Source organism: Hemicordylus capensis, chromosome 3 (assembly GCF_027244095.1).
Source record: "Hemicordylus capensis ecotype Gifberg chromosome 3, rHemCap1.1.pri, whole genome shotgun sequence".
NCBI classification, from domain to species: Eukaryota; Metazoa; Chordata; class Lepidosauria; order Squamata; family Cordylidae; genus Hemicordylus; species Hemicordylus capensis.
In genome coordinates, this window is record NC_069659.1 from 247,382,836 (window position 1) to 247,451,379 (window position 68,544).

Sequence of the window (68,544 nt, forward strand, 5' to 3'; positions counted from 1 at the left end):
GAATACACTATTATTTTTCTTTCACGAATCTAACATGTGGGACAAAGACAGTTTTCCTCCCAATGAAATTCACTGTTTCCTGCTTCCCCCCGCCTGCTGCCTCCACTGCATAGGCTCAGAGACACTCTCGCCTTCAGCGAATCTAGGACATTCCCAAAGAGTCCGGGGGCTGACCTCTGAGTCCGGCCATGTCACAGTTGCCCCCGCCCACTCCACTAGTTCTCTCTCCTCTGTATTTTGATGGTGGCAAAATCTTGTCGTCCAGGAATGTAACTTCTCCTTCCTCCCCGCCCTCCCTCCCTCTGGTGTTCCCTCTAACAGAGATCCCCAGATGTTTTGGACTACAACTCCCATAATCCCCAAGCAAAAGCCATTGAGGCTGGCTGTAGTCAACAACATCTGGGAATCCCTGTTAGAGGGAACACTGCCCCCTCCCCCCCCATCGCCCAGCCCATTCTCAACGCGACTAATCTGCCAGATTGTGCTTGATTTGGGACAATCAGCTCCTTCCGCAGGCGGCCTGCCCCTACTCACGTGCAGGGAAAAGCTGCTGATGGCTTTAACGAGGCTCCTCCGTCTCCGCCCCCCAACAGCCCTTTTATCAGGACCGCTGGCCAGGGGCGAACTGATTGAGCCTGTTGACAGAACAACATCTCCCCCTCCGGCCTCACTGTGGTTAGGGGGAGAAGGACGGAGAGGAGGGCCTGGGGCGTCAGACTGGCAAGGCACGGCTTCCTGTCCCAGCCACGCCGTCAGACGCTGGAGTCTTCCACACACCAGGCTCAAAGGGTCATGAGGTGGCGGTGCTTGGCTTGTGGTAGCAGAAGAAGGGTGCGAATAGGTGCTAGACAAGCCAAGTGAGAACGTTTTTTTCCCAAACATTTGAAGCTATTATTCTACCGAGTCGGACCGTTGGTCGCTCTAGCTCAGTATCGTCGACACTGACTGGCAGCGGCTTTCCAGGTTTGCATGCAGGAATCTCTCCCAGCCCTACCTGGAGATTCCAGGGACTGCAGGTGGGACCTTCTGTATGCAAAGCAGATGCTCTGCCACTGACCTGAGTCCCCATTGCCTTAATCAAAACCAGGTTTTCGTTAAAGGAATGGGGCGGGGAGAGATTATGCAGACACGTACCTGGAAGCACGTTTTACAGGTGTGGATAGCACTCACAGCCCGATCCCCTGTGTTGTACACACTTATTTAGATGTACGTTCCACTGAACTCAATGGGAGAGACTTACTTCCAAGTAAAGGCAAAGGTAAAGTGTGGGTGCGACTCCTGGCGACCACAGAGCCCTGTGTTTTTTCTTTGGTAGAATACACAAGGGGTTTACCATTGCCTTCTCCCGCCGCAATTTGAGATGATAAGAACATAAGAACAGCCCTGCTGGATCAGGCCGAAGGCTCATCCAGTCCAGCATCCCGTTTAGCACAGTGGCCCACCAGATGCCGCTGGAAGCCACAGGCAGGAGTAGAGGGCATCCCCTCTCTCCTGCTCTTACTCCCCTGCAACTGGTACCCAGATGCACCCAGCCACGGAGGCTGGAGGTGGCCCCATGATGCTTTCAGCATCTTCCTATATGTCTGCTGCCCGATATAGGTGTTTCTCATAGTCTGGGAAACATACCAGCGGGAATTCGAATTGGCAACCTCATGTTTGCTAGGTAAGTCATTTCCCGCTGTGCCCTTAGGTGCCATGCTGCTTCCCAGTAGAGGGCCTGTTCACATGCGACTGGATCCCATGGACTTTTACTCGGAAGTAAGTCATGTCGAATTCGATCGTACTCCTTCCCAAGTAAATGTGCAGTAAGTGTAAGGCCCGCATTCTTACGAGTTAAGTGTCTGGTCAGTTCCGGTTTCTGCATAGAAAGTGGGGAAGAATAACTCCAAAAGAAAAAAAGCGGACTCTGAAAAAGTTGGGCCGTCTCCATCCATTCCGATAAATGGGGAGCTTTTCTCCTTAACCCCGACGACTTGTCGCTGCATAGCACGTTTCCCAACCTCTGCTCCTTTTAAAACACATTTGCATGACAAATACATTAACAATGGTTAGTTAATTGTTTTTCTTTCGTTTATTGGAAACACACTTCCATCGAGGAACTCACTTTCCCCAGGAAAAGAATCTAATTTTCCCTCCTCCCCTACCCAGCTCCAAGTCGTTGATTCAAGGAAAACCATGGGGCGGGGAGTGGTGGATAATTTCTCTCTTGAAACGGATACACCTATTTCCCCCTGTATATGATCGATACTTTCAAAAAGTGAGAACATCAGAAAACCGAAGATTGCTTGGACACGACAGCTGTTGCATTTGTATGTATCCTTAGTGCTAAATATTCCCCCGCCTTAAATCCACAAGGAACCTAACAAGAAAGCAAGCTGTTAAAAAGATGAGGTGTTGAAATTGAAACATAATTTAATACACACCAGTCCTAAGCATATTTATTCCTAACGAAGTCGGTCCCATTGATTTCCATGGAATGTTCATACAAAACGAGCCTTAAGAACTCTTGAGAGGGTGCTTAGAACCTTGCCAGCTGCCAAAAGGTCACCTCCCTGGCTTTTGTTGTTGGTGTCTTATAAATATCAGGTATACGTAACCGAAGCCCATACTTTTGATTACTTTTCTGGCTACAATTAGATCCCTTAAGGTCGGGGTATTTTTTTCCGCCTTCCATGGGAATTAGCTAATATTTTCATCTGGAAGCGTTGGATTTGCAGTTTGATTTATTTAATGCAGGCGCAGTAAAAGGCCGACCCGCTGCCCTTCTCAATCACGATGTGTATGATAGGAACTAATCAAAATATCAAGGGGGGCCCTCAATATTTTTACAAGCTAGTCCGTCAAAAGTGGAAGAAGGCGGGGACCAAAGCCCATTTTTTGCTGTATTGCTGGGAGTGGGAACCAACTAAACAGGAGAAGAGATTATTCTTTGGTGACTTTTATACAAGCAATAGGCCTTGTTAAAAGGAAGTTTCAATAGCCAAGTTATTGCATTCCTGGGCTGCTGCATAATCCCCAACAAGGGGGGGGGAATCCGCACTTTTACTCCCCCAAACACATCCACCACTTTCCCGATCCAATCACACTTTTCTAGAGATTGAAAACCATTAAATCCAGCCCTCCCCGAAATGTCGCATTTGTTGAGCTACATAATTTTTAATATCACTCCCGTCCGTTTTACAGCCGATTGTATTCTTTTTATAGCCGTTCGGGGCTCCCAAAACCCGGGCTTTTTCTTTTTGCCCTCCAAAGGTGTCCCCGTAAGTTTTTTCACACAGTCAGAACTCATAAAACTGAACAGTTGTGACTTTTTAATGCAAAAGGGCTTGAAGTTTCAATTTTTCCACTCTGCTGGATACTCAAACCAATAAAATATACATGAGATTTTAATTATTTTCTGGATAAAATAAAACTTCCTCCCTCCGTCTCTCTTTTTGCGGGGCGGGGGGGAGAACATGTGTTTGGGGCTGTCCTGAAGGCGATTGCAGAGGTCATCCGCAGTTTCGAATGCAACCGGAGAAGACAGCGGAAGGCGAGCGATGGTGCTGGCGACTGGTGAGGCGTCGCGGTTGCCATTTGGAAGCCCTGGACCGTTTTCGGAAAGTGGGCGATGATACCCAAGTTAGAGCCCTGAGCCTAAGCCCGAGTTAGGCACTCTGTGGCATTTGACCCCTCCCCGCTTTAAAATCCGTGTTGTCCATACTGATGACATGACATTGACATTGCACATCCGTGGCCAGAAGCCATTTAGAGCCTTTAGAGCCATTAGCGCCCCCGCGCGGGCACACGCACTCCCCCCCCTCCAGATCCCCTATTTAGTCTGGCTTTGCTTCGGAGGAATTGCCATTTCTACTTTGGAGTGTTGGGGGTTTCCCAATACTACCACTGGACAATTGCAAAGTTATAGAAGATCACGTCGGGTTAGCAGAGCGCTGACATTCTTTAGGGGGGATTTTTTTTTTTAAAACAAGAGACCTTGACTTTGAGCTGTAGATGCAGAAACGCGCTGTCATCCATAAATCACCAAGTACACCTTGCACCACACAGTGGTCAGGTCAAGTCCTTGCTTTGTATTTGGTCATAAGCCATTATTATTGTATTTAGTCATAGTCAAAGGAAATACCTGCCTAATAAGGGCTAGACCAGGGGTGGAAACCCAAGGCTGTCCAGCTGTTGTTGGACTACAAATCCCATCACCCTCAGCTGCTTGCGGGGGTGATACGAGTTGTAATCTAACAACAGCTGGACAGCCTCAGATTTGCCACCCCGTGGCTAGGGTGTTCAGTGTTGTGACCCCTGCTCTTCTGTGTGGAGTAGTTCAACTTTTGGTAGTTCTGCAGCAAGGGATCTCCCATGGAATTCTCAGCATTCACACTGAACTGCTATTCCAGGAGTATCTTGAGGGATGCACTGCTGATGAAGCTGGTTTGGGATCAAACCCTGGTGTCCCAGGTTGAGGCGGTGGCCAGAGGTGCTTTCTATCAGCTTTGGCTGATAAACCAGCTGCATCCATTTCTTGAGATGAATGAGCTCAGAACGGTGGTACATATGTTGGCAACTTCCAGGCTGGACTACTGCAATATGCTCTATGTGGGGCTGCCATTATACATAGTCTGGAAACTGCAGTTAGTACAGAACGTGGCATCCAGGTTGGTCTCTGGATCATCAGGAAAGACCATATTACTCCTGTGTTGAAAGAGCTACACTGGCTGCTAAGTTTCCGGGCAAAATATAAAGTGCTGGTTATTACCTGTAAAGCCCTAAACAGCTTAGGCTCCGGGTATTTAAGAGAACATCTTGTTCGCTATGAGCCCCATCGCCTGTTAAGAATATCTGGAGAGGTTCATCTATGGTTGCCACCAGCTCCTCTGGCGGCTACTAGGGGACAGGCCTTCTGTCTTGCTGCCCGAGACTCTGGAATGCACTCTCTGTTGAAATAAGAGCCTCCCCATCTCTGGCAACTTTTTAAAAGGCACACTGAAGACATATTTATTCACCCAGGCTTTTAATTAGATTCATAGTTTTAATACTTTTAATGCACAGTTTTAACTGATTTTAATGTTCATGATTTTGATGTTTAAATGATTGTAATGGTTTAATTTATTTTAATTGTAAACCACCCAGAGACTCAAGTTTAAACGGTATAGAAATATGACAAAGAAATAGCTAAATAAATAAATATAAATTACCACGTGTGGTGTAGGAGTGTCCTGAATGGGTCACTAACACTCAAGACAAACGATAGAATTACCTCTACAAACTCACTCTACGGAAACATCCAAACAATTATGTAGCAGACTTGGAGATGACTAAGGGTTATAATCCAATAGAAAGTAGTGTTGTGCAAGACTCAGCTTAATTTAATACAGAGCTTCCCAGGCCTCAGACTAAGAATCTTTCAGTGCCAGGTCTCTATTGAAGAAAATATCTATTTATGTATTAAATTGCATACTTGTTCATTTATCATATTTATATATACCACCTGATATATGTGTCTCTAGGTAAGGGTAAAGTCAGTGCTTCATTTTAGAACATGAGAAATGTTTAGGCTAAATGTTGCCTTGAAGGAATGAATATTTTCTGACCTGGATCATATTTCTTCTCAAAGTTTATGTATTCAATTTACATCCCAACTCTCTTCCGTGACGGAACACCAGGCAGTGCTTATTCAGCCTGCAGTCCAGACATTGGCCAAGTCCAGCCTGTCTTACTTCCCTCAAGGCTGATGTCTTATTATGTGCTGTCAGGGACCTGAAGGGGGACCAGACCCCCAGGGCCCCTAATCAAGTGGCTTGTTTACTGTACAGCGACAGATGTGGTCCCAGAATATGCACACTGCCCTCCAGTGTGATCCACTATCACAGGTTCTCCAGAATGTGGACCTTTTCAGGATAAGTCAATGGAGCGCAGATGGTTCCACAAAGGGAAAAGGATCAGCAGTCATGAAAATCCATTGAGGGAGGTCATGCTTACCCCTCTCTCTGCTCCAATTCTGAGTAGGAGCCTAAGTAGGGGCAAATGTAGCCCATAGTTTTCCTGCTCCTTCTTGCTTTTGCTGGAGACATCTTTGATCACTCCTTCCGGTTTGCTGCTTCCCACCTCTTTACTCTGCCTCTTTTAGTCCTTTTTTTGCCCACAACCTGTATCTTGGGGTTTAATTTAAATCCAGTGACTGTATTTGAGAAACCATGCTCTACTGTTCAATCTATGCACATTTATTTGGAAGCAAGACCAATTGTGACCAACAGGGCCTACTAGTAGGCACATCTGCACAAGATTGCAACCTTACTCACTCTCTCTCTCCTCTTTCTCAACATTGCTCTTATATCCAGAAAGATTGCACATACAAACATAAATTTGTAACAGTTTCTCTGCATCTATAGAGTGTCTCACATAGGATCTTGTAAAGTGAACTTTGAGAGGTCTGGGCTGATATTCTGGTACAGTTACAAACACATGAGGCAGCCTTGAGTAAGCCATACTTCTCCACATCAGTTTTCCAGTCTATAAAATGGGATAAATAGTGGGCTCTGTTCTAGAATGGTAGTAAGAACACAAGAGGGAGTGTGGTCATGGACCACATAACACTGATTTTAAAAGAATTGCACTGACTGCTGGTATGTTTCCGGGTGAAATACAAAGTGTTGGTTATCACCTATAGCCCTGCATGGCTTGGGCCCAGGGTTTTTAAGAGAGCATCTTCTTTGTCATGAACCCTGTCGCCTGTTATGATCTTCTGGAGAGGACCGGTTGTGGTTGCCGCCAGGTTGTCTGGTGGTGACCCGGGACTGGGCTTTCTCTGTGGCTGCCCCAGGGCTTTGGAATATGCTCCCTGCTGAAATAAGAGCTGCTTCTTCTCTTTTTTTCAGGAAGACCCTCAAGACTCACCTGTTCTGCAGGCTTTTAATTATAATTAATTTTAATAATTGGTTTTAATAACTGTTTTATGCTATTGTTTTTATTGTGCTTTGTGGATTTTAATCTGTGACTTTTATATTGTTTTAAAATTTTGTTCACCACAATGGATGTATATATCACGCAGTATAAAGACAGGATTAAACAAACAAACAAACAATCAGCTTTGAATCTAGAAAAATAATACCAATATGGGAACTAATAGTCCCCAATTATCTTTCAGAAGAAGTCAGACTATAAATAAATCTGGCACGACTCAGCAATAAAATCAATTAGCAATTGTTCAAGACTGTGTCTTTTCACAGATTTGTTAAACAACAGGACAATTTACTCAGATAATTTTAGCTGCAGCAGAGACTGATGTCAAAAGGAAATCTCTTATCTCTGCTGGTAGGGTACTATCTTGTCCAGAGACTGTCTCCCCTCCTCTCCAGAGCAAACAGTCCACCTGACGGGGTGGTGCCATCTCATCTTGTTGACTTACGTCTGTAATTGCTAGTTTATCAGCTGTGCTCTTTAAACACTCCAATCTACCTTGAATTAAATGCAAAATAAACTTGTGCACAGGTGGGCACTCATGTGCACACACCCAGATGATAAAATGGTTAAATAATTTGATATTTATGTTGGAATAAATGGATCAGCTTCACCTACATCCACTTTGAACAGGTCATAGACCTTATCTGTTTTAGCAACATATTATGAAGGAAAGCAACAACTGGAGATCAGGGCCCAAAACAGAAATTAAGATAATTATTCTGTTTTCCTTCTGCCATTGCTTTGTAACAACAAGCAGTTATAGCATAGTCTTTGCATGTTCATTTGCAAAGCCCTGGCATCCTGTGTTTCCTGCAGCACCACCAGACAGAGGAAATATCCGTGCTTTGATGCTCTGCAGCACCACCCATGTAATGGCCAAAGACCGTACTGCACTTATTCAGCCTAGCTGACCCAGTGAACCAATAGGGGGCTAGTTGGCGCCACATTACAGTTTTTCCAGGCTTGATTCCTCACTCTGAGCAATAGCACTTGACTTTATTAAGATTCACCTGCCTGATCAGTATTAAATAGTGTTTGACCATCTGTCCATTTCTCTGCCTCTGGTCTTTCTGGTTCTCATTTACCCAGTCCAGCACTTGACCCCAGCCTGTCTTGACGACATCTGCTGCCTCAGGACTCATCTGCCTGCTCCACAATTGGACACCCCTAGCTTTGGTCTGCCTTGGGGCAAAGCCAAGGCCTGAAACTATGGAATCCAATGAATGGAGTCTTGCACATGGCCAAGGAGTAAAGTGTGCCGTCAAGTCAGTGTTGACTCCTGGTGATCACAGGGCCCTGTAGTTGTCTTTGGTAGAATACAGGAGGGAGTTACCATTGCCTCCTCTCATGCAGTATGAGATGATGCCTCTCCACATTTTCCTATATCACTGCTGTCTGGGAAACATACCAGGGGGATTAGAACCCGCAACCTCTGGCTTGCTAGTCAAGTCATTTCCCTGCTGTGCCATTAGGTGGCTCTTGGCCAAGGAGACCAGTATACAAATTCAAATGCAACCATTGACTCAATGGGTGGGCAATTCATTCTTTCTCAGTCTCTGAGCTGGTACACTAATAATAAACCTGATCATCTACTGTAGTATTCTGAAGATGGTTATAACAGCAAAATTTTATCACCTACTCTGAGCAGTAGATCATTCTAAACACATAGAAATACATGAAGGTTCCCTGTTAAAACAGTCGAGTGCATAAGCTGTCCATGCGCTGGGTAAGGTGATTGCCCTTTAGGCCACAAGAAACTTGTTTCATTTTGCTTTCACTGCAATTCTAAATTTGTGAAGCTGCATCTTTACTCATTGGGAATTGGTATCTTCTTGTGGTGGGATACCATAATTAAGGCAAAAAGAAGCAGTATTCAGTTTGGTTGAGTATCTGAACACAGAATTCCAGAAGCCTTTGCAAAGGTTTCTGTCCCTGAGGTGTATATGTGCCAGCCAGTCCATTAGCAGGAGTCATGGAAACAGCAGTGTATGATTTGCTTTTCGTCCTCCTAGGGCACTGTTAGCGAGTTTGAAAATCCATCCCCTCTCTCCAACATACTAATACTTTAATGCAATGTGTCAGTTTCCTAGGGCTATGGAAATGTCTAGAACTAGCATCCTCACATAGCCCTCACCATAGCAAGACCAGGAGAGCATGGAGCCTCTCTGGGAAGAGCACCTGCATGCTGACATGCAGAAGGTTCAAGTTCTCTCCCTGGCAGTATCTCCAAGATAGGGCTGAGAGAGACTCCGGCCTGCAGCCTCGGAGGAGCCCCACTCAGTCTGTGTAGACAATTCTGAGCTAGGTAAACCAATGGTCTGACTCAGTATAAAGCAGCTTCCTAACACTATGTACCTCACATTAGAGAATGAAATCGGTAGAATGAAATCAGTTTGAAATGTAACCTTCTGCTTTCTCTTCCACAAGACCAACGTTCCCCAGTGATGTATCCCAATATAATAGGGAGCTTAATTGGCACTTGTAAGAATGTATTTAATCTATAGGAAGATAGCTACATGTTTGAGAAGAGATGTGAATAAAAGTATTTCCTGCACACCACAACTCTATACACTGACTGCACTACATTAATTTTTATGTTGCACATTTAAACCTGTTTAAATAACATTACTCCCAATTAAGAAATCTTGGAAACTGCAATTAAGTGAAGGGGGATATGGATTGCTAACACAGAATTCATTCCACCCAGACAAAACTATAATTCCCAGGATTTCTTGGTGGTTGATAGTTATACCAGTTTTAGACTGATGCCTACATTTAATGTGCACTCCCACTTAGCTCTTTGCCTTATGTTTGATATATTACAATTTATAATCATGGGCATTGTTTGTCAACCTTCCTTTACAGGTGACTATTACCTGGAGAAATGGAACAACACATTGGCAATTCAGTGTGTATATGATTCTTTTTTCCTTTCTGCTAATGGTCTGTGAACACATTTGGTTGCAGGAGTGTTCTGTTATAAACAACTGCAGTTGTTACTACTGCTGCTAATATATTCCAGTTAGAGATTAAACCAATTAGTGGCGGTGGGGGGGATCTTGGAATAAAAGGTCCTAAACGTATACCCAGTTTTCCCTTGGAATAATAGATTGAGTGCTAGAGGTTAAAGAGCTTGATCTGAACTCTGGGCAAGATAGTGAGGGAATAACTAACATGGACAATCAGCAGATCGTTCCCAATAATTGATTCCATTTTGTCTGGCGTCTTTGTCCCTAGCTAAAAGCTTCACTGAAATCTGTAGAAGGGGCCCATTATCTGGCTGTCTCTTCTTGTTATCTGGCCCCTGTGGCAGAAGATGAGGAAGGAAAGGGTAATAACGCCTTTGAACAGGATCCTGGCCCTTTAGCTGGAGTGCGTACAAAACAGTATCTGACAAATCAGAGGCCATCACAAGCAGATTAACTGACAATCCATTTAAAGTGAAGTATTTGGATTCAAGTCAATGGGACCATATTCCAGATTAAATGCTAGAACTTCTTCAATGCATGTGGATCCAACAGGGATGGGAATTAAAACTGTCTGCAAGACAGAACAAGACATTTGGAACAGGCTGCGCAATTTGATCACACAAGGAATTATAACTTTGGTTAGCAATCTAAAACAGTTGAGAAGCAACCCTACCACCAAGGAAAATATATACTTATTATTTATTTATTCAATTTCTATACCGCCCTTCCAAAAATGGCTCAGGGTGGTTTACACAGAGAAATAATAAATAAATATACCTAAGGTATCTGTATTTCAATAATTGCTGTATTATCAAACTATACTACAATTCAGGAAAATCCATACTCTCTCTCTACAGCACTAAGTTGACAGTCCCCTGCCCTCAACTTTGCCGGGTAAATAATGGTGGTTTCATCACTTTCAAATACTGCTGGTAAAATTCAAGCAGCCTGACCTCCTACCAACCCAATATGCAGTATCCATCTCCACCATGTTTTGTACTCCCTTTTGCAAAATTGCAAAGGACTTGCTCTCCCTTTGCAAAACACCATTGCTTCTCTCAAGCAACAGGAAAACCTCTCCTGCTTCCAAAAAGATTTGTTAACAAAACAGCCATCTTGAGTTGTGCCCTCCTCCCCTCAGGTGTTGAAAGTGGCCTGTGTTATTCTCACTGCCATCTCAGCTCAGGCCTACATCCTGTCACTTTGGTCAATCTCCCCACTTCCTTAGTTCAATGCAGGCTTCCTTCTACTGATGGTGGCCTTTAGTATCCATCCTTGCTGCTCACTGGAATGTTAGGTTCTCCTGCCTTATTGTTCACTCCAGTCATTGGGCTGGCAGCTGGCTGTTCATTTGACTATTGTAACTGGCTGTCAGCAGCAGGGGTTTACATTTGGTTGTGGCTGCTGAAACAAGGGCATGGCCCAGACAGGTGAGGCTGAAGCTACAGCAAGCAGATCAGAATCCAAGACGCCAGAAGCAAAGGTGAGGCTGAGATTGAAGTGAGCAAATCAGGACCAAACAGGTGAGGCTGAGATTGAAGTGAGCAAATCAGGACCTCAGGGAGTAAGAGGGAGAGGTGTAGTCTGGGCTAAGCCCCTATTTCCAGAGAAGACAGATGGGCAAGGATGGTGCACCAAGAGTCTGCTATGGCTCTTTATAGCAATAAATTTCTCAGACTGAGTAACCAAGACTGAAGAAGCAGTTATAGAGGGTCAGCAGAACCCCCATCAGTCCCCCAAATCACTTGGTCTGGCTGGGATGCTGCTGACCAGCAGTAGTCTTGATGGCCATCATCTGGGTGGTGCTGTAATACAGCCAGCATAAGGCCAAACATTCACTGTGCTTGAGAGCCCCATGGTGTTTTGTGGGTAAGATGCCTCAGTCTGGCTTTTGGAGGCCCTAGTTTGAGGGCCCCTTTGCACCTTACACTGACAAATTTCCAGGCCAGCTCTACCCCAAAGAATGACTGCGGGGTGTGTGTGAGAGACAGAGAGAGACAGAGACTTTCCCCAGATCTTTAGTATTACTACAGTTTGTGGGCTTAAGTTCTACCATGTTCCTAATATTTCTCATTTATTGATTAGGCTCCCCTGCACCTTTGTCCTTGTAGACAAACCAAGTTTGATTTCTTTTAATCTTCTAGTAAAGGAAAATAAGCAGAAATGGGACTTGTTTTTAATCTCTAGTATTGCAGATATTGATCAGAGTTCAACATCCGCAATATTGTTCTGTTTCAGAAAGTTTCCACAAACATCACCATTTGCAATTTTCTGCTCCCAACGAAACAGTTAATAAGAGCAGCCTCATGATATAAAAACAGTCAGCATTTTACAAGCAGGAGATATAAAATGGAACCAATGATATTTCTAAAGGTTTAGCCAGCCCAGTAAACCAAACCTCTCATTTTCATAAGCATCCAATTCATTTTATGAGGCACTACTAGGCCAGTGTGTATACTGAGATCCTACAAAAATATATTGGATTGAAAAATGATCCAGAAAGCAAAATATGTCCCTCAAAAATTTCCCTTGGATACAGAATTTTTTTGTTGGTACATTTTGCACAGTGGAGTAATATAGCAGACTTTTTTCTTAAGAAGGAAAAGTCAAAGAAGTAAACGAGCCTCAGTCATATCTCAAACACAAGTTTTAATAGGCCCTATATAAAGGCTACAAGATCAGAGCCAGGGCAGAAAAGCTCAGAGACCATTAAATGTAATGAAAACAGTGATCGTTTTCCACATTTCCACTGTTACTCCAGTTTTATGCAAGGTTTTCACAAGCACAACCAACATTTATGATAGCAACCTTTATATAGTCAATTTAATTATCTTTATCAAACTGCAGATGATAAATTTAATTGTCCTACAATGAAAATCAATTGTCAACATAAGCTATGGATGACATCTAATAAAACAGTCCTCTGTAAATCTATGATTAAATAAGATTGGCTTCCGCATTAACTAAGGGATGTAATAACATTTTCTCTTTTACATTCAAGCCTTCTCTTCAGGGGCCATCTCATCTGATTCCATGGCCTACAATAAATGAATACTAGCTGACCCTGCACAGAGCATCTGTGCAGTTGTGCACTGAGCCTGTGGCATCCCCCCACAGCTTGCTCGCTCACTCTCCCTCCCCCCCTCCGCGGCTCTCCACATTGGGCGGGACAGAGCCAGGCCATCCCACCACCACCACCTCCTCCCGACTGGTAGGGCTTTGCCCGCCATCTGCCCACCTCCTCTCCGCTGCCATTATTTCTCCCTACCACCGCTTCCTCTTCCTGGCTGGCGGGGCTTCGCCCGCTGTCCACCCACCTCTGCTGGCCAGAGGGGCTTCGCCTGCCGGCCCTCTACCTCTGCATCCTGACCGCCGCCATTATTTCTCTCTGCTTCAATGTTGGAACTCTTGCACGCTCTAGAGCATCTGCACGTTAGTACTTGATTGCTCCCCTCACCTCAGAGATCTCCCCACCCTCACCTGGTCTGCACTCCTGCTCCTCCTCCATCCCATTGCTTCCATCCCCCTCACCCTTCTTGGTCGTGGCTGCAGCATTGCTGCCGCCTATGGCCAAGCTGCAGCCCCCTATCCCCAGAGACCTCCCCACCCTCACCCGCTCCTGCATCTCCCCCCAGGAGCAGCAGCAGTGATTGAACAGGCCGTTCCTCGCTGCTGCCACTACCATGGCCGCTCATTCCCCTCAGGCTGCTGACAGGCCCAGGCCCGTCCCTTGCCTGCCTACCTCCCTCTGACAATGACCTCGGTAGCCCCAAACAGCAGCAGTGGTTGACTGGGCCCTTCCTTGCTGCTAGTGCTGCCATGGCCGCTCATTCCCCTCAGGCTGCTGACAGGCTCAGGCCCATCCCTTGCCCTTCCTTCTGTCTCTCTTCCCCCTCCCTTCTTTTTCTCTTTCTCTCTCCTCCACTCGCTCTTCCCCACTCTTTCTCTCCCCTCCCTTCATGTTTCTCTCTCTCTCTCTCTCTCTCTCCCTCCCTGAGTTAACAGATTTTGTTCATCTTGTTTCCTCATCTAATTCACACTACAGCAGCCTCCTTCTCCTGAAGGGGCTCCTTCCTCCCTCCCTCACCACCCATCTTTTTGCAGACCTCTACCTGCTATCCTTTTACAGATAAATAGATACCTCTCCTCTACAATCAAGAACATCTTCCGACCAGTAACAGTTGCATTCCAACTGACCTTAACCATCACAGGCTCCTCCTCCTTATCTGCATAGGGAATCCCCACTGCCCAATCACCACAGTGCCACAGACTCCTCCTCCCTATCTGCATATGGAATCCCCATTGCCCAATCACCATGGTGCTTCTGCTTTCACAGGCTCCTTCTCCCTATCTGCATATGGAATCCCCACTGCCCAAACAGGTGCTTCTGCTTGCAAACACTGTCAGCCAATTGCCTCTTTTCTACCACATCCCCACGCATGGCCCGTCTTGGAGAATTAATAATATAGATAACAACCGAAGTTCAGTACTTGCTGTTATGATAATTGAATATTTTGATATATTTGAAAAAATGTTTTTAAGCTTAGCCTGTACTGTTTTAATTAAACAGTGAGTCTGGATGATAGAGAGGAACCATTGATGGAAGTTAAAGCATCCATTAAACACCAACAAGAAGAGATCACGTCTCAAGTTGCTTATGAATATTTATAGTGCCCAACAGGTTTCAACCAAAGGCCTTCCTCAGGGGCAATTATCTGTAATAACCTTATAAGATATATCTGATAGAAGTACTATATTCATTAACTGCACTCCACTGCTTGAAATCTTAAAAGCCAGAGGAGTAGCTGAAAAATATTTACCGGGATTTCAGTGCCCTATTGCTCCAGGTTTAGCAAAACCAGATAAATTATGGAAGTTAGAATTATTTAAAAAAATAAAAGGGGGGGATGCATATGTTTATCCACCTTGCAGGGTGGATTTTCTTTGGCCCATTAATTTGAATTACTACAGTGCAGTATTGTAAAAATTTTTAGGCCACAGGGCACATATAGCCCTGGTTAAGGTTTTACAAACCAGGTGAACATTTGAGAGGATTCCAGTTGTTACTGTAGAGAATAACATGAAATGGTTTGTAAGGTTCTGTCAGAGGTTAGACTAGCAGAGATGATCAGAAAGCCAGAGTCACAACTGAAGGAACAATCAGAAGATCAAAACCTAGAATGTCCCAAGTGTAGAAAGGAGACTCAGGGAGAAGAGACCCAAAAAGTCTGAATTCAAAGCCAAGCTAGAGGGATAGAGCCAAAGTTGAGTTGAAAACCAGGCAATAGGGAATTCATCAAGACCAGCACTTTGTGAATGCATATTTAGTCTATAATCAAAGACTGGCTTGGACTGCCATTTTGGGTGGCCTTCATAATCGACAGGAATGGAAGAAATGCAATTAAAAGCAAAAATACATCACTTTGTTTAGTGGTTTGGGTTATCCAAACTAATATTTACCTCAAACTCAAACCAGAAGTCAGATGTTCAAGTGTGTGCGAGAGAGAAAGAAAAGTCTGTCAAGCAAGTCATGTGATAACTTAAGCTGCCTCATCTGTTTGGTAAATATGGCCAGATACATTCCTCTCATATACATATTTTTGCCCAGCCTTTGTGACTAGAATTCAGCCTGCTTCTTAGCACCTCCTCTTTCCCCCTACAACCCCCCCCAAAACCCCCAATAGGTGCCTTATGGGGCTGTGGGAAGACAGACCCACTCAGAGCCCACTCGCTGCTTACTGTTGTTGGAGGAACATCTGGCAGCAGTCCAGAAAGACCAGCCTGAGTTTTCATGTGGATCACACAGACCTCTCCCTGCTGCGAGTCTGAACCACAGACATTCAAAAGTACTAAACTGACATTTCATTTGTCCACAGGAGAGCGTTCTGGCCACCATTTTCACTTGGTGAGTATTCTCTTTCGTAATATTGTTGCGTTAATATGTTATCTCCATACTCTGAACCATCACAGTGCAAGATTCAACACTGGGCTCAATTCCACTTACTGCTGTTTGTACTGTTAATTGTATGTGGTTTTAAGTATTTAAGCAAAACTTATTTTGCATTAATATCTCTCTCTCACACACACATGAAAAAAGCATTTGGGAAATAACAGATTTATGCACTATGTGGAGATCAGTTATCTAACACACTGTACATCATGTTTGGGAAGTCTATCTTACATTATGTAGTTTCTTGATATTCAATGGTAACTACAAGGAGTTGACATATATTAAGTGACTTGTACAGATCAGGCCATTAATTTTGACTGATATAAACACAGCAAGAACAGAAGGGGGCAGCAGAGACAAAGAGCAACCAAGTCAACAGCAGCTGATTTGTTGTGGGATCACAATATGAGAATCTGCCAAACTGTTTCTCTCAATAAGGCAATCTTTATGAAAGAGTTGATATTTCACACAGATAATGCTGATCCTAATGCTAAGCAAAGGGCAATGCTGACAATGATATTTACAAGAACTGTTGGTCATGGTTATTACATGGCCAACGTTGGCAAGGAAACAGACTGGATATGGTTTACAACACATACAAATCACAAACAAGAACATATCCCGATGCCTGGGTGGCAGGAAGAGATCAAAATGCATCTATAATTCAAAAGTGTAATACAACATGTTTTGTTGATGGTGCTTTAATTGTGCTAGTATAGGTGTAATAGCAGCATCAATCAAGCAAGGCATTAAAATTCTTTCAGACTCACAACTGTGTGGTAAGGTTAATTTATTAAGTGATCTACATGTCTAACAAGATGCTACTACTGCACGTGTAAGGGAGCCCTTGCTATGTATGATGCACACAATGATGAGACTTAATTACTCAGCAGAAGGAACTGTTTGGCATGAGAATCCTACCTTCTTCAAGCACACAGTGCATGTTGGACATATCTTTGAAGTTCAGTTGTGGTTTGGGGTTATCAGCAACCAGTCCTGTGTGGGAGTGAAAGCAATGGATACTTAGCAGTACCACTATTAAACGTTTGCTCCCAAGAAGCTGCTCAACCTAATTTGCTGGGGTTGTGCTTCTGTGTACTCAGTCCTGGGGCTGTATACACCATTGGGCATGAATTACTCTGGAACATCATGTAGAAAATGCAAAGAAACAGAGAACTTTAACAGGAACTCTGTTGAATCAACAAATTAGTCTCCAGTCTGGACTATTACAACCTTGGGGTACCTTATTGAAAGTTCTGCAGCCAAACTTTTCTGAATCAAAATGTCTCGTCTCCTAACCACCATCAAATGTAGTTGTAGAGTGCATTTCATGTCATGGTACAAAATTAGCAATCAACACATTTCACTTCATCTTTTAGCGTAGCTGCCTTATACCAAGTTATACGAATTCTTTATCTAGGTCTATATTGATTGGCTCTCCACAGTTTTTCAGACAAGTGTATTTCCTCAATAGGGATGTTCTGAAATGCGGTTCAGCATCCGAATTACAGCACAATCCCTTTAAAACCAAGGGCTTCCATAGGTGGAGAGCAGGTCCATTCCTGCTCCTCCTCCATTCACCACCATTACTGTACTCATAGTGCTCCCAGCTATCAGTGCACACCAGTGGTGCTCTCCATCAGTTGACCCCCCGACACAGTGCCGGTACACACAGGGCCTCTGTGCATGCATGGCAGCCATGTGTGTGCTGGCATGGCACAGGGGCAGCTGTGGGAGAGCACTACTGGAGCATGCTGATGGGGTGGGGGGCACCACAAGTATAGCAATGGCAGCGAGCAGAGGAGCAGGAGGGATGGATCTGCTCTCCATGTTAAAGGAGCCATGGAAACCCTCAGGTTTAAAGGGATCCTGCTGTGATTCAGACACCAAATCACAGTTCAAGTGCTTCCCTATTCTTAAACTTAACTAGAGATAGCAGGAATTAAATATTTTTGTTCGACTGGTCAACTACAGCCTCTTTTCTTGTATTTAAGGTTTGAGTAACGTTTTGCATATTTTACTTTTTATTTTGGAATATATAACATGCATAATGATGTACATAGAGAATACAACTCCAGCTTCAGTGAAATTTTGAGGACTTTTGTATGCTAGAGGTTGGTACTGGCTGGCAGTCCCTGTCAGAGGAAAATGTGGGTGCTGTGTGAATGAAACAATGAACAGGAGTGGTGATAGCACAGGGAGTGTGCTGATAGTGTTTCATCACTTGAGGAATCATAGCTCAACTAGACAACATATAGTAATACCTATTGCATTACTTGGCCTTCTTGCTTTCTATCTTCTCCCCTACCCTTCTGTTTCTATTTTGTATTTGCGTGTCTATTTGCCAATTAAGGATAATACTTCATACATACTTCATACAGAGCTGATTTTGGCCCACTAAAGTTTATGCTACAATAGATTTGTTAGTCTTTAAGATGCAACAGGATTCTGTTTTTATATTCTCAAACACTTAACCTTGACACCAGACCTTGACAGAAGCCATGGAACCAGATGAATTCTTTCACTTGCTACAAATATTTATTAGAAATATTTCTATACTGTCCAAAACTCGAGTCTCTGGGCGGTTTGCACAGACACATACAATATGCCAGTGTGCTGGACACGTTCAAAAGAACTCTGACCCTCACTCCAGCTATTTGCATTGGTTCCTCTTACAGGCAGAGAGGACTATATGCTGAGGTAAGAGTAAGGTTTTTATTTAGGAAAACTAGCATATGAAATTTCAAATTTTATGAACAAGTTAGAGTGTATAAAAAGTAGATATTGATTAATAATACTAGATGTTTTTACAGATAAAATATGATAAGATGCTATAGCACCATGTACAGAAAGCAGGAAAATCCATGCTGTATTTGAGCGAGAAACACAGAGGAATGAAGCAGATGTACTGCATATTCTTAGTTCTGGACTCTTAATGGAATTTTTGTTTTTGAAAGAGATTGATCTGCTGTATCCTCTTCCTTAGCCTTTTCCAGGAAGCTTGCCGATTTGTTCTCTTTATCCTTTTTTACACTTCTTTTATGCTGCAAAGTTAAAGAGTTCAGCTGATCATTTAAGTATTATATTATTCACACAATGCTGAAGAACATCTAAAATTTTCCTTTTCTGGTTATATCAACATTCTATATAAGAGTATAAGAGAAGTATACTTATACATACTTCACTGAACTACCTGGCATAAAACACACAAACACATGAGTTCCAGCCAGGACATCACAAACTTCGACACATTTTGAGTTCCAGCAGTCCATATTGGGTGATGTTTTGAGAGATTGTTCTGTCACAATTTTAAAACAGACATGAGATGGCCTACCAACTTAAAGAGACACCGTTAAGGCTGGGTCTATGTACAGTAAGCAGTAGAATGAAGTGGTAGAATATCAGCGTAGTAGTGGATACCACTTTTGGACACTAGAAACAGGAACACTAGTTCCTTAGGAAAAAAGCTTAAAGCCTAGGCCTTTGTTGTACTGTTTTTCTGCATTCAGAGGGGACTTGTAAGTTGAGAGAGGCTACACAGTGTTTCAGGGAGGGGTTGTAGCTCAGTGGGAGAGCACATGCTTTGCAAATAGAAGGCCCCAGTTTCAATCCCTAGCATCTCCAGGTAGAACAAGAAAAATCCACCTGAAACCCTAGAGAGCCACTGCCAGTCAATGTAGACAATATTGACCTAGAGGACCAAGGGATTAACTCAGTAGAAAGCAACTTTATAGGTCCATGTCTGCAGGGAGTTTGTGTAGAAGGGTATTAAAAACTCTGCCTGCAATCTGAACTGGTGCAATGCATTCTGCTGCATAGCAACATAGGAAGCTGCCATATACAGAGTCAGACTATTGGTCCGTCTAGCTCAGTATTGTCTCTACATAGACTGGCAGCGGCTTCTCCAAGGTTGTAGGCACGGGTCTCTCTCAGCCCTATCTTGGAGATACCAGAGTGGGAACCTGGAACTTTCAGCATGCATGCAAGCCTGCAGATGCTCTTCCCAGAGTGCCCCATCCCCTAAGGGGAATATCTTATAGTGCTCACATGTAGTCTCCCATTCTAATACAAACCAGGGGGGCTCCTGTTTAGCAAAGGGGACAAGTCCTAGCACAAGAGCAGCTCTCCTCCCATGCGTAAGTCCATGCCTAGCATACTATAACAAACAAGAATTCTACAGTATTCACAACAGCTGTTTCCAAACTGGCCAAATTTGTTTTTTATGGCTGTATGACAACCATGGGGGAAAACCCTGAGATGGCTCAATTAGAAATTATGGTCAAGTTGGGAACACCGCACTTAGTTCCCAATCCCAGCATTGAGGCATGGGCAGTCATAACCTATTCAGAAGAAAGCACCCTGTCTAAAACCTTTTGTATAAACATTTATGCCAGCAATTTGGGCATAACTTCTATCTGGTGGCATCTTACTGGTACAGCTACTTAAGATGGAGATATATCAAGTATGAGGTTTAAATCTATGGGAGAAGAGCTATATAAAAAACAGGAGGACTTTTCATCATGTTTTGCACAGCTGGTAGGGCTGAAAAAACTGCATTTCAAGTTGCAAGTAAGCAAAATGTAGTTTAAAATACTAGAAACATCTCAAATAAGTAGCTAAGAAAGTAAATGAAGCATTTTTAAAAAGCATGTTTATTGGGTTATCCACCACACACATAGCTGGCATATTCTGCCCTTTTACCCCCATTGCTTTATGTTACATTTTTATCCCACCTTTCCTACAGGGAGCTCAGGACAACGTGCATGGTTTTTCCCTTCCATTTTATCCTTACAGTCACCCTGTGAAGTAGATTAAGCAGAGAGAATGACTGCCCCAAGGTCACTCAGGAAACTTTATGGTCTGAACCGGGGTTTCCCTATTCCTGGTTCGATATCACCACCCAGGCTCTATACCACCATGAAAGTGCTTATTCTGCTTCTGCTAGTCAAAGATATAGGATGCTTCATCCCCCACTCTGGCTTCAAGAGTTTAACAGACTGTGCAAAGACATCTTTGTGGCATAAGAGCTAGATATCGTGACAGACATCTTGAAGTAGCATATGCGCTTCAGGGGCGCAACAGAAGCCCTTGTGCAACACTGTTTCCTCCTGTGCACACACGATTGCATAGGAGCCCTTCGACTTCTGAGGTTTGCTCATGCTTGAAAATTTAAAATATGTATACCCCGTCCCACCAGCATACTACTGCTCAGGGCAGCTCACAACATTAAGAGATACAATGTAAAATCAAGGATCACACATTGCTGCTCCAAGGCATGTTTGCACAGCAGGAAAGGGGGAGTTGTGGAAAGATTCCTGTAACACTCCTGCAGTCCCTCAAAGTACACATGCTTTGTTAGAGTGTCAGCCACTAATTTAAACATGCTAGCCAAAATAATACTTTAATGTGTGCAATATCAAATTTGGTACTTGTGAGGAATCCAAACAGCCCTAACTAAACTGCCCAGGGCTACCAGCACTAGATGAGGGCTGTATAAACATGAAATTAATAAATGGAAGTCTCTCTCACATTAGTTTGCAGCAGCCTATGCTTTATGCTAGGAATCCTGAGGACCTAGAGCCTTTTTTTTTTTAAAAGCAGAAACTTGTCTTTTGAAGCATCATGCCAATGCCATTCCTATTTTTGACAACTGCAAGCAAACATGTTCATTGCTCTACCTACTCCTTTAAAGCAGGCATTTACGTTCTAAATGTCTAGCCACATTGAACTACGTACATGTTCGGTTATGATTTATCCTATCAGAACTGTTGTTAGCCTTGCATTTTCCAGGTCTATAGAAACGACAGAAAATTCAGGCATTACCTGGAAGAAGGGCATGCCACCACTTGTCTGAATGCACACACTCGTCTCCAAATAGGATTTTTCACTGAACAAGCTTTCATTGGTCTCTCTTATCTCCTCTTCATCCTCCAAAGAATCCTGGGAACATACGTTATTTGCTGTATCCGTGAATGCACAGAGAGGCCATACTTACAGTACAAGTCAAATGCTCATTTATCAGGAGCACACTCAGTACAGCAGGATCAGTTTGCTATCCAGCTACCCATTTTAAATGAACTGGGCAGCATCCAGACTAGTTCGTCATGATTAACTTAAGTCAATGAGACTTAGTCTGGATGCTGTCTATCATGTCTCGTGGAGAAGCAGTCCGAGATAAACTTGTTCTCTGCTTCCTCGGGCTCCCCAACATACCTGGTCCAAGACATCTGTAGCCTCTACCGCAGCAGCCTTCAGTGTAGCTGCCAGCTCCACCTGCTTATGCCTTAATTTTTCAAGCAAGAGATCACGGGGTTCTGCTTTTACAACTGTCGTGGGATAACGGTAATCTTTCCTTTGTGGAGTTGTTCCTTGAAAACAAGATTTCAGGTTTAAGTATCACTTAAGCCATTTCCCTCTTTGGAATAGATGACTCATTTTTACTTAAAGGTGTTTTTTTTAAAAAAAAAGTCTGCTTCATTCGTTCATTACAAATACCTGTTGGGATGTCTGCTTTAAGTTCCTCTCTCAAGAAACCATTAACTTGAGTTAATCCATCCTCTGTTTCTTCAATGAGTGCCTTTTTCTGCTGTGTAAGCACATTCTTATCATTCTGCATCTCATCAACGAGCCTCTTCAGTACCTCTTCTTCAGCATATTTTTGTTGATTAATATGGTCTGTAACTTTAGCAACTGAAGCATTGCAGTTGTCATCTAGAATCTGAAAGCAAAGTGGAACTCTTAAGAAAGAAGAACTATAGTTTGGATAAACTTGTGTATTTTATGTTGATAAGCATGGACAGGAAGACTAGGGCCCTTTCTAGCCATCTATGAACTCTCCATTATTTTTGAAAGGTTATGTATTGCTTGTAACTATTGTGGGTGGGGGAAGAGACACATCCATTTTGGATAACTACTGACCTCTTCTTCCATTAGGGAGATGCATATAACCAGATAAAGACCTGATAACCAAGACAACACTACAGGACACTGGAAATGCCAGTTACTTTCTTGCTAATATATCCACACAAGAAGTATGTTGAAAGAAAGAGACAGGTTAAGAAGAAAGTTCCTAGTTTCAGACGCTTCTGTGGATAAAGAGGAACCAGTGTGGTACAGTGGTTAGAGTTCTGGACTAGGACCGGGGAGACCCGAGTTCAAATCCCCATTCAGCCATGAGACTTGCTGGGTGACTCTGGGCCAGTCACTTCTCTCTCAGGAGAAACTTAAGTATGTAGTACACTGCTCTGGGCTACTTGGAGGAAGAGCGGGATATAAAATAAACAACAACAACAACAACAATAATAGCTTAATATATTGTATATGCAAGCCCATGTTATCAGAAAACTAATTATCTCCCAGGCAGCAAAATAGGCTGTACAGTCATTCCTCGCCAACTGTGAGGGTTCCGTTCCTGGAAAACCCCGCGACTGGCAAATTTGCGGTTGGAGAGGCATTGAAACCAGTGAGAAACAAGGGGTTAGTGGAATCACGAACGTGAAAATTCCTAAAAATAAAGAAAAAAATACTAGAAGAATCGGCAAGAATCCCTTAAAATTGCCAAGAGTCAGTAAGACGAGTGAGTAGATTTTTTTTAAAACCCATATCACTAAAAGGCACTTTTGAGTTCCCCAAAATTGCTCAAAGGCACTTTAAATCGTGAGGAGTCAGCAGGGTCAGCAAGAGGAATGAGCAGATTGAACCTCTGAACTCTGCAAAATGTGGAACCCCCACCCCCCACTAAAAAATCTCACCAACCATGGATACTTGGGTCATGGTTGGCAAGACCGGTCATGATTTCCCAGTCGCGGATACTCAAAACCGCAATTGGGGAAACCGTGATTGGCAAGGGATGACTATTCAAATTCTTTTCTTCACACCTTATTTACCAATTCTGCTCTTTCACAGGAACAGAAGACTTTTAGAATTGCTATTGGGAGAAAAAGACATTTCCTAGCTTCCCTCTAAAGTTGTAAGCAGCATGAGACTGTGGCTATATTGAGAGGAATTGGAAAGGAGAAATTGGGAAAGGGAGAATTGTGAATTGGAAGCTGTGAATAAAAACAGATTGCTTGCCTGTAAGGTGAACTGGGATCATTCACAACATGGGTACTGTGCCTGTGCAGTAAGCCTTAGAAGGCTATTATAGCTCCCCAAAGCACTCTATAGCTCTGCCAGTTGTGCACAAGGAACACTCTGTATCTTTGGTGGAAGAGCTCAGTTCCTGAATGAGTGCCAAGCTGTTGAGATCTTCCACTGGAGATACTGAGGTAAGTGAACTGAGGAGGTTAGGTAGGTGTTGTGAATCATCCCGTAGACACCGAGTGTGCCTAGAATGCGAGGGAAGGAGCTACAGAGTACTTTAGAGTTATAAAATCCTTCTGCAAAGGCTACTATGCAAGTTCAGGGCCCACATTGTAAAGGATCCTGGATTACCTCAAAGATAAGTTGTACTCTTTCTCTGCCCATGGGACATCTTCCCTTAAGAGCTATTGGAAATTAACATGAACCACTAGGCCAGCCAACCTTCACAGACAGAAAACATGATGACTGAAAAATTGTCTAACAAAATAGAGGAAACAACAAAGATGAGTTCTCAGAAACCCGATTGATTAACCCAACAATTTATCTAGGATTCCAGGATTTGTCATGTTGGCATGTACTTGCAATGAAAATACTGAGACTCTGCTTTCAGCATTCTAAGAGCAAGGTACTCCAGAAATATTAAGCCATGAAGACTTGGGTAATGGTCTGCTTTTAAACCAACTCCTGCCACACAAAGGGGAATACACAAATCAACAGGACTACCAGCCAATGTCTACAAAATGTTAGTCCACACAAAATTTGGCTGAAATTAAAAAACCTAGAAGATACTGCTTAATCTTCTTCTGACCACTACAAGACAAGTCTACCCCATGCACTATCTGAATTCCAGCTCCAGTTGTACCAGGGTGCATGGGTATGAGTTTTGTGTATGTTTGCACAAGGCACGCGCCACCTTCTATAATTTTTCCAGGAGTGGTTGAAAGAAAGTGAAGCAGCAAGAAAATGTGTCCATTGCAGTGCTTCCTCTAAGGCGTGTCCTCACACGTTTTTTGATGTGCACTCAGTTAATTTTAAATCCCGCTCAGGTTTAATTAGGAAGGTCCCACTCTGAATGCATGTGCGCACACACTGCCTTGATATTTCTGCCCAGAACAAAACTCATTCCGCTTCTGCACACAGATGAAAAAAATTAGAGAGAACATTGGTCCATTGCTTTGGCAACCAGATCAATATTGTTTTGCAGAAGTGTTGAGTAGTGATGGGGAGATGAATTGTTTGCACAATGGAATGCAAACGTATCTGCACTATTGTGCTTAGAGATGCATTTCAATGTGTGCTCAAATGTGCATCCAGACATGACTGGCCTGATTGGGGATTCAGAATGAGGGCAGTGTGGCTTCATTTGCATCACAACATGGGCAAACCTGACTGGCTTGACATCACCATGTTCACTAGGCAATTCCTGAGTGAAGGAGAAAGCAGCCCTGCCAAGTTGTGGTTTTTTAAAAAAAATTGTACCACAGCAGCAGCTGACTAGAGGAACAAAAGCTATTAAGTAAGAGGGACAGGGTTTCAGAATGTTTCTGCACCACTCAAAAGCAAGGTTTTGCCTTATTTGAATGTGCAAATTGGACACAGTTTTAGGTGTCAGTTCTTCCCCAAAAGGTAAGGAATAGGGTACAAAACAAAATCCCAGAGAAAGAACTTCTGCCTAACTCAGGCAGGCCATTTAGAGATCCTCACCAAATATCTTCCCCTTTATATAGGTCAGCATTCAGGTTACAAATCCATGGCAAGTCCCATTACTCTCCAGCAAGAGTCCAAAAAACAGTAATTTGTTTCATTTATACGATATGGTTTCTCAGAGAAGCTAAACTTTGTTTGCAGAGCAGGAGTTCAAAGTAGATATGGGGAAATGCTCCCCGCCCTGCCCCCTAACACCATCCTCAGTGCAGAATGGTCCTGATATTTCCAAGGTTTTTTTTTTTTCCCCCCCAAAAGGGAATTCTTCAGAAAAATTTACAGCTTTTTTCCTGAAACCTTGGAGTGACCAAGCCCATTTGTGAGCTCCCTCCCAGACCTGCTGTCCACCACCTTCCAACACCAAACACCTGTTTCTCCCTCTCCTTACAAGGTAAACTGGGGGAAAGTAGGACGGAGGACACCAACAGCAGGGAAGGCTAGGAATGGATATTGCTGAAGGAAGCCAATTGCAAGCCAAGCTGAACTTCAGAGAAGAGTCTGGCTTCAGTCATAACTGGCACATTAAGTTTCTGAACCTCCTCTGGTTCCAAAATTCAGCACCACACTTAGTTCAGAACACAATATCTTCTCTTTGCAACTGATCATTCAGCTAAGTTGAGAATCAAGCTCACTCTTAATCTTGTAATAAGGAGGAATTTTAGACAGGCTAGTAAAATTGCACCCTAGACTGGATTTTGGAAGTTGCAGCTGCCCTCCAAGCAATTTTCACACCCTAATGTTATGCAGTTCAGGCAACTTAGCATACACCTTTCCTAGACCTGTCTTGTCTACCTAAAAAGCTACAGTGAGTCTATTTTCATTCTATCATAAGGCTCAAGATTACCTCATAGACCCTTTGCAGGTGTTCCTTCCTGCTTTTGAGGAAAGTTCTCTGTTGATCAGCGATGCAAACCGTCCTTTTCATTGCAATTTCACCCCAGTTACTGGTTTCTTGGCACACACTTTTTAGGCTGCTGCCCAGGTGCTCACAGTGACTAGATGACTGTGACAGCATCTTGACATTTTCATTGTAGGATTGCCTGATCTCTTGGGAAAAGTCACCCAGGGGCAAAGTCAATATGCTGTGCTGGGAAGTTGCAGAATTGACAAGGCCAGTTGTTTGCCTATATAAGAATGACAAAATAATACAGCAGGCTTGCTATTAAGGAACTATTCCCTACCAGTATGCAGTCTTTACAAGATCAGATGAATACGTTTAGACTTATTATTGATGCTTAACATTTAAATAGCACATTTGGATGTTCAAAGTACCTCACATATACGTTGTAATTCTTACAATAAGCCTGTAAGGCAGACAAGTATTACCTCAAGTGAGTACACAGCAGAGGCGAGATTCAAATTGGGCGGCGGGAGTGGGGTACTTCCTGATTTGTAGCTCAGTCTTCACCACTACTGTGCATCAGCTCAGATTACAGGCTGAGTGTTTCTTTAGTCACTAGCAGTCAGATCTATCAGGACTGCAGAGGGGAGTGGGTATGACTAAAGACCCCATCTCTGTGCCCACCGCTACAGGCTGAAGAAATAAAAACCAGTAAAGGCCAGTAACTCTGTATATGTTAAGTATAGTTTTATGTATGGTGAGCCACACATTATGTATAGTAAACTTTGGGGAGCCCTACATTATGAAGTTGTAGAGGCTGAAACATACCTTAGTGGCAGGGATCAAAACTGCCCAAAAAGCTCAGGAGTTGTACTTTACATTAAAATTTTCAGCTATAGGAGTGAGAGTCCCAGAAGAACGAGTGAGAATGATCACTTCTGGGTTTCAGTGTCTCAGATCTTATTTAGTTCAATTTATGCATTCCTTAGGGGTGGTTCTCCCATGAGGCAGTTGGCTCAAGTGGCAAATTTTAGGAGCACCACAGGAGCAAATGGATAGCCCTTGCATCCCTCTATTACCCACTGCCATCAGACCAGTTCTTTATGAAGCAATGACACAGCCACCACTCCCCAGGGAGCTGCACTGAGATGGTCCTCTGTGGCCACCTCCTCCTCGCCTAGCATGCATGAAAAGGAAATGAGACACTGCTGCAGAAGTGGTAGCAGTAAGTCTTTGTACGTGAGTGCACACACACACGCCTAGGGAACTGAGGGCCACACACACCGAGGACTTGGGTCACATTCTGACTCAGCAGGTGCACAATGCAGTTTGCAGTCAATGTAAAGCCAATCTCCATATAAAAAGCCATCCTTTACACACCAGTGAATTATACTAAAATAACTCACATCTGAAAGCATATGGAAGTATAGGTCATCAAAATCTATCTCTTGTAAATGTGAAAGAGGTGGTCAATATTCTCCAGAAGGCCAGCAGGGAGGACACAACACGGGCCTCATAGAAGAGCATTCCACAACTGCAGTGCCACTGCCAAGGCAGGCCTATCCCTAGTGCCAGCTAATATCATATGAGAGGCACTTGGAGCAGGGTACCCCTGGACCTTCATCAAACATGGAGAAGGCATCCTTTAAGGATTCTTCGGGCCCAAGTCATTTTGGTATTTAAAGGTTAGTACCTGGTCAGTATCATGTAAGATAGGAACACCTACTACCTAGTGCAGAGTTTCTTAACCTTGGGCCCCCAGATGTAGCAATACAACTCCCAGAATCCCCAGCCACAAAGGCCATGTCTGGGGATTCTGGGAGTTGTAGTCCAACAACATCTGGAGGCCCAAGATTAAGAAACCTTGACCTAGTGTATTGTTCTGCAAAGTTATACAACATACCTTCCTTACCTCAATACCAGTTTCCTTCTCTGGGGAAAAAAATCAGTTTTCAGTACATTTGTATTCCTTTTAAGATAGCTTAGGGTATGCCTCATTTTCTTTGAATAAGCCTTTCCTTTAAGATTTCTCTGCTTTATACTGGGCTTGTCAGAAACTGTGGCCTGCTACTTGGTGCTAGGCTACTGAGTTAATCTTCCTTGGAAAGTTAAATGGTAAAGTCAGAAGACCTTTGAGTCAGAGGGTCCACACAGACATCCTCGGTTTGGTTGTTTACATTAAGGAGGCATCTTGAAAGGCCTGGACTTAAATATAGGTGGTAAAGTGGCGGCAGTTACTCTGAATAAGCTGCCATATGCAAGCTGGTGAACTTGTTCTTGCATGTGTCAGCCCAGGAATGGGTCTAGGTCAGAGAGAGGCACTAGCTTAAACAGAGAGATGTCAGGGCCCACTGCCACAACAATGGACCAGACTTCCAAGGGCTCTGAAAACTACTTTGTACCTTGATTTAATAAGTAGTTCAGAAGCAGTGACTGAATCCAAGTAGCATCCACAATCTCCTGTAGTATCTCATTCTTTAATTAAGTTTATGGAAGTCACCACTAATGGACACAAAGAAAAGGAAAATGGATGTTGTATTCAAGAACATTTAAGATGTCTAAATTTACAAGGCTCCTACTTATGAATTCTTGTCTACGAAGTCTGCAGATTGCTGCATAAAATCTGCAAATCATTTCAAAGTAGCCTTTCAAAGACATGCAAGAGGTCAGCACTGAAGTGATTCTTACACAGTTATGTGTTCTTTCACAGCAGTAACGTTCTTCTTCAAACGACCACCTTTCTCTCGGACTCCACTTAGATTTTGCTGCGTTTCCTGGTCTAGCAAGCTCAGCTGCTTTTGCAGAGAATCAATGAGCTGGGATGTACCCTAGTACAAATAAAGATAATTGCATTTTACTAATGTTTAAGTATGTACAAATGTTAAAGGCTGTGATCCTAAAATATATTCTGGACTTCAGTTCATCCAGCCTCACTCCCAAGTGTATTTGGTGTTACACTGCAAGTCTTGTTATCCTTGGCATATCACTATAGCTACACTTCAGGTTCCCAGTCAACCAGAAGTGGTCTGTGGGGGCTAAATGATGTAAAAGGAGAACAATCTGCATTATGTCCGCATTCAGTTAGGAAGCAAGCTGTAACACTGACTTTTTTCATTTCTATGGGACACAAATATAAAAAAGAAATTTGATTTAAAAGACACCTGAGTGCAGTGGTTCAGAGGCATTAGTCCTCATTGGTACACCTCAAGCAGCTGACCATGATAGGCCTTCTGTCTGCCTTGTTCTAATGCATGTTGAGGGTGGGGAGGCCTGGTGCCAATGCTGGCTTTTGTGATACAAAGCAAAAAAAATACCTTTTCATGTGCCAACTTTGCCAGCTCCAACTCTTCCTCCAAGGCCTCACAATCATGCTGAAGTTGAGCCAGCATTTGGGAACTTTCTTCTTGCAGTTTACTCAGTGCAAGAGAATGATCTTGGAAGAAGGTAGTCATCTCCTCTTTATGGCATTCCATCTTTAAGTAAGAAATATCTCATCAAAATAAAGACATACATTGAGATTGAATGGCTTTTCACTAAAATTTTTCTAGCCCGGTGTATATAGCTGGATACATCAATAATAATAAAGCGAATAAGGATGTGGTGACATTTTGCTACTTTTTGTAGAAGTCTGAAATCAAAAGGCGAAATGTGTTTACATTAGAGTACAATAGTCATGCACATGAGGGAAGTGTTAAGAAATTACCTTTTCAGCCAGAGATGAATATTTTTTAAAGTTAATCTGCAGTTGAGAGTTTATGCCCAATACAAGTTTCACCACAGGTGACAGACTACTTAGTGCTTTGTTCAGTCCAGCGGTATGCTCTTCCTAGATGCAAGAACGGACACAGGGTACTTGACAGACATATTCCCCACAATTAAGAAAACACTCAGACAATCAGTAAAATGAGGATTCTGGTAAAAGAATTGTTACAGTTAATAACAAGTAATCTTTCTTACTGAATGAGAGTTAGGACAAATCTAGACATCATAGGTAGCATCCAGCTCTGCAAGCGTAAAACTTTTGCACAAATAGAAAGCATTCATATGCTAACAGGAGTTTACACTGGCAGAGAATTAGTCTGGATGCTGCCTGATGTTAACCACATTTCTTGATGCTGTGGTTTTACATTAGGAAAAGATAGCAGCAGGATCCCTAATCAGTATCAGGATTATATCACGGGCATTAACGCATTGCCCAGTTACAGCCTCAATCTAATCATGGCTCCCATGCTATTTAAACCCCCAAAAGGCAGAGCCAAAATGGCACAATTAGTGTAACGTCTAGCTTGGCCCTCATAAGCCCAACCTACTCAAAGACTGAGAATTAGTCTCAATCCTCAGTTTCCTGCACAGCTGAGATATTAGTTCATTTGAACAATTGCCCCTATTTATTTATGGTTTCCAGTTATAACTCCAAACCTGTTTTGCCACAGCCATCCACATTGCCTCCTCAGTCTGTGCCCCCAATACTACTATGCCAAGGACAGTTCGAACCAATCTAGTTGTCAGCCACTGGTTTCTATTAGCCACCTCTTTTCAAGACTGCGTGGCTTCCCCAAGCACTGCTTTCTGGGGAAGGACTGCAGTTGTCAATTACATTTTATAGTTTATTTTAAGAATCAGGTCTAAACAGAGCAATTTTTGATACACTTGTTTGGATCATTTCACCAACACTGCCAACATTAAACTTACTATCAGTTTCTGCAGATCATTTTTATGTTCAGATGTCAGATATTCTTGCTTCAGTATCTTTTCAGAAGCTAGAGAAACTTCAGTGGAAACCATCTCTTTTACAGCACTGAATGCTTCATCTATAGCTGCCGCAGTAACTTCAAAGGCCGAAGTGCTGGAAGACAGCAGGTCACCTGCCAAAATATGTTCGTAAGGAGTGGGGGAAAGATGGATGTAACATTTTCTACACTTAGTCATTCTCACCATCAAATGAGGGCCTTATTAGTGCTGGTTGTTTTTTAAGTCTCACTCTAGTTTGAGGCGTTTTCGCAGAAGAGAGAGCATGTTTAATGACTAACACAGTTGAACGCACACTTACCAACTGAAGCAGCGTAATAGTTCAGCATCTGTTGCTGTTTCCAACAGTTCTCATCAATCAAGCTCTGCATTTTACTGAAGAGAGCACTCAGGCGGTCTGTAAAGGCTTTCTGGGCTTCTGCATTATGCTGATCAACTGCTTTTTTACGATCAAGTTTTGCATGCAGACCTGACACGTCTTTGGTAGATTCTTTAACTGTACTAAGGAGCTAAGACAGAAAGATTGTCAGTCTTCACATTACTACCACCTTGATTACAAGTTGCAACAGATCAGCATATCAGCGAATCTGGTGAAGCTGCATTCAAGCTGAACATGACATGGTATTCCAGAAGTAAGGGTCCTAAACTGTAGCAGACACAGGTTCCACCAATGGTTTATAGTCCAAGTTAGTGGTAGATACCAAAAATAGGTTTTTGTAATCAGCCTCTCTGGAGTGAGCTGGAATGGTCTTTTCCTGAAACAGCGAGTCTGCAGCCTCACCAGCCTAACAGCCCCTGGAACAGAAAGGTTCCATGTGGCTTCCAATCACAGTGTAAGTAGAAGCACTAATTGGAAGTGGCACCAACTTCTCACACAGGAATTTTTTTGCCACCATTCACAGCAAGTCCTGAATTAGTGGAGGGTACTGGCATAGACAAATGTTGCTGGGAGTAAAAGTAACCAAGTACAGTTCAATTATAACAGTTTATTGGAGAGTGCGAAGCTGCATCATTTTTTCTAGCAGCTTTGAAGCTTAGCTCCAAGGTAAGACTGCACCTTTTGCTGGTGGACAGTGTACTAAAACATGCTCCCCAGAGATCCTCTGAATCTGACTAAATGAAACCAAGGAGACATTATGGAGTTTTTCAGTCACTGGGAACCATGCAGATTAGTTATTCACAATTAAGCATCACTGAAATCAATGAGTTAGTCATGACTAAGTGGAGTCCCATTCATTTCAATAAACTTAGTCTGGATGTTGCCCGCTATATAGTATGTATGGATAGACTAAGCCAAAGACTCAAGGAGCCCTGGACAACCCCACTACATCAATGGAAGCTACAGTTGAGGGCAACTGCGCTACCTAGCAGAAGCCAGAATGCTTTACAACAGGGATTCCCAACCTGTGTTCCCCCAGATGTTGCTGAACTATATCTCCCATCATTCCCAGCCACAATAAATAGTCGCTTGGAATGATGCAAGTTGTAGTTCAGCAACATCTGGGGGACCACAAGTTGGTAACCTCTGCTTTACAAACCTGGTATATGCAAAGTGGATGATAGGAGGCACCCTTCAAAGGACACCCTCTTTCCTCTGAGTGAGAAGCAGACAGTTCATTCCCACTTCTGCACAAATCATGAATCCATATTTATAAATTCGTACCAACTTAAAATGTTAAGAGCAGTTTGTATGCAAGCCAACTCCAAGAGTGTAAACTAGAATAAAAGACTTATTGTAAACATATGAACCATGTGAATGTTAGAAAAAGTGCTGGTTAATTAATGAGGTTAATTGTGCAACCTTGGTAGCAGTTCCATGAAGCTTCTCTTCTGTATCCTCCAGAGTTGATGACACATACTCTTCTTCTGCAAGAAGAATCTTCGTTGTTTCCAGGTGCTTCTGCGTGTCTTCCAGCACTTTTCCCCTGACCTGTAGGTCTGTTCTGCACTGATCAAGCTCACTTTTATGAATTGTGAATAACTCTGTGACCTGTATTAAGTGTAATCCAAAAGAGTCAAAAATACACTTGTAAATTGCATTGAGTATTACCAAGAGCTCTGTTCTTGATTATGAAGTCATGTTTTCCATATAGTAGAATGAAACAAGTTACTAGAAGTCACTGACAACTTAAATTTGTGAACCACCCAGGGACTTAAAGTATAAAAATGTGTCAAATAAATGAATAGGCCCTATTCTGGCACATCTCTGCAGATCTCCCCAACAGCCCAACGCACCTGCACAGCCACATTTCTCCAGAGGTCTGGGGAAAGTACTTCTGTGAACTGTATAGAGACGGAGATGTAGAACAGGGAAGCCCCCGGCACAATGTAGAGGGCCTGCTGGCTTGATTGCCAGTGACAAAAGCTGATAACATGGACCTTATCTCCCAACTGAGACCTGGGAAGGCCCCTGGTGATGATCAAACACAACTCAGCATGGTGGGCTCCCATTCTGGCCTCGTTGCTTACATTTATCAACAAGCATGGCCATATTCTAATGACTGGGAGCTTACAGTCATTGCCCTCACCTTCAAACAACGGTAGAAGGGCCAACCCAGCTAACTACAGACCCATCAGTCTGCTCAGCACAGTCAGCAAGCTCCACACCAGACATCTATATGGGAAACTAAGGGGTTGGTTGGAACAAAACAAGGCCAGATTTAGGGAGGGACGATCTACCATCGATAGCAATTAATACTGCAACATCTAATTGAGAAATACTCCACCCACCCTACAGCCTCCCTCTATGCAGCCTTTTTAGATCTCAAGTCTGCATTTGACTCCATCTCGCGAGCCAAACTGTGGGGAAAACTGGAAGTCTCCACGATTAAATGACACCTGCTATTTCTCATTCATATAGTTTATAATAGTCCCTGAAGGTTAGATACAACCCCAGAGGTCACCTATCAAGCACCATTCCAACCCATAAAGGCATCAAACAAAGCTGCATACTTGCTCCACCCCCGTTTAATTTCTACATAAATGCCAGGGTGGAACATCTGATCAAACCTGACTGCTACCCCCACAAGCTAGTAGAGAAACATCTCTATTCTGCTATACGCAGAAGATGCAGCAGTTCTCTCAAGGACCCCTCATAGATCTCAGAAGGGCTCTGAGGGTCTTCACCCAATACTGCACAGAAGATAAGCTGGAGATTTTCACGAAAGCAAAACTATGGGCTTTGCCAGGAGATGCAAAACACACTCCTGACGTATAAACACGAACATAATTGAGCAGGTTTCATCCTTAGGGACATAGGAAGCTGCCATATACTGAATCAGACCATAGGTCCATCTTGCTCAGTATTGTCTACACAGACTGACAGCGGCTTCTCCAAGGTTGCAGGCAGGAATCTCTCTCAGCCCTATCTTGGAGATGCCAGGGCGGGTGGGAACTTGGAACCTTCTGCTCTTCCCAGAGCAGCTCCATCCCCTAAGGGAAATATCTCACAGTGCTCACACTTCTAGTCTCCCTTTCATATGCAACCAGGGTAGACCCTGCTTAGCTTAAGGGGACAAGTCATGCCTGCTACCACAAGACCAGCTCTCTTTCCATAAGGATTCTCATATTCTTCAAATACCTGGGGGTGGTACCATGCCTCTAGTACCAGAGAAGCCCACAGCACTCATGCTGCTAAAACACCCAGAGGAGCACTGCTGCCATCCTAAAATTCTTCCTAACAAGGGGAGGCCATTACATACCCACAGCCCTCAAACTATTTGAAGCCAAGCCGCTGGTACAACTGCTCTATGGCACCCAACTGGGCTCTTTCAACTTCGCCCCACTGGAGCTTGTCCAGTCCAAATTCCTAAGAGCAGTTTTCCAAGTATCCCCGGTGCGTCAAACTGCAGCCGGCACCTAGAGGCAGGCCTGGTAAAAAGGGAGGCTAGAATTTGGCTGACCACAATCAATTACTGGTTAAGACTATCCTTTCTCCCATTAGGCCTAGCCTCCTTAACACTGCAGGATGGCTATCAATCAACCTGGAAACGAACACTGCTGACCAAAATACCATCCTTGAGGCTCTCCTCATCCCTCCTACTTTCCATGGGCCATGAGCAGGTGAGGACATTCACCAAACACATAATCGACATGAGTGTCAAACTGATCTAGGCAGAGTTCCAAACTTCTTCATCTCTGAAAGCTTAAGGTACATAGCAACTCCCACTGTACACCTCACACAACTAGATGCCCCAAAACACAGAAAGGCCTTCACCATGGCTCGCTGCAGTGCCCTCCATTCAGCTGAGCAGGAAGGAAGATACAGGAAGACCTCCTCAGAACATCTGTGGCTCTGGGCAAAGCAAAAACTGAGCACGTCCTGCATTGCTTATTCTATAGAGACATTCTCAATGCCCTTATTCTTCCACTAATTACCAGGATGCCAGGACACTCAGGCCAATTCAACACTTCTCTTCTACTCTCCAACCACAATCCTGCCATATGACATAATGTTGCCGAGTTCTGTACAGCGATGTGTTATTTAAGTTTCTTTCTGTTCATATGAATGCAGTATTAGCTTGTAACTAAAGTGAACAAGGAGATTGCAGGGATGCTTCATTTCAGTTAGCAGTCATGAGTTATTTGCTACATTGAGTCATCAGTGCTTTAAGTCATTTAAATGAAATGACTTTCAGTTTAGAAGCTTCTTTAAAGTGACACAGGACACCTTTGTTTACTCTGAAAAGTATCCCTAAAGGCTAGGAACAATAGACCAAGCTCACTCACTCTTTTCAGTTCTTCCTCCATCGCCCCAATTTTCTCGACGTACTCTGCAATTTGTTCCTCCTGAACTGTCAACTTCCCATGAAGAGCACTAAAATCACATATGAAACATTGAATAATTTATTTTTTCTTGCAAAGAAATTAGACATTTATTGGAGGGCAAGATGGGCATATTTATCCATATTTGGCAACAGATTCTTTCACCTTTTTTTCATAGTATGCTTTTGCAAGTTTCTTATATTGCTAGTTATCAATATGCTTTTCTGTTTAAAACATGGCTAGACCATTTACAGTGAAGTTAAAGACACTACAAAACTAAGTAGATTACAATTTACTTCCTAGGCATTCAAGTACATGGCTTTCCCCTTCCTAACTTGTCAGCTTTTATAGACAGAAAAGTGCCATGATGACCCTAAGCTGTCAGGATTTACAGAAAAACACTTACTCATAGTTTTCCAGAGAAATGTAGACTCCATGTTTCTCTCGTGCAGCAGTAAGATCTCGTTTCAAGCGTTCAATCTCTTCTGTATATTCCTGTTAAAACATAGTGCTGTAATGCATTCTCCAAAGTGGCTCCTACTCTAAGAAACTCTAACCCCACATTTTACGAGTTACAACCAGTTTATGTCAACATGGGCTGCAATACATCAGGCAAGATTTAAGAATTTATACTTAGTAAATACATACTGACCTTAATGAGTGCCCGTTTTGTGAGCTTCTGGTTCACTTCAGGCTTATTCAGGATATTCTTTGCTCTATGAGCATATTCAAGAGTACTCAGAGTTTCCTGTTGTACAAGAGACAAAAGTGATTGCTAATCTGTTTTCAATTTCAGCATCTCTACACAGCACACAATACCCACTTAAAAAAAAACACCACCCACCCAACATTCATTTTAGAAGTTTAGCCTTCTGCATAACTAATGAGGCAACCACCCTGCCTTGTAGAGCATTCTGCCAACTTTCTGCTATAACAGTACATGCTGGTGATTTAGATCAACTAGAACTTGTATGGAATCTGTATACATTTGTATCATTTTACTGATACTATCATTTTAAAGATTATAGTGCTCTCTTTATAGTAGATACACATGCCTTAGCAAGCACCAACTCAGAAGAGACATTCACTCCTGTATCAGAAAGGAGAGGAAATACTGTTAAGATGGTGTCTATGGTTTTTAATATCAATATATCTGTATTAAAGGTTAGAAATCTTCTACCCAATCAACCCCTGCTAACTTGGCAAAGAGGCACCTTTTTAATGTGGTTATTCTCTTTATTTAACAGGGGGAGAGTAACTGGCCCTATCCACCCCCAGCACAGTAGCTCCAATGACTGTTGCTGGTGTCTATCTTATGTTTATTTTTAGATTGTGAGTCCTTTGGGGACAGGGATTCATCTTATTTATTTATTATTTCTCTGTGTAAACAACCCTGAGACAATTTTGGAAGGGTGCTATAGAAATTTATTATTATTATTTATTATTATTTATTATTATTATTAATAAGTTGTAGAAAATGAAGATGCAAAAATATTATGGGACTTCCAACTACAAACAGACAAACGTCTGCCACACAATACACCAGATATAACTGTAGTCGAGAAGAAAGAAAAACAAGTTAAAATAATCAACATAGCAATACCAGGGGATAGCAGAATAGAAGAAAAAGAAATAGAACAAAATACAAAGATCTACAAATTGAAATTGAAAGGCTGTGGCAGAAGAAGACCAAAATAATCCAAGTGGTAATTGGCGCCCTAGGTGCAGTTCCAAAATAACGTGAAGAGCACCTCAACACCATAGGGGCCACAGAAATCACCATCAGCCAATTACAAAAAGCAGCTTTACTGGGAACAACCTGTATTCTGCGATAATATCTATAATAATAACAGCAACAACACTGATAATAAAATTCAGCCATCCCAGGTCCTTGGGAAGGACTCAATGTCTGGATAAAACCAGTCAATAACACCTGTCTGACTGTGTAAACAATAATAATAGCAGCTTTTTGATTGACCAGAAGCTTCTTTCAAAAAAATCTAGCAATTTAACCAGCTAGATGTTACAATCCTATCCGTCTGCCATCTCTGTGTTGTCACCCTCTATCTGCAAGCTTTCATCCAGTCTTATAATGCTGCGGCATCCCAGTAATATACACTGAGTCTTCCCAATCAGGACTCAAATGATTAAACTCTTGAACATCTCCCTATTACTTAAGTTAATCTACGAAGCTGAATAATTCAATAAAATAGTTTTAAGACAAGCACCTCACCTCAAGATTTATTGATGCAGGAGAAATTGTAGCAATTATAGATGTTTTTGTGCGCCCTCCGAGAGAATCTTGCAGGATTCGAGTGAGCTTAGATTCCCTGTATGGAATATGTGGAGCTCTTTCAACAAGTGCAGTAATGACTCTCCCCAGAGTCAACAGAGATTGGTTGATATTTCCAGCTTCACGAGCTCTTTTGTCAACTGCTCCAGAACGACCTATATTTTCACTTCCAGCAAGATCCACCTATAAACAACATCTTGCCTAGTCAAAACATTGCTATATTCTTAGGCCATTCAGAAATAAAAGGTGCCTAATAAACCAGCATAAAAAAGTGAAATGTGGTTAGAGATATGAAGGCCCAGGGGAAAAACATGAAAAAGTCCCATTTCTGCCTTCTAGGCCAGAGACTGAAAAAAACTGGAAAAACCTTTTATTTTCTCTTAGAACGATGCATGAAATGCTTTACAAGGCATGGTTTCAAATACTGTTATCACTTCATGCCCACTGTGCTTTCAAAATGATAACTATGTAATATGAACATGTTTCATGTATGAGAGTGAAAAATATTAGAGAATTCTCATTCTAATCCTCTGTGTGTGTGTGTGTATCTATATCTATATATAACACTCAGATTCCAAATGAATTTCAGCCTTTGCGTCTCATACTGTCATATTTACTAGAAGAAAACGCAGACCTAGGTCCGTCCTTGGGCCCTTTTTTGCCTGTGAATTGTTGCCTGCTTTCCTTTGGACTGTCCTCCTCTTTGAGAGTGGTGGATACGCAATCCTCCTTATTTGGTCCCTGTTCATCTTGGATATATTCTCTCACCTCTTGACAGCATGTTTTACTTTCCTAAAGGGAAACAAGCATCCTATTGCCCTGCCTGCTTGTGTGGAAGTTGTTAAAGCAACACCAAAGAGGCCAGAAGCTGCAAGAGGCTTGCTGTGGGTAGCAAAGCTTCAAGAGAAATCTGTTCTAATACCTCGGGTTGGAGCAGCCTGCAGACTGATCTCCAGCACTGGATATAGTTGCAATTATTGTTCAATATAGTTATGAAATGTAGAAGTATATATCCCCTTAGTTTTATTTTTAAATAGAAAATTGTATGTGTTAGTTGTGTTGTACATAGCCCATCTTGTGTCTTACAATAACGTATGTTTAAATAGCATACAAAAAGTATATATTTCAGTTTCCCCCACTTTTCCAGTTTTTCTCCCATGGCTTCAAGATTTCCAGAAATTTTACATCTCTCAATGTGGTCTGCTTTTGGCAAAAATGCAAGGACCTGCCCACCTTCTCCAGCTTGTATTAATGTATGTCAGCCTCTTAAGACACACATTTTAGCAGGTGTGAGAACATATTTCTTCAGTGCATCTGGTAGGCCATTGTGTGAAATAGGATGCTGGACTAGATAGCCTTGGACCTGATCCAGCAGAGCTTTTCTCATCTTCTTAAGACTCAGTAACAGTTTTTATGGAGGCTATGGAAACAATGTCCCACTGCCTTATATCTGTGCCAAGTCTATATCTGTATACACCAGGTATGGACACTCACCAAATTTAGCTTCCCAATTTTAACAAGCTCTTCACCATCATTTGTTGTTTCTTTCATATGCAGTGTGACAGAGAACACGGAATGGGAACGACTGCAAATGAAATTAAGAGTTGTAGCTAAGTATTCCAGTAATCATTACAAAAACCTGACCAGTGTTAATTTAAGTCAAACAACTCAGACACAAAGGTTAAATTACAGAATTTTAATGTAGAATCCTAAAGGTTTGACAGAGAATACAAACTCCTATAAACAGAGAATAGTTGGGCAACTAATCATACAGGAGTGACCAACAAGCCAATGGGCCAGTTCACACAATATTTTTGATTCTTGTGTGCTCTCTCCTCCACCTTTCATTGTTCAGATTGAGTTACTAATAGGGATGTGCACAAAATACTTTGGCAACATCCCAGGGGGCAGGGAGGGATGCCTTTAAAAGGAGGCAGGCAGGCCTCACCTGCCCTCTCTCAATCGTCCACTGCCCCATTGTGGCACTTTCCTAAGCAAAACCAGTCCATGAAAGCGGCAGCCCATGCTGCTGGCTCCTTTAAAGCGCCATGCCGAAGCAATGGGATGCTGCTCCCAGCATCACTCGCATGGCTTTGGCACGCAAATGGCGTTTTGCTTAGAAGAGCGCTGCAATGGGGAGGATTGAGCGAGGGGCAGTTAAGACTTGCCTGCTTCCTTTTAAAGGCACCCCATGCCCTGCACCGAAATGGTTGCGCTGCAGGGAGCTGAATCGTTTCGGCACCTCTTCAGAGAAGCACAAAAATGATTCAGGCTCATCCCTAATCCTTTGTTTGCTCTTATGTCAGAACAAGCAAACAAGTTTCTGCTTGTCCTCTGAATCAGGATTGAAAACCTGATTCAAACGATGGTTTGCCTGAACCAGAAAGTAATTGACAGAATGTGCAAGGGGGAAACACAAAGACAGGGCTAATTCACATCTTATGAAACATTATGTGCTAACCAGCCCTGTAAGAAGGTTTGAATTATTGTACTGCCAAAATTCCAGCAACCTAAGGACATCCTGATATGGACAAAAGGAGAGGGGGGAGGGAAAGTTGGTCATACAGAGCAAAGATGTGGGGCTATAAACGGCAAGAGTAGGGCTGAGTTCAAGCACTGTAGTTGTCCCATCCACAGCACAGCAACTTCTCTTGCTGCATGCAAAATTGTACAAGTATTTTGCGCTGGTGGTTCCAATGCCCCCTACTGGCTGCCTGATTCAAGGAATGTCTCTAGAAGTCCCTATAACATGCCTCACCTCCTGTTGGCAGGCCTGAGTACCTTTAAAATGATTAGCTGCCCAAATATTGTGTCTGTGTGTTTGATTTTTAAACATATTTAAATCCCACTTTAACACAATCCTGTCTCCAAGGTCAAATGTTGCAATGAAATCCAAGATAAAATATAAATAAAACCAAGCATTCCAACCAACTAGGTTAGGTAATAAATGTGAACTGTAGAACCACCATGAAACAACTCATCTGCAAAAGCTCTTTCAAACAAACAGATTTGACATTGCCAAACAGATGGAGGGAATCAATGAGTAAAAAATATAGACTTCTAGGAAGGGTATTCCACAGCGCGGGCATTACTTGTCCCCGATATCCACCTGCAAGGGCACTCAAAGCAGGGCCCCATTACCTCAGTAAATGGGCAACTTTATATAGAAGTACTTCTGTTTTTCTTACCTGGTATTTAAGTAGGTAGGTATAAGCATCTTTCAAGAAATCATTTTGTACAGAACCACGGCAGCTAGAATAGTATATGCGCAGAAATGGAAAGACACTAAAATGCCCTCCATAGAAGACTGGTTGATAAATATTTTGGAATATGCTGAGATGGCAAAGCTTAACGCACTTATAAGGGACAAATTTTTTTCAAATAAGATTGGGAACCATTTTTACTTTACTTAAAGAACTATTTTTCTAATATGGACTTTTCAGCAGAGTTTGAAATATAGTAACAGCAGCAGGTTGGGTAGGGTAAAATCAAGTAGTATTGTGGAGTATTTATGTTTTGAATTATTATAGCAATGGTTTATATGTATAGTCAACGTGAACCACGCAGATAGGTAAGCGGGAAGTCAAAATTTACATAAATAAATGTAATTTGAATGTAAAGCTATTGTAAAAGCCAATAAAATTTAAAATGCATAAGAAATCATTTTGTACAGTTAAGCAGTTCCAGAGCTTCTGAGTGATTACTTCTGAACTGTGTTTATTATATATGGCTAGCACTAAGAGAAACAGAGACCCAGCTATCTTCAAATTAATGAACAGGAACTTCATGCTTTTGCTACATGGTAAAGGATTTGAAAATCTACAGCAGAACCTACATTTCAGCTTGCTTATTTATGACGACGACAACTAATATTTATATACCGCTCTTCAATAAAAGTTCCCAAAGCGGTTTACATAGAATAAACTGGCTCCCTGTCTCCAAAGGGCTCAAAGTCTTAAAAAAGGAACATAAGATAGACCCCAATAACACTGAAGGAATGCTGTGCTGGGGATGAATAAGACTAGTTACTCTCCCCCTGCTCAATAAAGAGAATCACCACTTTTAAAAAGGTGCCTCTTTTCTCAGTTAGCAGGAGATTTAAAGGTTCTTTTATTTGTTTTAGGCAAGATTTTACAGCTACTGGTAGCATGAGAGCAGGATATGTTTTATGGAAAAGGGTTTCTTACCTAGAATATTGATTCAGGAAAGTAGCTGCAGTGGTTCTTTTTGCTGCTCCCCTTTCTAAAATTTGATAGACTTCATCCTTGTTGTGTACAGTTATTTCTTCTAAACCCTTGATTATCACACCTCTCTGTCAAGACAAAATTTAACGTTATATATTTAATACAAAATAACAGAACTTTCAAGGAGAAACCAAGTCAGATTTTTACCCTGTTCCGTGGGTCATCAAACATTTGTAGTCTTTCCCCAACATCTGCAGATGGATTCAAAAGATCAAAGAGTTCCTCATTGTAGATTTCCAACAAAGATACTTTTACAGAGAATTCTGTGCCACTTTCTGCAAGCTTCTCAAATATCTGGTGCAGTGTACGGGGAATTATACCAGCTAGGGGATCCTGTAATGCAGAAGCAGAATATACTAGCATCAGCGGGCTCTCAGAATATTTGCTAGCAAGGCTAGTATGAGCATCAAAGTTTGTGGCAAGTATTCCTAATAAATTAAATATTGTTTTAGTTGGAAGCAATTTGTAGTGCAGTTCTGTGCATCTATATTTAAAGGTCAAGTGTGCAGTCGAGTCAGTGTTGATTCTTGGCAACCACAGAGTCCTGTGGTTGTCTTTGGTATTTACTCCCACTAAATTTAATGGGTCTTGTTCCCTTGTAAGTAGGGATGTGCACGAACTGCTTTGTGCACTCCCAGAAGGTGGGTGGGTCCCCTTAAGGGGCAGGGAGGGTGCCATTACTTGCCTGCTGCTTTCCCCCCTGCCAGCGCTCCCCACAAAATTGTTGCCGCAGGGCTGCAGCATACCTCCCTGGAGCCCGTCAGCATTGTACCGGAAGTGGCCAACGCACATACGCATGGTATGCACACACGCATCGGCCACTACCAGTATGACGCTGCCTGGGGCTGTAGGGAGGTACACTGCAGCACTGCGGCAACAGTTTGGGGGAGAGCACCGGTGAGGGAAAGTGGTGGGGCAGGTAAGGGTACCCTCCCTGCCCCTTAAAGCCCCTCCGGTCTCGAACGCTGGTCTTCCAAACTGGTTCGCGCTCCAGAAAAGGAGCGCCAAACCAGTTCATGCACATCCCTGCTTGTGAGTAGATTTAGGACTTCAGCCTTAGTATATAATTCCTCATCCTTTTCTTGAAACTCAAAGCCTATTTTACCTCTTCCCATGTATATTCGTCATTAGGTGATCTCTCTCCTTCCATAGTGAAGGTCTTTCCTGTTCCAGTTTGACCATAACTGTGCAAAGAAATTCAGAACACTAGCTTAAGGAACAGATTTTAAAGTTAGAAGAAAAATTAGCTTCAGGAACATATTCTGATGTTAGAAAAAATTGAACAGGATACTTACGCAAACACTGTACAGTTATACCCCAAAAGAACCTCATCCAAAATTGGGCACACAACACTCCGGTACACATCGATTTGTTTAGCATGGGCTCCAAAAACCTGTTGTGTTAAAAAAAAGAGAGAGAGAGAGACAGATATACCTCATAGCTATAAGCAGGCATTCTCCTATTTACCATAATATTGCCTCTGAGCCAGAAATATGTTCTAGTGATCCACCTATAGATATCAATTTCTTGGTCTATGTGAGCATATGTGCGATTCACTCCCCTCCTCCTCCAATAAATAGTGATGGAAGGAAGACCCACTATCTTGCAAGAGCAGCTAAAACATTCATTTTGGAATTCTTTTTCGGGGGAAACCCTAATAAGGGAGAGACTGATATTAGACACCCATTGCTTGGGAAGGTCTGCCAGATTAAGACTAAGGAAATGAGTGTTCTAGATACTCTGTGCTTGCTCAAAGAGAGCTAGGGAGCTTTCCCTGCCCCATTTCTGAAATAAAGGATCCTGTTCTATGGTCTTGTCTTGCACTGGAATGATATCATTTACATAATTAAGGCTGGTCAGATGCATACCCATTGCCTGCCAAGGGACTTGCCATGCCCACCAACATCCTAATGCTTCCCAGCCCCAGTATAAAAGATTGATAACAAATTTGTTCCAGCTGGCAAGTTTTTTAAAATACTTATTTGTAAAGCTACTTCTGTTTAGTAGTATAAGCACATAAAAAGCAGCACACAAAAATTAGTATCATAGGCCTACAAAATTAGTCCCCTACTAACTGAGCAAAGAGGCACTTTTGAAAGTGGTGATTCTTGAACAGGGGGAGAGCACCTGGTCCTATCCATCCCTAAAATAGCATCCCTCCAGTGACTGTTGCTGATGTCTATCTTTTTTAGATTGGGAACCATTTTATTTCTGTATTTATATCTATGTAAACCGTTTAGGAACTTTTGTTGAAAAGCAGTATATAAATACTTGTTGTATTCGTAAAATGGAAACAAAAAAACCGTTCAGATCACATATACAACCATATACAACCTGCATCCCATACTTGTGTCAAGTACCACAACATATAGAAAACCAAGATTTCTAGCACAAATCCAATATATATCAGTAATAATTACCATATCAAATGTGTAAGTCTTCCTTGATGTTTTATCAGTCACCCCTCCAGAGCGAACAACAACTTCTTTCCTTGAATGCTCACACTCCACTACAGCATAGGCATTAGCTTTGCGCTCCAACGCATTGAAAGGCCTTTAAAAAACAAATGTGTTTCAAATTCCAGTTCTAGCGTGCATTTGTCTAAAAATCCAAGCCAAAATTGGATTGATAAGCCTGTAGAAGTCTGATGTACACCTTTGCTTTTGTCACAGTACGTATAAGCTCAAGTGACATTAACCACAGAGTTCTGAACTACCTGTACACAGGTTCCTATGCATATTGAAATTGGGCTTAGTAGAGATAGACTTGACTAATACAAGGAAACAAGTATGGCAGAATCTTGAATTTACTTTTCCTGACTTTTCTAAATACAAACATCACTTGATGTCAGTCACCATGCACGTTTGTCTTAATTCTGCCCTGGTAAATAAGGTGCTAATTTGAAGCTATCTATTGCTGTGTTTGATGGAGCTTCAGAAACAAATCACAGGAGCAACAGCAATTGATCTGTTGTGGGCACTCAGATAAATTAGTTACTGGTATTATTTACTTGGTAAGCCACCTAATGGCGCAGCGGGGAAGTGACTTGATTATCAAGCCAGAGGTTGCGGGTTTGAATCCCTAAAGGGCAACGGACATATAGGAAGGTCAAGGGACTTATCATCTCATACACAGGAGTCGATAGCAACTCTAACAACTGAGGGCACACTCTTTATTGTTTACTTGAGATTATCTTTGGCAGAAAAGGTGCTTTTTGTGAAAAGTTGAAGTAGTAATAGTTTCATATAAGCTATTTTAACTAATTCACTGTGCTTAATGTCTGTTCTATTGATCTACATTTTGTTTATAATTACAGTACTTAAAAAAGAGCTGTTGGGGAGGGAGAGAGGCAGGAGAGAGAACAAAAGGGAGGGAGCATCACAATGCAGAGGTGGGCTGATTTTTATTTAAATTAAGAGTTGAATCAATGGTCCACCACTATGTTTTACATTTGTAAAGCAACAGTCCACAGGAGGATTACAGATATTGCAATCAAGTACAGGGGAACAAGTTGATGCCTACTCACCCCTACACACATTAAGCATATCTTCTGGAATAAATTGCTGACAGTGCCAAAACATCTGGACTGCCCTAGAATCTCTTAACAGTCAAGGTACAACGTGTGTTAAGCAACCCTCAATATGCATCTCTCTTTTAAGACATTGGGGCATCCAACTGGATCGAATCAGATCAAGATCAAACATTCTTTGCAAATTCATGTTACACAAGCATCTCAGCAACAAGCAGTTGCTAGCTATTATACGGGAAATCAGGCAACCAATGGACTGCAAGCTACCATCTGTTCAACCCCCCCCCCCCATCCACCCTTTTGTGCTACTAAAATATTGTTAGCTTTGGGTTTTTGTTTTTTAAGACAACCATTCTCTGACCTTCACAATTACTGACAGTATCTAAGAAGACCAGTCTCGGTGTTTGCACTGCAGCGCAGCCGTAATCCACGTACACAGGAGAAAACCCCATCGAACTCAGCGAGGCTTCCTTTTGAGTAAGCATACCCTTTGTTTCCGCCTAAGCGGGTCGGATACCCCACCCGGTCCCCGTTCTCCGGCTCTCTCCTCCCTACAGACTCCCTTGGGTAGCGGCGCTTACCTGCACCTCAGCACCACCTGGATGTTCTTGCCCTTCTCGTCCTTCTTAGTGCCGCCACCGCCCTGGCAGCTCATCGTCAGGCAGCCACAGATCACCTCGGAGAAGAAGGCTCAAAGGACGGGCAGGGCGGGACTCTGGGAAGTGGCCGGCCGCGTCCCACTCGCTTAACTGCCGCGCCAAGCCGCAGCCACGAGCTCGCCCCTCGGGAGGAACTAGTAGATACTCAGGGAGGAACCCCGGCCTCTAGCGGGCCCCGAAAGCCGGTCTCGATTGACTTCAGTGAGTAGGGGAAGAAGCCACTAACCCACGGCAAGGAAGCGCTTCCCGGCGCCTCTTCTATCGCACCCTTCAGCCGGAGTCTCCCATACAAAACGCCCGCCCAAAGCCCAAGCGACTCTGCTCGGGACAACTTTGAATGGCGCGCTCCGTTTCGTCTCAGCCAATCAACGGGACGCGAGGAGGCCCGCAAGGCACCATGGGACTTCTTTCTCCTTTTGTGCTTTCAAGCAGACTCCGCGTTACGTCATAATACAGCGACGTACACTTAGAATTCTAGATTTTTCGCTTTTAAAAAGACCAGACTGGTAATTCCGTCACTGACGACGGGCATTTGGAATCGAGTTACTTTTGGAGTCTTCCTAATGCCTTGTTTGCTGGGGTTTAAAACAAAAAAAGACAGCTGCCCATAGGAACTAAAGATTTTAAGGTAGCTGCGGTTTGCAAGACACGGGTCTTTGTCTCCCAAAGGTTGAAAGATCGTCTTTCTAACTCCGATCTTATCGTGAAAATAGGGGTTTTTAAAAAGTTTTTAAGCATTTTTTTTTAAAGTGACAGTGCAGGTCTTCGCTATTCTCTCCATATTTATTGCAGGAGAAGACTGTGTCTGAGAATGGCCATCAGCCCTGCCCTGCTATATAGTGCAGTCTTATTATGTTATCAACAATACTTCGAAACATCTAATAACACCCTTTTGTATAATAATCACGGTTATTAAATATTTGTCTCGATGTCTGTATTGAAGTTTGTACAAGTCAAACACCCCTCCCCCCGCAGATTACAACAGAGGTTAATCTATTTCAATTCCCACTCTCTCCGCACCCCGCGCCTCGTCAAGTCCTCGCACGAATCCAGCCTTCAGTTGCAGACAATCTGAGTTTTTATGCCTTTCACAGGGTAAAACTTAATCAAACAGGAAAGTAGGTAACTTGTCTGACTCTGGTCTTTCTATTTTTACTCTCAAGTCTAGACTCTATCGCTGGTCTGTGGCTGTAATAAGCATAGACAGATTGATGACGACATGGCACAGCAAACTGGGAGTTGTAGTTTTCTCTTACTAATTTCATTGGACGCCCCATCAGGCCAATCAGACAAAGGGGCAGTAAAAAAAGGCGATCAAATTGACCTCGAGGCAACGCAGCTTGAATCTTGCGCATTGCTGATGTGTTTGGACCCCCTGGAGTGTGCCGATGTGGGGGCGGGCTTGATATTTAATTTTATCTCCCGACATAGTATTCTCTGCAGACGTCACCGAACAACGTAACCCATCACTATGGGAACGCTCCTAGTACGCTCCCTTCGCTGCTTGTGAGCCGGTGAAAACGATTGTAGTGCTGGTCGACTTCTTTGCCAAAAGCGAGCATTTGTCTTCTGAAAGGGCAACCCCGGGGACATATGAAATGGCCCTTCTAAAACATCCCTGGTGATTTAAAATGATATATGGATTCAAAGTTTTCATGTTAATATCTAATCTACCCATGCCTATAACCTTTAAATGACTTTAAGGGCCATGCTTTCTCAGGAATATTCCAGTCCCTGACGTGATTGCTCATCTTTTATTCAAACTAAGCTCCAAACGCGTAAATATCTCGCTTTCTGACTTACAGCTATATAAGGGAAAGCATACTTGCAGTATTCTGCCTATCTAGCCAGTTCCTTACTACGACATAAACTTTCAGTTTGGCAGTCGATGAGTTTGAAGGCACTTGGAGGACTGAAAAGCACTTGAGCACTTCACATTTTAATGTGCATTTTTATTTTTATTGCTCACACATAATTAACTCAGTACTTTTATTTTAAACAATGTAGGCTTCCCTGTACTGAAGACAGTGCTGTTCTCTCTGTGCTCTCACCACCAACCTAAAGTGATCACATTCTTACCAGATTCTTTCCAGTCTGTACTCATTTTTACTATGTTTCCTTTGGCAAGGCAATCAAAGAAGCAAGACGTACATTATAAATTTATTATTGCCTGCTTCCATATGAGGTGCATTCATTCTCTACATTGATGCTCATCCCATGATAAAATATTTCAAGGAATTTACTTCACAAAGCTAAAATAATATCATGACTGCTGCCTCTAAACGAGTTAAAACAACAGATGCAAACACACACACAACACTGCATGCTGTTCTAAGCAGGGGCATAACTATAATAGGGCAAGGGGAGACAGTTGTCTGGGGGCCCACTGCCGGGGGGGGGGGCAGAGGCAAGTCTGACTGACTCCCCCAGCCACGCTCCTGCCCAAGCTTCCTTCAGTTGTATTCATCCTCCAAAACTGATGTGTGTGTTAAGACCTGGAGCTATATGGGTGTGTGTGTATATAAATTTTACTATGCTTTTTGTTACCACTATTCAGCCTCATTTAAGTTTTCTTTACTTCATGAGCTGAGCTTCAGTGAGGGAGGGCCATTTTAAAATCTTGTCTCTGGGCCCACTCCAACCTTGCTACGCCCCTGGTTCTAAGACTTTCCTCCTGCAATTCCAAGTGATTTAGGACAAGATAGCAGAGTTCATGTTAAACATTCAAAGTTACTGCCAGTTCTAACAATATAGCCCACTGTCAACCAAAAGTACATCAGTTACAAAGCCATGACCAACATCCTATGACTACTAGGGCCAGAGTTTCTCCAAACTTGTTCATATTCTGCAACTAAAACAAATGAGAAGGGTGGAGAGGGGGGAAGGACTGAAACTTTAACACCAAGATGTAAATTTGACTGGAGACAGTATAAGAGAAGTAGCACTCATTCTGAATGACTATGATATCATTGCTAAAGTTGTTGTTAGCAGCTTCACATTGCTGGTGCAACCTGTAAATACTCCAGATGATTGCACACCTAGTAGAAGAGGATTGAAGTCCCTCTCTAGAACATTACAAAATAATCTTCTTCACTATCCTCATAGTATGATGACACATATAAAGAAAATCTCTACCAGCAGTCTGCAGCCCCCTACTACCCTGAACTTGAGGGAGCACTGGAGACTGCAACCTTGATGCCTTTTTTGGGTAGCAAAAAGATTTTTCATTGTCCAAAGCAGCTGTCAGCCCTAGTTTGACAAGTGACAAACTAGGGGAGGGGCCTGTTTTCTTGCTTGTATTAAGCCCTATAAAGCAAATTTTAAAATTTGAATTATCTTGAATATAGGTTTTCAGTTTTGCTCTTTCGCTGTGTCCCTGATGTATCCCCTTGTAGAATGGAGAGGAGAGCTGGTCTTGTGGTAGCAAGCATGGCTTGTCCCCTTAGGTAAGCAGGTTCCACCCTGGTTGCATATTAAAGAGAGACTAGAAGTGTGAGCACTGTAAGATATTCCCCTCAGGGGATGGAGCTGGTCTGGGAAGAGCAGAAGGTTTCACGTTCCCTCTCTGGTTTCTCGACAGGGCTGAGAGAGACTCCTGCCTGCAACCTTGGAGAAGCTGCTGCCAGTCTGTGAAGACAATACTGAGCTAGATAGACCAATGGTCTGACTCAGTATATGGCAGCTTCCTATGTTCCTATGTAATAGTATTGGACTAGAATGGGAGACCCTGAGTTCAAATCTCACTTCAGCCATTAAACTTACTCCCTCTGATATTTCTGAAATGGCTTGGCCTAGAGTTCTGAAATTTGGCACAAATATATGGCAGGCTATCTGGATTCTGTATATTGATTTTGAAGCAGATCAATCAATCCGTTGATTTTCAATGATTTTTTAAAAATTATAATACTTTTAAAAAGTTCTATAAGTGGCTTGTTTCATGACAGAAAATTACAAAACTTTCTGGAGCTGAACCCCCCCCCCGCATCCCATGACCCCCCCCCCCCCCGCATCCCATGAACCATTCTACCCCTATGTGGAGGAATCTGCCCATTCCTTTCATAAAAACAGGCAAATATCACCCTCTCCCTTTTCACCTCTTTTATGTTTCCAGGATGGCTTGGCCTAGAGTTCTGAAATTAGGCTCAGATGTAGGACAGGTTAGAAGGACTCAATGTATTGATTTTGAAGTGGATCTGTTAATCTGTTGATTTTAATATATAGATAGATAGATAGATAGATATTTAAGCCATAGTCCTATAAGTGGCTTTTTTCATGGCAGAAAATTACAAAAACATCTGGAACTGAAGCCCCACTTTGAACAATAACTTCACCTCCATGTGAAGGAATCTGCTCTTTGCCATAATAAAAACAGTGCAATATGACACACAGCCCTTTGCCCAACACTTTACATTTCCAGAATGGCTGGGCTTAGAGTTCTGACATTGGGCATGTAGTCCAAGATGGCAGAACTCTGTGTATTTTTATTTCAAGGAAATTATTCAATCCTGCATTTTTAAATGAATTTTCCCTACTGCAGTAAGGCTGCCAGAAAAAGTTGTCTCTATCTATAGAGTACTTTACTTCTAGTGAAAGTGGAATTGTTACATCTGAATAAACAGCAAAACAAAATTCTTACAAATGCACTATGCTCATGTTTGGAATCCAGTGGGATTCCAAAAAGCCCTCGAGGGTTTTAATGTTGGTCCTGCCAGTGATTCTGTCGATGCCCTGGTGGGAACCTGGAATAGGGAACTCATGAGGGCAGTAAACAGGATTGCTTCTAAGCATCTTTTCCGACCTGCTTTAAAAGTGGCCCCTTGGTATACAGAGGAGTTGTGAGGTCTGAAGCAACAAGGTAGGAGACTGGAGTACAAGTGGAGAAGAACTTGGCTTGAAATTGACAGGACACAACATAGAGCCCATTTGAAGGTTTATGTGGAAGTGGTGTGTGCAGCAAAAAAACAATTCTGGTCTTCATGCATTGCTTCTGCAGGCTCATGTTCAGCAGAGTTGTCCCAGGTTGTGAGGAGTTTGATTCAGTCTCCTTCAATTTCAAACCAGTCCACTGAGTGAGACTTTGTTCTGCTGCGATGCTTTTAATGGGTTCTTTGCAGACAAAATCTCTTGTATTCGGGCTGACTTGGACACCACTGTTTTTGCAGAGTCTATTAAGATGGTGTCCAGCAATCCCTCTTGCAGAATTAGATTGGATCAGTTTCAATCTGTAATGTCTGAGGATGTGGACGAGCTGCTTGGGGCAGGGCAGCCTACCACTTGTTCTCTGGATCCTTGCCCGACTTGGCTGCTTCTGTCTAGCAGGGAAATTGTTGGAGATGACCCAGTTAATATAATTAACTCATCACTGAAGGAGGGTAGGATGCCTCCTTGTTTGATGGAGACAATTATTAGACCACTTCTTAAGAAGTCTTCCCTAGATCCCTCAGTGATTGATACCGGTAGTTATAGGCCGGTCTCCAATCTCCCATGGTTGGGCAAGGTGATTGAGAGAGTAGTGGCTTTACCATGGAATCAGCAGAGGGAGCGTGACTCTGTTGGTTCTTTTGGATCTCTTGATGGCATCTGATAACATCAACCATGGTATCCTTTTGGATCTCCTGGGGAAGTTGGGGATAGGAAGCACTGTTTTGCAGTGGTTCCGCTCCTATCTCTCAGGCAGATTCCAGATGGTGGAGCTTGGTGATGGTTGCTCTTCAAGCTATTATGTGGAGTCCTTCAGGGCTACATTCTGTCACCAATACTTTTTAACATTTGCATGAAACTGCTGGGTGAAGTTGATATGAACAAGCTGGCAAACCCCTCTTTAGAACTGGGGTCTGCTCTGAGAATCCAAAAAGCCAAATTGAGGCCTGTGTCTGGGAGTATGTTATTGCAAGAGACAACTAGGATGTGAGCTTTGAATTTGTTGAACTACAGTAACCGCAGGGGCGTAACTACTATTAGGCAAGGGGAGGCGGCTGCCTGGGGGCCCCCATGCCTCGAGGGGCCCCCCAGAGGCAAGTCACATGACTATATATTGTGAAGTGTGTGTGTGTGTGTATCAGCGAGGGGCCCATTAATAAAATTTGGGCCCACTCCAGCCTTGTTACACCCCTGAGTAACCGAATTGAATTGTTTTTCTCCTAGTCACGGCTGGGAACTTGTTTTTGCACTGTGATTGTCAAGGATAAAGGCCTAGCCTAAGATATGTGCTTGAATGCTGAGAATAGTTATATTAAATGCTGAGAATCATATTTTAGAGGCTATAGGAACTGCATAAATAGTGCCTGCATGTTTAGAGGGGCATATTATTATTCACATAGTGCTATAACTCTTTGCTTGTTATTTCTCTTTGAATAACATTTTCTTTCTGAATAACCATTCCTCTGGAATAGAAGATGCCAAACTCTGCCTCTAAACTCACCACAGGCTGAGTCAAGTGGGCATAAACAGGAATGTTCTATCTAAAATCAGTAAACAATATCTAGCCCAAAACCTCGTGACAAGCTCCTTGATCAGATATGACAAGATAGTTTCAGGGAAGGGGCAAATTTGTTTACATTAAGGATGGAGAAATGGGCGGATTTGATGTGGCTGTCTATGATTTGAGTTATGACAAGAGGGCTTGGAGGGAGGTTATAAAAGGAACATACATACCCCCCCTCACCAAAAAGACAGAGGGCAGGAGAGAGAAACGTGGGGGAAAGGAACAGAGCAATGGAGAGCTAGCATGGGAAGGGAAGCCACTCAGACCCCAGGGAGCTGGATGTCTGCCCTGACAAGAGAGGAACATCCTCTGCCCCTTTGGTTGGGATGTGAAGCCAGCCTGTGCTCCCTAGCCATTCCTGGACCTTTCACCTAAGCTGCCTGGACAGCCTCCAGCCTCCCGGCGTTTCCTCAAGGCCTCCTGACCAAGCTACAGACGGCGCAGACCAGCAAATTTGTTTATCTACTAGAAATGCCTTCTGTTCAGATTTCCAGCACTAACGTACTTTTCTCATCCTGTCTCCTCTCTTTCCACCTGTGGAATCCTTCTTCCCCCTCTGCTTTCTAGCTGCATCCTTGTCTCGGCTGGCTGTCGCTTCTCTTCCCTCTCTGTTCCCATCCCTCCGCCTCTCTCTTCCTCTGCTTGGGCTCATAGATTAATACGTCAGTAGTCCCTGCCTTTCCCCTTTCAGCCTTCCCGGCTAACAGACTGTGCCCTGCTCCCCCTCCTCCCTTCATTCATGCTTGCGCTGTGACTTATTGACTAGAATGCCAGCAACAAATATTTTCATTCCATGCCGAGAGCATAGAGGTAACACAGAGTCCGCTGCTAGGAGACAGGCCTTCATTTATCTGCCCTTAATGAGAGGAAATTGATTTAAAAACTATTCAGCATTTAGTAGAATGCCTGCCTAAAAGTCAGAAAGAAATGCCTTTTTCTGTTAAGAATTGAAATTGCCTTGCATTATATTATTGGTATGATTTAACTGTCATAGAAATTATTGGACTAGTTAAGGGAAACATTGATTGAATTATTTGCATGTAATCAGAGCTGAGTAGTAAGAATTGTTTGGGGTTGTAGCTAAGCAACTGGAAGAGATAAGACATACTCTCACCCAGTAGCAAATTCCATAGCTGGGCCCAGAACTGATTACACTACAGTAAGACAGAACTGGTCTCTAGCTACTCTATATTTGGGCAAGGGAGAATAAAGATGCTTCTAGATGTTATTTGAAAACACCGCACTACAGATTACTGGGGAAATGAAATCAAGTATTTTGCTTGCACACTTATAGCTCACATGTAATAATTAAACCTTCAATAAAGATAATTAAAAGGTACCAGTTGTGTGTGTCTGTGAACCACCCCCTTTCTCCAGATTGCTTCCATGATCTCAGTCCGAACTGGCTCAGCCGATGAGAGACTGAAGATAAGGGGGGCTACCTGCTTCCTCTCTTCCCTGTAAAGGGAGGGGCACAGCCTTATCTTATCAAGGTCATCAGGAGATTTGGTTCAGGGTGTTATAAGTATGCTGATGACACCTAAATCTATTCCTCCTCCTCCTCCTCCTCCTCCTCCTCATCATCATCATCTTATCGACATCATCAGGAAATAGCATTCACTCCGTAAATGCCTGTCTATAGGCAGTAATGGGCTGGATGAGGGATAACAAATTGAAGCTGAATCCAAGCAAGATGGAGGTGCTCATTGTGGAGGATTGGAATTTGAAGGATGAGTTAGATCTTCCTGTGCTGGATGGGGTTACACTCCCCCAGAAGGAACAGGTACGCAGCTTGGGAGTGCTCCTGGATCCAGGCCTCACCCTGGTATTTCAGGTGGAGGCTATGGCCAGGAGCACTTTCCATCCACTTTGGCTGATTCAACAGTTGTGTTCATTTCTTGAAAAGAAGGATCTCAAAACAATGGTGCATCAGCTGGTAACCTCCAGGTTTGACTATTGCAATACGCTCTACGTTGGGCTGCCTTTGTACGTAGTTTGGAAACATCAGTTAGTTCAAAATGTGGCAGCCAGACTGGTCTCGTGCGTAACCCGGAGAGACCATATTATGCCTGTCTTTAAAAAGTTGCACTGGCTGCCAATATGTTTCCAGGCAAAATACAAAATGCTGGTTATAGAGAGTGCCTTCTTCTATATGATCCCCATCACATGTTGAGGTCATCTGGAGAGGACCATCTCCAGTTACCACCGGTATGTCTGGTGGTGATTTGGAACCGGGCCTTTTCTGTAGCTACTCCTGGCCTATGGAATGCACTCCCAGCAGATATCTGCAGTTTAGGCATGCAGTTGGCCTTTAAGAGACCCCTGAAAACTTGCTTGTTTGGCCTGGCCTTCCAAGGTTTTTAAATTGTTTGGGGGTATTTTAATTGGTTTTTAATGGTTTTTAATTGTTTTAAAATTGTTTTTATATTGTTTTAAGCAGTGTGTTTTAGATGGTGTTTGTTTTATGTCTTTTAAACAGGGGCGAGGGGCCTATTAGAATGGTCCGCCTGAAGAGGTATTGGATCTGATAAGATTCCAAGAAGCCTTGGAGAGATTCAATGTTGGTTCTGCTGGTGATCCTGTTGATGCCCTGGTTGAGAATTGGAATAACTTTCTCACCAGGGCAGTAGACACGATTGCTCCTAAGTGTCTCCTCCGACCCGCTTCAAAAGTGGCCCCCTTGGTATACGGAAGACCTACGGGGGCTGAAGTGGCAAGGTAGGCGACTGGAGCACAAGTGGAGAAAGACTCAACTCGAATCTGACAGATTACGACATGGAGCACATCTAAAGATCTATGCTCAGGCAATACGTGCAGCGAAGTAGCGGTTCTTTTCTGCCTGTATTGCCTCTGCGAGTTCACGTCCGGCGGAGTTGTTCAGGGTTGTGAGGGGACTAATATCTGCCCCCCACCATGAACCAAAATTTGGAATAATCAGTTACCCGCTGTGATGTTTTTTTCACAGATAAAAGCTCTCGGATTCAGGCCAACTTAGATGGAGACTCCACAATTAATTTGATGTCTAAACTGGAGGTGTCCATCTATCCCTCTTATGTGATTTGACAGGATCAGTTTCAGTTTGTGACTCCTGAGGATGTGGACAAGCTGCACGGGGTGGTGAGGCCTACCACTTGTTCTCTAGACCCTTGCCCAACATGGCTTGTTCAATCTAGCAGGGAGGCTGTTGTAGGCGGCCTGGTGGAAATCATAAATGCTTCTCTGAGGGAGGGCAGGATGCCTCTTTGTCTTAAGGAGGCAATTATTAGACCTCTTCTAAAGAAACCTGCATTAGATCCCTCAGAGTTGAGCAATTATAGGCCTGTTTTCAATCTCCCATGGTTGGGCAAGGTAATTGAGAGGGTGGTGGCCTTTCAGCTCCAGTTGGTCTTGGAGAAAATTGATTATCTAGACCCATTTCAAACTGGTTTTTCAGCGGGCTATGGGGTGGAGACTGCCTTGGTTGGCCTGATGGATGATCTCTAATTGGCAATTGACAGAGGAAGTGTGACTCTGTTGGTCCTTTTGGATCTCTTGGTGGCTTTTGATACTATTGACCATAGTATCTTCTGGAATGTCTGAGAGTGTTGGGGGTGGGAGGCACTGTTTTACAGTGGTTTCGCTCCTACCTCTCGGACAGATTCCAGATGGTGTTGATTGGAGACTGTTGCTCTTCGAAATCTGAGCTTAAGTATGGTGTCCCTCAAGGCTCCATACTTTCTCCAATGCTTTTTAACATCTACATGAAACCACTGGGAGAGATAATCAGGGGATTTGGAGCTGGATGTTACCAGTATGCTGATGACACCCAGATCTACTTCTCCATGTCAACCTCTTCAGGAGCTGGCATATCCTCCCTAAATGCCTGCCTGGAAGCAGTAATGGGCTGGATGCAGGAGAATAAACTGAAGCTGAATCCAGATAAGACGGAGGTACTTATTGTGCGGGGTCCAGGGGCGTAACTACCATTAGGCAAGGGGAGGCAGTCGTCTTGGGGCCCCACTGCCTCGAGGGCCCCCCCCAGAGGCACATCACATGACTCCCCACCCGCCTATGTTGCACCCCCTATGAATTATGTTGAGTCTCTTGGAGATCAGCAGGAACAGAGAGTTAAAAAAACTAGATTGTGAAGTGTATTTGTGTGTGTATATCAGCGAGGGGCCCATTTTAAAATCTTGTCTCTGGGTCCCCTCCAACCTTGCTATGCCCCTGGAGGGGTCAGAACTCTAGAGACGATCTTGATCTACCTGTTCTAGATGGGGTCATACTTCCACAAAAGGAGCAGGTTCACAGTCTGCGAGTACTTCTGGATTCACACCTCTACCTGGTTTCTCAGGTTGAGGCGGTGGCCAGGGGTGCTTTCTATCCGCTTCGGCTGATACGCCAGCTGCGCCCGTTTCTTGATATCAGTGACCTCAAAACTGTGGTACATCTGTTGGTAACCTCCAGACTTTATTTCTGTAATGTGCTCTACATGGGGCTGCCTTTGTATGTAGTCCAGAAACTTCAGTTGGCTCAGAATGCGGCAGCCAGGTTGGTCTCTGGGTCATCTCGGAGAGACCATGTTACTTCTCTGTTGATAGAGCTACACTGGCTGCCAATAGGTTTCCGGGCGAAATACAAAGTGCTAGTTATAACTTACAAAGCCCTAAACGGCTTAGGCCCTGGGTATTTAAGAGAACGTCTTCTTCACTATGTGTCCCACCACCCATTGAGGTCACTTGAGGAGGTCCGTCTCCAGCTGCTGCCAACTCGTTTGGTGGCTACACAGAGACGGGTCTTTTCAGCTGCTGCCCCAAGATTGTGGAATGCGCTCCCTACTAAGATACGAGCCTCCTCATCTCTGGCAATTTTTAAGAAACTTCTGAAAACACATCTCTTCAACCAAGCTTCCTCAGCTTTTTAAAACTTGTTTTTAAATTGTTTTGGCTATTTAATTGGTGTTTTATGATGTTTTAATGGTTAATTATTTTATGCAGTTTTATAATTTTTGTTTTAATTGTTAATTGATTTTAATGGTGTTTTAATGTAAACCTGAGACTTTTGGTAGGGCAGTAAAACATTTTAAATAAATAAATAAATAAATAAATAAATAAATAATTTAAAAAAAGTTGTTGTTCACCCCCCAGAGCCTTTGAATGGGGCGGTCTATACATGTAATAAGTAGGTAAGTAAGTAAGTAAGTTTGTGATCTAAAAGGTCTGCATGAGAACTGTGAAGCAAAGGCCGTGCGTTGTGGTTTTAACCCTACCCCCCTTATGAATGCACTATATGTCCAAGTTAGGACATAGGGTGTGCATGGACCACGGGCAGAGGTTTGGTTCAAATTTGGACTGAACCGCCACTCCGTGAACTGGTTTGGTTGGACTGACTGGCTGGGCTGGTTGAACTGCTGAACCAGCTTGGAGTGGTTCACCATGGCAACAAACCATTAAAGAGTACTTAGATGTAAGGGGATTCTGCCTCATTGGTCTCACTAGTCTAAGAACTTAACTAAGAACTCAGAGGCTTGTGCATCAGGCTGTGAATGATACTAGTGAAGGAAAGAGGTACTTCCCAGTGTCTCCATGTATATCAAATCTAGGGCTTAATGGGTGTGTGTTTAATTAGCATGACATAAAGCATGATTCATATAGGAGGAAGTAAATAATCTCATACATCTAAGATGCTGAGAAAAACAAAAGGCACAGTTTGTATACTATGTGCTCTGTGCAGGCCAGTATGAGATTAGTGTGGAGACTCTGGCATGCAAGGCCTTGATTTTTCAAGCCTTGATTACTCCTGAAAGGGTTTTTAACTGCCACCACCAACCGTTTATAGGCAGACTGGATGCCCGTGACAACCTGAACCCCCCAAGACACTCAAGGGGATGATCAGGTGTGCAAACATGGATATCCCTTAGTCTAAGAGAACTCCCCGCAAAAAAGAAAACAGAGTTTAATGTAACTATAGCCAGAGTGGGGGGTGAGTAGAGCAAATGTAGTAAAGAAACCCAGCATATTCCAGTACTGTAGTAAAAAAAGAAAGAAAAGTAAACAGTTTATTATATTAAAATGAACAGTTTACAGGCAATTGCCAAATGGATTGCCTGTAATCCAGGCATAAAACCTTCATACCTACTGCCTGAATCTGAGATATTAGGGATCAGAAGGCTAACATTCTTAGTTGCAAAAAAATGGGTTTTAGAATCTCAGACCTAGAAGCATGAGAGTAGTAGTTATTTGTTCCAGACAATAGAGAACAGAAACAACTCTGCTCTCAGAACCACTCTTTCAGTTTCAGCCCTGAGCTGAACACACACACAGACAGAGACACACAATTAAGAGTTCTCTTAAAGAGTGAACTTCAAACAGAATCTGGTTTATTTGACTGTCTACCACTGCAGAAATAGGAATATACTATTTAATAGGATTATTACAGTGTTAGTGTGAATTTCTTGGGACCTAGTCGGATGGCTCAGCCCAGGGGTGGAGACACCAGTGTTCCAATGTGTCCCATGAACACGGGCCATGTAACAAATAATGGATTCTGGGCAGGCCACTGCTGCTGCTGGAGTGAAGTCTCCATTCTGCAGCTTGTGTATCTGCTGCTAGGGATGTTCACGAACCTGTTCGGAGGCCCTTTTACGGGCCTCCGAACAGGTTCGAACACTGTGGGGGGTTGAAGTTCGAAGGCGGGGTGTGTGTGTCGCACTTTAAGGGCAGGGGAGGGTGTACTTGGTATTTTCAATATCCTACGGGACGGCAGCATACTTCCCTGCTGCCCCGTTTGTTCCTTGGCCGGAAGTGGCTGGCATGCATGCACCCACCAGGCGCGCGCACATCAGGCAGGCTCACGCTTGCACTCGTGCGGAATGTGCATGCGCGTTCCCAGTGGTGCACATGCAGCAGCTAATTCCAGCCACTTCTGGCCAAGGAACAAACAGGGTGTCAGGGAACTTCGCTGCCACCCCAAAGGACGTTAAAAATACCGAGCGCTGCCGGCGGGGGGAAAGCGGAGGGAGGGGTAAGTACACCCTCCCCCACTCTTAAAGTGAGACCCCCTGCCCCCACCATCGAGCCACCCTTGCCGGGTTCTGTGCACATCCCTTCCTGCTGCAGAGTTATGACTGGTGCCACACCGTGGGCCTGGGAGGACATGTTTGTCTTTAGCACATGAAAGAGATCTCTTTGTAGCAGTACCAGTATGCAACAATGCCTAGTCAGACAAGCAACCAAGGTGAATGTAACTGTTGCTATCTCTACTGTTCAGAAGGATACAAGAGGCAAAGCTGTTTTTAGCTTTGAATGGCTAGTCCCGGTTTATGTGTAAATACGCTGTTAAATAACTGTCAGCGTCCCCACTGAATGGAGAGGCACTCTCACTGGTTATTCTATTCTATTTTTAAACTACTGTTCCCTGCTCCGGAGCACAGCAATTTACATGGCACTTGAATCAATGGAGATTTGAATTCAGCTGCTCCTCTGTTAAAATTATGCTGTATCCTCTGCACCCACTTATATACATGTTAAATGGAGCTCTGGACCAGAAATAGACTTCAGGGAAGCAAGTCTGAGTGGAATAAAGGGGTTGCAGGTGGAGCCAACACTCCCACACAGGTAGCCACACCTCCATCTCATGCTTTATCTCAGGGGACTCTCCATATGGCTCAGGGCAGTTTACACAGAGAAATAATACATAAATAAGATGGATCCCTGTCCCCAAAGGGCTCACAAGCTAGAAAGAAACACAAGATAGACACACACCAGCAACAGTCACTGGAGGTACTGTGCTGGGGGTGGATAGGGCCAGTTGCTCTCCCCCTGCTAAATAAAGAGAATCACCACTTTAAAAGGTGCCTCTTTGCCAAGTTAGCAGGGATTAGCAGAGGTCATATGCAAAAAAGCGCAGAGTATCATGCACTATTTTTTTTCAACACTCTCCCAAAGTGCAACTTTTTAAACACACTTGCATTATGTATTAAGAGCCACTCATCAGATTGATGAAAAGCATCCTCAAGGATAAAATTGTAAAGCACATAGAACAACAGGCCCTGATGGGAGAGAACCAGCATGGCTTCTGCAAAGGTAAACCTTGCCTACAAACCTTTTGGAGTTCTTTGAGAGTGTCAACAAATGTGTGGATAAACGTGATCCAATTGACATAATATACCTGGACTTCCAAAAAGCTTTTGACAAAGTTCCTCATGAAAGACTCCTGAGAAAACGTAGGAGTCATGGGATAAGGGGACAAGTACATGTGTGGATTGCTAACTGGTTGAAGGACAGGAAACAGAGGGTACGGATAAATGGAGAGTTTTCACAATGGAGGGAAGTAAGAAGTGGGGTCCCCCAGGGATCTGTACTGGGACTGGTGCTTTTAAATTTATTCATAAATGATCTAGAAGTAGGGATAATTAGCGAGGTGGCCAAATTTGCAGATGATATCAAACTCTTTCAGGTAGTGAAATCCAAAACGGATTGTGAGGAGCTTCAAAAGGATCTCTCCAAACTGGGTGAGTGGGCAACAATATGGCAAATGCAATTCAGTGTTGGCAAGTGTAAAGTGAATGGTATTGGGACAAACCCCCCAACTTCAAGTATATGCTGATGGGATCTGAGCTGTTGGTGACTGACCAGGAAAGGGATCTTGGGGTCGTGGTGGACAACTTGTTAGAAGTGCTGACTCAGTGTGCAGCAGCTGTGAAAAAGGCCAATTCAATGCTAGGGATCATTAGGAAGGGGATTGAAAATAGAATTGCTAATATTATAATGCCCTTATACAAAACTATGGTGTGGCCACACCTGGAGTTCTGCATACAATTCTGGTCACCACATCTAAAAAAGAACATTGTAGAACTGGAAAAAGTGCAGAAGAGGGCAACCAAGATGATAAGGGGCCTAGAGCACCTTTCTTAAGAGGCAAGGCTACAACACCTGGGGCTATTTAGTTTAGAAAAAAGACGACTGCAGGGAGACATGATAGAGGTCTATAAAATCATGCATGGTGTGGAGAAAGTGGATAGAGATAAATTATTCTCCCTCTCACGTAACACTAGAACCAGGGGTCATCCCATGAAATTGACTGCCAGGAAATTTAGGACCAACAAACAGAGGTACTTTTTCACACAATGCATAATCAACTTGTGCAATTCTCTGCCACAAGTTGTGGTGACAGCCAACAACCTGGATGGTTTTAAGAGCTGTTTTGATAACTTCATAGAGGAGAGGCCTATCAACGGCTACTAGTTGGAGGGCTATAGGCCACCTCCAGCCTCAAAGGCAGGATGCCTCTGAGTACCAGCTGCAGAGGAGTAACAGCAGGAGAGAGGGCATGCCCTCAACTCCTGCCTGTAGGCTTCCAGCAGCATCTGGTGGGCCAATGTGTGAAACAGGATGCTGGACTAGATAGGCCTTGGGCCAGATTCAGCAGGGCTGTTCTTATGTTCTTATCAAGAATCATCATTAAAAAGCCATCTAACCATTAAAAATCTGTATGAATGATACTTGCTGTTACCATACTGAAGTCTTTGTAAATCCCTCCCTCATGTGAACACACCCCTCCCTTCAGCATAATGAAGCAGGAGTAAATAGCCGTTTGGAAAAGCTCGGGGTAAATAGCAGCAGCAGCAGCCACTGGAGGGATGCTGTGCTAGAGTTGACAGCTGTTCAAAAGTGTAGGGCCAGTATTATTTCTGATTTCTGTACATTACCTAGCAATGTTAGGCATAATAGATAGATAAAGTTTATTACGGTCATAGACCACCTAATCTTTACACTTTACAAAACATTTGATTGAGTAATGCAGACTTTATGAACCTTACAAACAGTAAAACAAAATCTGGCCACATTAACAGACATCCAGGGTTTAACACTGGACAGCAGATATTCCAAATAGAAATGATCGGTGTGGCCAGGACAAATCTTTAACGAAGGTAAAATAAACTTAGAATGACTATCCCTATAAAATTCACCATTAAAAAATTACATGGGCAGTAGTCTTTATTTAACCTGAACCACAGGGGCAAAGGCGTGCCGTGTAAGGCTGACTCAGCCTTCCATCCTTCCGAGGTCGGTAAAATGAGTACCCAGAATGTTGGGGGCAATATGCTAAATCATTGTAAACCGCTTAGAGAGCTCCGGCTATAGAGCGGTATATAAATGTAAGTGCTATTGCTATTGCTATTGCTAAGGTAACCAATTGTATTTTCCCTCCAGGACCGCAGTAGGAAGTACACTGAGGCGGGCAAGGGTCAGTGCTCTCCTAAATTTAGATACAAATATGTTATCCAGATAATCAGTGGGTTTGAGATTAAAACCTTGAGGGCCTATATATAGCCCTCCTGTCAAGCGTGCAGATTCGTCTTGCAGCTCTATATCTAGAGCTCGTTGTTTGATCAATATAATAGCTTGATCGAATCCCCACCCTATAAGTTCTTCCTGGGATGTACCAAGATGGTGGAACTTTATTTTTAATGCTGTTTTCCATTTGGATGTAAAGCTATCAACTAATACTAGAGAGGCAAGGCCAATAGGAAAAAATGCCAGGTTCAACCAAAACTTGATTATACACAACCAAATTTTTAGCTTTAACATAGTGACCCCAGCCTCTCTTTGGAGAGCAGCATTAGTAACACCACAGGGAACAATGTAGGTGTAATAAGATTTTACATAGCCTGATTAAAGGATCTTTGGAACCCCCTGCATCTGTTTCCTAGCTGGCAAGGATATCAGTTGTATCTGTCTCCCCACCACTAGTCATCTGTTAGTGGGAGAAGGAATTGGAATATCTTTGAGCAGGATCAGGCCACTAACATTTTTTGAGTGATAGATAGGTGTCTTGGCTTGCTGTTTGCCGGAATGTGGGCTGCTGTTACAAGAGAAGAAATCATGCATCTCATGTGAATTATTAATAGTGCAGGGGTCTTGGACAACTGGTGATGAAATTTCAATTTTCCATCTACTGTGGCAGTACCATCACAATTTTGATATCCCTGTCAGTCAGAGACTGTGTCTTTATCTTTCAGGTAGATAATTATATATAGAAACCTTCCCATGAATTATTTTATTTTTTAACCCATACCATGCGAACAGGTAAGGAATATGTCAGCAGCAAAAAAACAATATATTGTTATTTTCTTATAAGACATAACCATACAAGTTTCCCCCCCGCCCAATAGCAGGTTGCCTTAAGTAAAGGGAGTATAAAGTAGGGGCGGGGGAGATAAACCTTGTGTTCCCAGGAAATACTATTTTTATTTTAGAATTGAAGATTAAAGTAGTAGACAGATAACCATGTTTGGTTCATTTTTAAACTGTGATCCTATGCACCTTTGCTAGCAATAAGCACCAATAGTGGGACTTACTTGTGTGCAGCCATGCATAGGATTGCGCTATTATGTACTGCTGAAAGCCACGTCCTACACAGCATAACAGGAACTGTTGACCTACTTAAATGCTAATTGTATTTTTAAATCTTGTTTTTCCATTACAGATTATTAGTGGCAACATGTCACCAGAGGAAATTTAATAACTTGTGTTTGGTATAAACAAATTATGAGAGGACTGGTATTTTAGCATAAAAAAATTATGAAAGGTTAGGAGCCAGGAGAAGCCCTGATTAAAAGCTAAAATACAAAATCCACCTCCCATTTCTATCTATGCTTTTCTGCTTAATGAGTTTGCTTTGGTATGGTTATGGTATAAAGACTTCAAAGTATTAATAGGTAACAAACCAAAGTATTAGAAGTCACAGGTTTAAGTCTCTTTTACGAATGACTATTATAAAGAAATGGGAGAATAGAAAAAACATTCAGTATTTCAGATTTCCAAACAATAGGGAGAAGCTTACAAGGGACCCCAATGCACAGTCCATTGAAAATTAGGATTTAAAGAACTCTGAAATTGAATGCAATGGTCGGTGATCCCAGGACAATGTAACTATGAACATGTTTGAACCAACTACCAAGCTTCTGGGCCCAATTCAAGGTGTTGGTTATAATCTTTTAAGCTCTGTATGGCTTGTGGCCTGCATATCTGAACCTCCTCAGTATTCTCCCCATCAGCTGAAGTTGATACAGGCTCCTCGTAGGAGTTAGGCTGATGAGAGGACTTTTCCACTTATACCACTCAACCCTGTTGGACCTCCTGCTCAGAGATGCCTACTTGGTTACAGCTTTGTAGAAATTTGGCTGTTTGTGAAAATTTTTCTTGGGATGTCTGAGAACCAACTACACATTTAATGTAATTCAGTCACTGTTTTTCCAGATGAACTATATTTTTAAGGCAAAACAGCCACAGGTAGCCTAAGGCTGTGGGAGGACTAGCAAGAAAGCCCTTTCACCTTCCACCTGTTTGTCACTCCTCAGGCTGCTTAGGACACCGTATATTTTATCTCTAGGGAGAAAAGTAATGGGTATGTGTGTGTGCGTGTGTGAAAGAAATTGAATTGCAATCCAGTTTGGTGAAGGCTGTATTGGTATTAATTGTTAATATGGCATTGTCACTTCAAAAAGGAAAGCCTAGTGGAAGTCTGGGGAAAGGGAGGGGAAAGCCTCAGAATAGTTCTAGTGTTGGCCTAGACAGAGAGCAACAAGTTTGTAAAAGTATCCGCTGATCTGTGAAGCAATACAGGTTTGGTTTTGTTCACAATCTCCTTGCACTGTGATGTAACATTTTGGCGAGCCAGGCAGAAGGATGAATTTAGAAGACTTGACCCCCAAGAGGTGGATTTACCCAGTTCCGGAGGACCAAGTACTACAAAGAGGGAATTTCTGAAGACCATAATACAGTAAGAGGGGTCTTGTTAAGAACTGCACAGGCAAGAGGCATTATGGCTTAGAAGGCTTGATTATGGAGGTGGAAGGACTTTTGTTTCAACTGCAGGAGGAGCAGCTAGAAGATGTGTCTGATTCCTTGAGCATTTCTGGGCCAGATCATTCTAAGATTGCAAGCAAGAGCCATTTTGTTTAACTCAAATATGTAGTGCAAGCATTTGAATAGTGATGAAAAGAGAATTAGAAGATGAGGGCCTATCCACATTACTGAAAGTGAAAGATCAGATTGAGGAGTTCAGAACTATAACTGAAGAGAAGGGACTACAGAAACAATATATTGTGCAAGTAAAACTATAAGAAGATCAGTTCCGGAAACAATGGAGGAGATAGACAGGAAACTGTGGGAGGAGAGAGAAGCACCTATGGGAGTGGAACCAAAACAGAGGAAAGATTTTAAGATAACTGGACAGATAGGTAACCCTTCACCAGCTTGGCCTATCAGATTGAGGATGGAGTCCAAAAGGGTTACATCAAGGCAGAAATAATAGAAGTTGTAATTAAGTCTATTTTCTACTTAGCCTCAAACTATCTGGAAGAGGAAAGAGATCTCAGCCTAGCAAAACTGAGACACATTATGATGTCCTACCACCAGGAAAAAGATGCAACAGAGTTGTGGTTATCCTTGACAAGAGCAGTGCAAGAACCCCAAGAGACATCCCAGGATTTCCTAGCCAGACTAATGGATTTCTGACCAAAAATATTCTGTTTGCCTCACAGGAAGCAGACTCTGGCTTAAAGCATAACCCTGCCCTTGTACAAAATGTTACTCGACTCCTTCCTGATAGGACTTAAGAGTGATAATATCCAGATCTTGAGGCAACCTCATTTAAAGGACAGCCAGAGTAAGGAATGAGAAAAGAACCAGAAATGGGGAAGCAGGGCCTGGGCTAAGACTGGAAAAACTCTAACTGTACAACACTTGCATCTGGAACCTGAGCCTGAGGGAAGTGCAGTATGACCACCCAAGCAAAAGAGCAATCCCTTGCTCAGTGAGACGAAGGAACTGAAAGCCAGCCCTGACGAAATTTAAGAGGTTAAAGCTGAAGTCAACCTTTTTAACGCAAGCTGTTCAGAGTGCCAACCAGTGCGCAAACTATGGGAATACAAGGGGCACTGATAGCCAGTATCAAAGGAGGGGTTGCAGAATCTGCCAACAGAATGGCCAAGGAGACACATGCAATCATTGTTTCCAGTGTAGAAGTGAGGAACAGTACCAGTCAGGATGTCATGCCAGGAGGTTACCTCAGAAAAATACTTGGGTGGGAAATGGCAGAAGGTCATTCCACAGGGACCGGGAGTGACCACTCAGACAGCACAGTCCCAGAATCAAAGCAAGCACATGTTCAGGACCCTGCCTGTACAACTAGATGTGACAGGAACTACTTATGCCTGCCATCTCTCCCCCAAGCAGAAAGCCAGAATGGTCCACTTGGTGTAAAATAAATGTATTATTTGGTGCTTTCTCAATCAAGTCAATATCCCAGCTTTGTGGGATACGGGGCACAAGTGTCCATGGTGTCTAGCCAGTGGGCAAAGGATAATCTTCCAGGAATTCCCCTGAGGAAGCATGGATAACTTATAGAAATAGACAGTGAATGGGTACAGAAAGCAGCAAATGGGACTCCAATACCCTATGAGGGATGGAGAAGGGATCTATGGATTCCTAAAGAAAATACCATATATATAAAGTGTTGTTCCCATGTACAGCCTCACCAGGAAATCCTGACTACTATATTTGAACAGACACAACTGCATTGTGGCCTGATGAGGACCTGTACCTTGAAGAAACATTGGTCCAGAAACAAAGATGAGCACCCTGCCAAGTAAATATCCCAATTAGTAACCCCACAAAAATTATATCCTCTTAAGAGGACAAACCCCACTGGGAAGTCTCCATCAGATCAAGTCTGAAACCCCAGTGGATATTCAGGGACTGAAAATAGTTCAATAATTTAAGACTCAAGAGCCAATAGCAACAGGCCTATGCATTGTGAATCCCATCAGATGAAGGGAGAAGAGGAAAATGTGTTGTTTGAACCAGCTGTGGATTCAGGATGTGCTTAATGGATTAGGGGGAAGAACAATATTTCCAAACATTAGCTCTCTGGGTGAACCACTGTTATGACCAGGGAGTACGTGGTAGTTCCTTTAGCCCTAGAGACAGTGTGCTAGTTCGGAATCTTTCTGGAAGAGATGGCCCTGGGAAACTGAGAGCTTATTGGGAAGACAAAATACACGTTGTGCTGCAGTGGAAAGGTGATGACCCTGTATATGTAGTGTGAGAGGAAAATGGCAATGGGGACATTAGGGTCCTTCATTGCACTCTATTACATCCCTGCCACTTTTTACCCCAGGAGCAAGTGTCAGTCATGAAATCAAAACACCACACAGCTCTATTGAGTCGGACACAGACTCCAGCTCTTCAGATGATCACCTATATTATGCTTCTCTACCAAATACAGGACACATCTAGTGGATAACACTCTTGACCCAAATGTACAAATCTTTTCT

The 68,544-nt window shown here is 43.0% G+C and overlaps 1 protein-coding gene across 2 annotated transcripts; it reads right to left on the bottom strand.

The window, feature by feature from the left end:
* Positions 1–18,574: 18,574 nt before the first annotated feature.
* Positions 18,575–53,748, bottom strand: KIF11 (kinesin family member 11). Of its 2 annotated transcripts, none has more exons than XM_053312679.1 (22): positions 53,728–53,748; positions 44,971–45,103; positions 43,846–43,943; positions 43,656–43,734; positions 42,698–42,883; positions 42,494–42,618; positions 39,801–39,891; positions 38,247–38,489; positions 36,666–36,761; positions 36,420–36,508; positions 35,978–36,065; positions 33,051–33,239; positions 31,551–31,758; positions 31,193–31,365; positions 30,204–30,326; positions 29,815–29,973; positions 29,189–29,328; positions 26,504–26,783; positions 22,369–22,591; positions 22,087–22,241; positions 21,697–21,813; positions 18,575–18,917 (listed from the first exon to the last, which is right to left on the bottom strand). In XM_053312679.1, exons 2-22 carry the CDS (start codon positions 44,971–44,973, stop codon positions 18,792–18,794), a joined length of 2,991 nt encoding a protein of 996 aa, XP_053168654.1. In that variant the 5' UTR covers positions 44,974–45,103; positions 53,728–53,748; the 3' UTR covers positions 18,575–18,791. The 2 variants fall into 2 exon arrangements, with proteins under 2 accessions (XP_053168654.1, XP_053168653.1); XM_053312678.1 differs by lacking the exon at positions 53,728–53,748 and adding an exon at positions 46,661–47,106.
* Positions 53,749–68,544: the final 14,796 nt, after the last annotated feature.

Coding starts and splice junctions, on each gene's coding strand:
- KIF11 (XM_053312678.1), bottom strand. CDS start 46,734: ATGAGCTGCCAGGGCGGTGGCGGCACTAAGAAGGACGAGAAGGGCAAG. Junction 42,884..43,655: donor ACGAATATACATGGGAAGAG/GTAAAATAGGCT, acceptor TCTGCATTACAG/GATCCCCTAGCTGGTATAAT. Junction 38,490..39,800: donor AAATTGGGAAGCTAAATTTG/GTGAGTGTCCAT, acceptor TGTTGTTTATAG/GTGGATCTTGCTGGAAGTGA.